The sequence below is a fragment of the Solanum dulcamara genome, chromosome 7 (assembly GCF_947179165.1).
Source record: "Solanum dulcamara chromosome 7, daSolDulc1.2, whole genome shotgun sequence".
In the NCBI taxonomy this organism is placed as follows: Eukaryota; Viridiplantae; Streptophyta; class Magnoliopsida; order Solanales; family Solanaceae; genus Solanum; species Solanum dulcamara.
Window position 1 is genome coordinate 40656409 of NC_077243.1, and position 72089 is coordinate 40728497.

General features: G+C 36.0%; 1 pseudogene; it reads left to right on the plus strand.

Annotated features, from left to right (window-relative positions):
• Positions 1–25697: 25697 nt before the first annotated feature.
• On the plus strand, positions 25698–59873 carry LOC129894716 (probable indole-3-pyruvate monooxygenase YUCCA10; annotated as a pseudogene).
• Positions 59874–72089: the final 12216 nt, after the last annotated feature.

A 72089-nucleotide genomic window follows, 5' to 3' on the forward strand; every position in this document is an offset into this window, starting at 1 on the left:
ATGCATTGCTTGATCCGGGTTCCAATTTTTCATTTATTACTCCTTACATGCTATGAGGTTTGATGTGTGCCCCATAGTATTAATAGAACCTTTTTCAGTTTATACTCCCATTGGTGGTTCGGTATTAGACAACAGAGCTTATAGAAATTATCTCGTATGGGTCTTGCTCAAAGTTATTCTATGTGACCTTGTTGAACTTGATATGATCGATTTTGACATCATTCTTGGTATGGATTGGTACATGCCTCTTACATATTTATGTTGTAGAACTTGTGTGGTTAAATTTCACTTCCCTAATGAGCCTATTCTTAAATAGAAGGGAAATGATTCGGTGGTTAAGGGTCAATTCATCTTATGTATTAAATCTCGGAAAATGATTTCCAAAGGGTGCATTTATCATATTGTGCGAGTTAGGGATATTAATTCCAAAACTCCTACTTTTGAGTCGGTCCCTATAGTTAATGAGTTCTCCGACGTGTTTTCCGATGATTTGCCTGGCATTTCTCTCGAAATGGAGATTGAATTTGTCATAGATCTCCTTCTCGATACCCAACCTATCTCTATTCCTCCTTACCATATGGTTCCGACAGAACTTAAGGAGTTGAAAGAACAATTGAAGGATTTGTTGGACAAGGGTTTTATAAGGCCAAGTATTCCTTGGGGTGCTCCTGTGTTATTCATTAGGAAGAAAGATGGTTCACTCCAAATGCATATAGAATACCGGCAATTAAATAAGGTCCCCATGAAGAACAAATATCCAATCCCAAAGATAGATGACTTGTTTGATCAATTACAAAGAGCAAGCTATTTTTCCAAGACTGACCTCCGTTCCGGTTATCATCAATTGAGGGTAAAGGAGTGTGATATTTCCAAGACGGTCTTTCAGATAAGGTATGGTCATTTTGAATTTATAGTAATGTCATTTGTGTTGACAAATGATGTAGCTATATTCATGGATTTGATGAATCGCATTTTCAAGCCATATTTGGATATGTTTGTAGTGGTGTTTATTGATTACATCTTGATTTACTCTTTAAATTTAGTAAATGCGAATTTTGGCTAAGAGAGGTTGCATTTCTTGGCCATGTGGTATCCGGTGATGGGATTAAAGTAGATCCAAAGAAAACAGAGGCAGTTAAAAATTGGCCTAGACCATTATCTCCTTCAGACATTAGAAGTTTTTTAGGCTTAGGTGGATACTACAGAAGGTTTGTTGAAGGGTTCTCATCTATTGCTTCGCCTTTAACTAAGTTAACACAAAAGAAGGCAAAATTCCAATGTTCGGAACAATGTCAGAAAAGTTTCCAAATGTTGAAAGATCGTCTTATGTCAGCTCCTATTTTGACATTGCCCGAAAGTTCAGATGGTTTTTTTTTATTATGATGCTTCACGTATTGGTTTGGTTTATTTCTTGATGCAACATGGTAAGGTTACAGCCTATGCCTATAGGCAACTTAAAGTACATGAAAGAAACTATCAAATCCATGATCTTGAACTTGCGGCAGTTGTGTTTGCATTGAAAATTTGGCGCCATTATCTTTATGGGGTGCATGTTGATATGTTTACCTGACCACAAAAGCTTGAAATATGTGTTTAGTCAAATGGACCTAAACCTTAGGAAAAGGAGGTGGCTGGAACTCCTAAAAGACTATGACATGAGCGTATTTTACCATCCAGGTAAGGAAAATATTGTAGCCGATGCTCTTAATCGGTTGTCTATGGGTAGTTTCACACATGTTGAGGAAGGTAAAGGGGAATTGGTCAAAGAGGTCCATAGATTGGCACATTTAGATATGCGTTTCGTTAATTCCAATGATGCAGGCATTCTTATACATAATGTTTCGGAATCGTCTCTTGCGGCAGAAGTCAAGGCCACGCAAGAAAATGATCCAACTTTGGTCGAATTGAAAAATTCGGTTGCCGAAAATTCCATTGAGTCTTTCTCCCTAGGATAAGATGGGGTACTACGTTACCAAGGTCGGTTGTGTGTTCCAAATATTGATAGAGTAAGAGAGTTGATATTGAATAAAGCCCATAGTTCTCGGTATTCAATTCATTCGGGATCCACCAAGATGTATCATGACTTTTTTTTAATCGAAATTTTCATGTTATATATATAAAAGTAAGCTTGCAAGTACAAGGAGGGGGACGTGAAAGGCCTTACCTCCGAAAATAAAATGGAAGATATCTAATGAGAGGAATCCTCTCGACTAGAAAGATCAAGTATAGGAAACTAGTTCTATTCAACTAAGGTACAGAACCTAGCTAAATTGAAGAAAATCAAGTATACCCAATTTCCTTTGCATGGGTCGAGATCGGTCATATCTTCTGTGATGCTCGACTAACGTTTCCGAGAATCCATTCGGGCTTTAAATTCTTAGGTCCATATAATAGCTAACATACAAGTTGTTGAAAGTTGTTAAAATTCGGATTTTGCCAAAGAAGAAGAAACAAAGGGGTTCCATAACAATCGGCTATCTTTTTCAAGGTCACTCGACTAATGTCTCTGATTCTCCGTTCAGGCTGAAATTTCTTGGGCTCTACAATTATTGGAGTTGCTGTATTCCTACAAAATTTGGAGCATTTTTATGATGTATACTGTTGCTCCTCTTGAGAGTTACTGTTCTGTCTGCAACATTGGCTATCTTTTTCAATGTCGCTCGACTAACATCTCCGGTTATCCGTTCGAGCGGAAATTTCTTGGGCTCAACCATCTTTGTGGATGCTATTATCCTGCAAAATTTGGAGGATTTTGGATGTATCATGACTTGAGTGAAGTGTATTGGTGGAATAGCATGAAGAAGAAAGCAGAATTCATAGCTAACTGTCCTAATTGCCAACAAGTGACATTGAACATCAAAGGTCGTGAGGTCTAGCTCAAAAAAATCAAAATTCCTACATGAAAGTGGAAAGATGTGAATATGTACTTTATCACAGGTTTGCCTCATACTAGAAGACAACGTGATTCTATTTGGGTCATTTGGATCGAATGACCAAATCGATGCATTTTCTACGGTCAAAACATCTTATGGTGCCGAAGACTATGCTAAGTTGTACATTCATGAACTTGTGAAACTTCATGGTGTTCCTTTTTTGATTATATCAGATAGAGGTACTCAATTTAGTTCACATTTTTAGAAGTCATTTCAAAAAGGTCTTGGCACTAAAGTCAAGCTAAGTACCACTTTTCATCCTCAAACCAATGGGCAAGCCGAGAGAATAATTCAAACCTTGGAGAATATGTTAAGGGCATGTGTGATTGACCTTAGAGAAAGTTGGTATGACCATTTTCCATTGATTGAGTTTGCTTACAATAATAGTTATCACTCTAGCATCCAAATGGCTCTTTTTGAAGCCTTGTATAGGAGGAGATGTAGGTCTCCGGTGGGGTGGTTTAAAGTTGGTGAGATGGCGTTGATTGGTCCAGATTTGGTAATTGATGCAATGGAAAAATTAAGGCTCATAAGAGAAAGATTGAAAATGGCTCAAAGTTGTCAAAAGTCCTATTCGGATGCTAGGAGGAGAGAGCTTGAATTTGATGTGTATGATATGGTGTATTTGAAGATTTTACTTATAAAAGGGGTAATGCGGTTTGGTAAGAAAGGAAATTTGATCCCTAGATATGCAGGACCGTATAGGATATTGAAGCGCATTGGCAAGGTAGGATATGAGTTAGACTTTCCACTTGAGTTGGGTTTGGTTCATCCGATATTTCATGTGTCGATATTGAGGAAGTTTGTGGGTGATCCAAATTCTATTGTACCAAGGGAGAACGTGAGTATTGATGAGAATTTGACTTATGAGGAGGTCCCGATTGAGATTTTACACCGCCAAGTGAAGAGGCTGAGAAATAAAGATGTTGCATCTGTCAAAGTATTGTGGAGGAATCAACACGTAGAGAGTGCTACGTGGAAGCAGAATCATACATGATGAAGTGATATCCCTATGTCTTTCCTTTCACTCAAGCCTAAAGGTACTAAGCTGATCATGATCAAATCGATTAAAGTCCCATGCTTTAGTTCCATATGTCATTCATATGTATGCATGATTCATGAAAATTATTTCTCTCAAGGACTATATTTTATTTTAAATACGAAGTTTACATGTTCAATGCATTTTTCAAAGTGTCCTAATGTACATGTCGGGTTTCTAAATTCTTTTTTCAGGTCTTTCCTGTATTAGTTGAATCTTATTCGAGGACGAATGTTTCCAAGGGGGAGATATTTTAACATCCCTCAAAATGCCCACAAAATACCTTAAGAATTCCTTGGAAATAGGCTGCTAATGTAACGCATTATCCTTAATCTTTTTGGAAAATTTGAGTTCAGAATATCGATCAGGAGGGTCAAAACCTACGGGAAAATAATCTCGGTGGATTTTTAGGATCCGTAGAATGGAAGAAAGATTTTCAAAGAATCCATAAAACAGTGTGGTCCGCAAAAGGACCGCATCGCGGACCTGGGGATAATTTTCAGGCCGAGTGGTCCTCGATAGGACCCGCTTTGCTGACCTGGAAAGTAGTTCTATCCGAATTTTAGTTTTTAAGGGCATTTTAAACTTTTTATAAATTATTAGTTAATGAACCTAGACGTTTTTAGGACCTAATTCAACTCTATAAAATAACATAAACCTCTACTTCTATTCATTCTTCTACAATTCATCTATCAAATATTTCTCTCTCAACAAAAAAGCTCTGAAGGGTTTCCATTGAACACTTCAAGCAAATTCACTCAATTTCTCCATCAAAATTCTCAAGTACTTCCAAATTAATTGTTGTTCTCACTCAGGGTATGTGGGTATTGATTCATGGATCCTTTCATCTATGAAGCCTAATCAATTTCTCAAGGTTTTCTATCAAATTAAAGTATGGTATTTTATGGGTTTTGTGATCTCCATCCAAATTGCATGAATTTTGATTTAAAATATGATCATAAGTCTATTTTGATATAAATTAATGTTTATTTAATTAAATTGAAGAGTTTTTTCATGAATTCTCCTATTTTAATTTCTAAGGTTCATGATGTAAATTATGAGTATTTTGATTCATACTTCTAAAGTTTATTATCTATATGAGTTATGTATGGGCTGATATAAAGTTTATGATCATGCATATCTTCAAGTAAATTTTATGATTTTTAAGTCAATTGATCATGCATCTATGTCATACCTAAATTTCAAGTCCAAGCTATGGTCATGAATTTTCAAAGTATGAATTATGACTATGTATTTCTATTATGATCATGAATTATATGTATGTTTCAAATTATGGTTTTTCATGCAAGTTATGAAGTAAGGCGACCTAAGGCCTAACGATATGAATTATGCAAATATGATTGTAATGATGAAAGGACAATTATCACATTATAAAAATGTTATGAAAATGAGCTACTCTATGATTTAAAGCCTATGATCATGACTATGATATATAAAATTATGATCTTATGTTATGTATGTATTCCGTGGTATTTGACTTAGCACTGAATGTGGACTTGAGGTGGGGGCTCGAAGGAAGGGATCCTTATATAAAGTCTCTTGTCTCATAACTATGTGCTACCGTAGGATTGCCTTTTTGGCCTAGCAAGTGGATCCACAAATAGCACATGTTCATGATTAGGAGTCTACCTTGGCAAAGTAGCCTCCTCCTTCTCGATGTGGGGATCATTGAATTCCATGTTATAGATTGCATGGTCTTATTATCGGTTATGTTCCTATCCCACTTATGTATGATTTCTTAAGTATGCTATGACTTAAATTTATGTTTTTAAATACTTAGGTCAATTATGATTTCCTTATGGCTTTACGTATTCCAACTTATCATATGTTTTACTTGACCCTTGCATTCCATGATTTACGTTGCATGTAACGCCCTCATAGTTAGTACATTCCAACATACTAATTCATAGTTTTTTCCTACATTATCTCATAATGTAGGGGTTGAGGTTGAAGATCTTAATCATCCACATAACTAGTAGGCATCCTCTATTCGGCGGTTTTGTGGTGAGTTCTCAATGACCGGGGACTAGTTTTCAAGTTGGTTACTGTCTTCTTTTCAAAAGAATTTTGTTTACATTGTATATTGAGGGTGAGCTTGGGACATATCTTAGACTCCACCCATACTCATGTTTAGAGGCATCTAGTTGTACATATGTTGAGTCTATGTTGTTATAAGACATTTTCAGATTTTTATTCATGGGTTTAGACTCTCTTATGATGTTTCTGCTTTTATATTTTACCTTATGTATGCTTATGATATGTACAAGAGGCTTGGTTGGAGACCTTCGGGGTTTTGATCACCGTTTTACGATTATGCTCTAGGTCGGGTCACGACAGAATAACATTTAAACATTAATATAACATAAGCATTTTATAACTTTAACATTAAAATATCAATCGGTGGAATAGCTCATTAAAACCTTTCATTTAATTCAATGCGAGAATTGTCCTTTCATATTAAAACCTTACTTTATCTACGAAACTCTTTATCAATCAATCATTTTATAAAGACTCCCTTCAATAAGCATTTACTTCATAACATTCATTTGAAGTCAAACTTCATTTCAACTTTGCTTTATCATAAGAAACTAGGTGGGTTTATTTCATAAAAACCTTTCAATACCTTTAAAGAATTCTTACATGCATGAGAGTAATGAAAATGCATAAAATACATATTCTTAAAGAAAACCATCAAATATGTCTTAAAACTCTTTTCAAGCCTTTATATAGGCACTTTAATAACATCATAACTTCATGAAATCAAAAGTCAATATCCATCAATATATGTAAAGAAACTTCAAATATATCATAATCTATGCATTTAAAGTCATCATGTAAAAGCTCATAAGATTTCATTATTTTGAATTGAAATGGTAGGTTGGGAAAACATTTAGTCTCCATCGGTGGAAGGACCCATGGATGAAAACCCATATATCTTGAGGGAAACAAATCCCTAAGAATATTTGAGGAAGAAAGAAGACTTGAATGCCTTGAATTTGAAAACCCTAGTCTTGGCTTGAAGCCCTTGGAAGAACTTAAGAGGGGAGAATTTATGTTGGAGAAGTTAGAGTGAAAGAAATAAGGGCTTCGAAGGGTCTAGGGTCTTTAGATAGGTGAATTTTTCCCCTCAAAATGACACCACTTTGGGTTAAAATACAGGAAAAGACCATAATACCCTTTTAAAGATCTAGCTAAAAAAGACTTTATGGGGACCCTTCACGGTTCGTGGTGCTCACCATGGTCCTTGGTGCTCACCATGGTCCGTGGTGGGGTCCCGTGATAAGGGACGTAGATATATTCTGAAAAAGAACTTGCAGGGTAGTCTCTGAAGTTTCTTCACGGATACCTTGATAGTCTGTGAAATGTATCACAGCCCGTGTAGGGTGACGTGGTGCAAGTCCTATAAGAGGCCTGTAGAAGTAGCCACTACGGACAACTACATGGTCAGTGAAAGTCTCCATGGCCCGTGGTGGTCATCCGTGGACCCTGCCTTGGGAAAATTCCTAAGGACTTAAGGGATCTCACCACGGAAGGCTTCACGGCCTGTGGTTCTCACCACGGTCCATGGCCCTCCATCATTTTCTATCCTCTGCAAACTGAGCCTCTGAATCTCTACCACGATTGCACACCATGGTCCGTGAAGGCTTCCATAGTCATCTTCTGGTGCTAGTTTTCTGCATCTTTCTGAGAATTCATCCTTGGTTCATTGGTTTAGGACCTTTCACATTTTTGGGGTCTTACAATTGATGTGGGTGATGTCAAATGGATCTAAATCTTCCATGTTTAGTGGGATGAATCTTCTTTTTTTACAAAATACCTTTTTTCGGAGCTACGTTTGAATAAGATAGCTTCTTAATTAGGATTTGGTATCTTCATATAAATTGTAGATCTAAAAGCCTCCTTTCATGTCATTTAAGAATCAACTTAATGGAATCATCCTACAGTAATATATGATTTTTCATCTACAAATACACAATTTCATCACAGCACCAGGTCTTGCAAAGATTAATTTATTTGACATACCTCGCCTCCAATTCTTAAGCTATGGTCTCAAAAGTTGTAGGTAATGATGTTGGAGTTATTCAAAAATTTTAATTACCTAATTTAGACCATCCTATGAAAAGTTATGCCTAAAATATAGAAGCAATATCATTTTTATCGAGAATTGGAATACCATATACAACGGTTTTAAGGGGTGTTACATTATCTCCTCGTTGGGAACATTCATACTTAAATGAGGCACGACTTAGCTTGAGTAGAGTGTAAACTAACAACCCATCATTAATGTAATAGTATAATTTAAAACATCGTTCAAAATATATTTCATAATTTTGAAAGCATATGACAAGAAAAGTTGAAATGCAAGGATTTCAAGTAATTGATCAAGGATAACATAATACCTTTGGTTTGGGTAGAGGGAAAAAGATGATGGTATCATTTAAGCATATCTGCTTCTACTTCCCATGTAGCACTTTCAACTTGTTGATTCTTCTAAAGGACTTTAACAGATGCAACTTCTTTTTTCTTCAATCTCTTAACTTGTCGATCCAAAATTTCAACTGGAACTTCTTCATAGGTCAAGTTTTCTTCAACATTCACTACTCTCAAAGGAAAAATAAAACTAGGATCACCCACATATTTTCTCAATATAGACACAATGAACACCGGATGAACCATGGTCATTTCCAATGGCAACTCCAACTCATACGCAACATTGACAACATGTCTCACGATTCTATAAGGTCCGACATAGCTAGGGCTCAATCTCCCTTTCTTACCAAATAGAACCACACCCTTCATGGGTGAAACCTTCAGATATACCCAATGATCCACATTAAACTCAAAATCCCTTATGCTAGTGCCGGAATAGGACTTTTGATGACTTTGAGCCAGCATCAACCTTTCGCTAATGATCTTCACCTTCTCTAAAGCATCAAGTACCAAAAGTAGGGCCAAATAAGGTCATCTCACCTACTTTGATACAACCAACTGGGAATCTGCATCGTCTCACATAAAATGTTATACCTAAAATACAGAAGCAATATCATTTTTATTGAAAATTAGAACACCATATATAAAATATTTAGGGGTTGTTACATCATTGGAGGAGAGTTTGAACTGAAAACTAATGATGGGAAATATCCCTAGGATGGGGTCAGGATCCTGGGTTTGTCCTAAGATGTGAATTATGTTATATTTCATGATAGTTAGGCCACTATGTTAGTCCTTTATATGTATTTACTATTTTCTAGACCAAGAACGAGACGAATTAACCCAAAAAGGGAAAGCTCTTGTATTGTAAGGTTGTTGAAGTGTGAATTTGAGGTACGTGATGGTTTTGTTTCCCATATGTGTTTTATATACTTGTTAAACTACTTCATTATATGCATATGTGTATATGAATATGGAGACATGCTAGATTATATATGAAATGATCACTTGCTGACCTGTCCTTGGTGATGAACCTATCCTTGGTGATATAATACTGCAAATACTGAATGTATTTGTGATTGTGGTATGATTGTATTAGGTTTCATGTTCCGACATATAAATTGAATTGGTGTCATATTTTGACACACATTTGGATCGGGTATCATATTCTGACACATATTTGGATCGGGTGTCACGTTCCGATACAAAGTTGATTATTTGTAGGTCACTTACGAGGACCCTTGTGTGAAGTTATAGCATATTGAAGATATTAAGTTGTGATCCTGCTGAATATGGTTGAACATGAGATTGTTTGACTTATTCTATATGTATAAGCTTATTGTATTGAGTTTAATTGGCTAACCGCATGAACCTACCAGTACACCATTATTTTTTGTATACTGATACTACACTTGCTATGTATTTTGTTGAGTATAGGGCATATTCAACCGGTTGTGGAGAGACCTTTGTTTAGAGTAGTGACTATTGTTCGAGTTCAAGGGTCACCTATTTCTTTCAAGTTGTTGTGGACTCTCTTATTTTCTATTCCTTTATTCAAGACTTAGATTCAAACAATTTTTTAGTTCATTACTTTGTTTCTTCTTCTTTTGGGGTTGTATCCCTTTGTTTTAGACTTGTTTAGTTAAGAGTTTTAGTACGGATGACTTTCACTTCCTAGGATGTGTTTACTTCTGCATATTTTGGGTTGATAACTAGTTGTTTTCTAAGTTTATGGGAACTCAATATTTATTCTTGTTTTACACCTATTTTGCATCCGTAAGTTTGGGATTTCTTTGCGATTAGTTTTGTTGGGATATTTATAATGGTTCTCCCACCGAAAAGTTAGTGTGAGTGTCACTCACAGCGGGACGGAGTCGTGACAATTCATTGGTCAATTTAAATTAATTATGTTATGATAATAATAATTAATATATAAAGTTAATAACAGATATAATTAATGTTATTCATTGATCAACTTATTTGACGAATGGCATAAAGTTAATAAATAATATTTAAAAATAGAAATAATAGATAATGTAACAAAAATATGTAAAAATCATGGAAAAATAATAATATTTAAAGGTTATGCACTCGACATTAAGCAAAAATATTATTATACTTAGTAATGATAAATTTATAGAAAAATAAATTTTAAAAATAGTTATTCCCTCCCAAGTGGAAGCCTAATATCAATACACTTGGCCATTAAATCTTTTTAATCTCGAATTATACTTCTTCCATAAATGGGTCTGATAATAGAATTTGAAATTCAAATTGTAACATTAAGTCGTTTGTTGGAGAAGACTTTTTGCCATGTCTTCAGCAGTACCAGTATATGATATCCATTGTATAATTTCACACCATATAAGTTTTCTAATGAAAAATTTAATTTCACTGCCCTTTTTAGTTTATTAGTGTTTTGGACTAATTATATATATGTATACATATAAAACTGGCATATGACAGTACTACAAGATAATAAAATTTATAAATTAGTAAAATTAATTAAAATATTTAATAAAAACTAAATCATTGAATTTAAATTTTATAGCTTTTTTGTGTAATATTTTAAATGCTACAAAAAATGGGAGAGTTTTAAATTTTAAATACACTAGTTTTAGTTTGAATGTGTATCCAATATAAAAATAAAATATGTAGAAGACTGTTTGAAAACCACCACAACTCTCCCCACTTCCCCTTTCTTTAAGGGGCAGTTTGTAACAATTTTGTCTCATTACTTAAAATATTTGTGATACAGGTATACAAATATCTTTAATCATAGCATCATAATACTAGGATGAATTCCTTGATATGTGAGTGCATTAGTTATAAATTAAGGTCGTAATATGCTCCTATCTCAAAGTTAAGTTGAAAGTGTCTTTCCGATTTAGTTTTGGACTTGAGTTTAAACTAAGGTCAACTTAAAATGACCATATCCCCCAGCCTATAATGAATTAGGTGGCCATGACCTATCAAATTAAACATCTTTGAGTCTTCTTTTTAACGCCACCAAGTTTGCATCATTTGGAGTTCAGATTGAAAAGTTATGTCAATTTTGCTGAGCACTGTCTTTGCTTACCTACCAGAGCGGGATTTAGACCGCCAGAGCAGGATTTGATGGGCCAGAAGCTAAAAAGGGGTCTTTTATTATATTCTTTTTTCCCCAAGTGTCAAAATAGATGAGAGTTACCCAAGAAAGCCCCAAAAAGGTGCTCTAGGCATGGAGAGAAGAAAAGAAGAGATTTCTAGCGCAAGAAAGGCTACAACCCATGGATTTCTGTCCCGTCTCTATAGATTCTCCTTCCAAAAGTCAAGGATCATGCTATAATCCTTCTACAATTCCTTGGCGCCCAAGTAGGCTAGGTTTTCTCAATTGAGAAGTTATAAATTCATTCTTATTGCTTAACATAATGTAGATTGACAGGAGATTTCATGCCTAGGCCTTCAGACATGGAGTCCGAATGGTTAAATAATTATCAATTATTATTTAGAGTAGGAATGTATGCTATGGGTTATGATTATTATGTGATTAGTGAAAAAGACCTAATCTTTAAATATTAATCTTGGTGAAACTATTAGAAGGCCAATGATTCTTGTGAGATTAAGTTTAGACAATAGCTAGGTCATAACAGAATCGTGAGACTTGAGGATTATGGCTATTGATGCATATAAGGATAGGTTTATACAATAATTATGTGTATTTATGCTGATTATTCCTTGTGAATTACTTGAGTAATGCGAGTCATGAAATAACGGGTAAATGTGAATGACTTAGTGTTGATACATCTCATGCCATGAACCTATTTGATGGCCTGTAGCTGTAAGCTATGGTTTAGACTATATCATAGAGAAGCTCTTAATAATTATTAAGTAAAAGTGTGATGTTTACCATCCATTTAATTATTATGGTTGGGTAAATAATATGCTGTCATGGTTGGTCAATAATCTCAAGATCGTAAAATCCATAATCTTGAACTTGTTCTACCATAAGTGATTCCTTGTATAAAGAAGGTTTGATGAAATATTATGAATAAAAGGAAGATAGAATGAAACTAATGAAATGACTAATTATGAACAATTGCATGCAATGAATCTGTTACTTAATTGTGCAAGCATATGAAATGTGGATATGTGATTGTGGTTATTATTTTGATATTGGATCGGGTGTCGTATACTGATATATATATTGGATCGGGTGTCATATTTTGACACATATACAGGATTGAGTGACACGTTCTAACATATATATTGGATCGAGTATCACATTTTGACACATATATGGCTTGTGTATGAGTTCCATAAGAGAACCATTGTGTGACTATCATTTGTGAATTAATCTTGACTATACGGTTGATGATAGAGAAACTGACCCAAACTTTATTGAACATGCCCATCCTATGTAGTTGTTGATATGAAAGGACTGCAGGTCCAAGTATAGCTATGTTGACTATTGAAATTGAGATTTACCTTGTGTACTGTATATTGCTCCTAAAATGGTAAATTGATAATGTGTTCTTTTATATGCCTATTCGAATTATCTTATGGGTGATAAATGCCTCCGCATAGTAGTTATGAGGTTGTTGGTAAACAAGTGGAAAGCAGTCAATGCATTGTGAAGTGAGAGTAATGACTTAATAGTCAGATATTGTTGATGTCTTGTGGGCACATGAATTAAAATGGGATTGAGAGGTTATTCAGAGTTTCTGTTGCCGGAAAAGCCGCCCTAGTGGGAGGAATCCCTCTATGGTGAGGCTGCCAGAGCAGGATAAGTCCTGCCATGGTGGTTCAGTATAGACCAAAGAGGAGCTTAGGTCCCTTAAATGTTATCTCTTCCAAGTGAGATGTTAACTATCCTATGTCCATATGTTGGTGTGAAAACTAAATATAGTAGACAGGTTAGACAGAGTTAGTAGTGGCCCATAGTTTGAAAACTCCTCTATGTGATAGAAGGGCTAGGCCTTGATCTATATTAGAATTGGTAGCAGACTAACAAGAAGGGATGAAAGTTAGGCTTGAACTACTTTAATGAGGTTAATGGGAATGATAATAGTTTTTGTATAAAGGTTTGATGAGTATATTTTCTTAAGAGCATGTCTTCTTCTTGTTAATTTATTTATATTATATGGTGGGTATCGGGCTGACCGATGATGCCTACCAGTACGTGTTGCTTATACTGATACTACTCTTGCTATGCCACTTGTCATAGTCTGGTTGCAGGGTCAGTGATGTTTCTTAGGTGAAGACGAAGATGATTCTCCAACAGTTTCTACTCTTCCTTCCTTATGGTGGGAGTTGTGTCATTACCTTATTTATACTTTGTATCTTTAGAAGCTCTAGTACCTGTTTAAACTAGTATCCTTGGAGATGTTAGTATGTTTCTAGTAATAAAACTTAGAGTTTTAAAATTTTTAACTATGGTGTATTCCTGACTTTTTAGGTTAGTATTTGGTAATTGTTAAACTTCCATATTTTATTTCTATAAGGGTTCTTCTATCTAGGTATTAAAGTAGGTGCCCACATGTCCCACTAGATTGGTTCGTGACAAGTTGTTATTAGAGCCCAAGTTATCGGTCTTCCAGTACAAGAGCAGGTGTGGAATAGACTCTTGCGAATTGGTGTGTTGACATCCACATCTAATCCTTAGGAAGCTATGAAGCATTCTAGAAATTTGTTCCATTTTTTCTCTACTTTCGAGTGGTTTGTCGCTTGTGGTATAGGTTGAATCCAATTGGTATCTTCTGATTCTAATTGGTATCTCAATGAAGTAAACTTAATGTTGTTGTCGAGACTAAAGGGACACAAGCAAGAGAAATTAGAACCGAGAAGGTTCTAATTGGTATCTGAACTTGCAGGTTGTGTAAGTGCATGGATGACCAATTGAATGTCATCTATGAAGTGAACTAATTAAATAAATTGACTTGATTATGTGATGAAGCCTTGAATTGTGATTATTTGCAGAGTATTGCCTGAATAACTGCCAAGATGTAAAGTGTACTTCCCTGATATGATGTGATTATATGTATTGTATTGCCTGAAGTACCTGCAGTGTGTGAAGTGTTCTTTCCTTAATGGTTGAAATTATATGGGACATGATTGCTTAAGTTTCTGTTAACTTATTATCAGAAAAAGGGTTATTAACTTGGTTAAATGCAATGGTCTAGTGATAAACTGTAATGTGATTAATGAACGAAGTTTTGACGTGTTAAATGATATACTTATGTGAGGAAATACAACTTTTCATTGTGCATAGACTTATCATTGGAAAAGATGGTAAGGGAAAGGAATGATTTATAACTGTAGAAAAACTCTGATTTCAGGACAGTCAGGATTGGTTAGGAACCATGTGAGAAAAAGTCTATTGTTACATAATAGCAGAAATTGTTGTTATGAAAGATCTCCTTAACATGTTTCATAACTGGTTTTAAAAATATAACGCTTAATTTTGGTCTATGCATGCTTGAGTTGATCTTGGAATTATGTTAAAGGCCTTAATACGATTTCATATGTTTACTAAAGTTAAGACTTAAGTCTGGAAGTTCGGGTTATGTCATACTTGTGATCGTGATTGTTTTAGCTATTGGATTGAGTTTATGGGGACTTAAGACTTTAGTGTTGCTAAATTGTATTTTTAATTATCTTGATTATTTAATATATGAGATTGAGTTTATGGAAACTCAATGCTTTAGTTGTTTCAAATATGTGCTTCTATTTATTATGATGTATTTGAATTAAGGTGGGTGATAAACAAATCCATGTGGAGTGCATGTATTTGCACCAATATAATGGGAGACAGCTTTTCAAGTCTGTAGTGCTGCGTTCAACTCTGGGATAGGCTCCACCAAAATTCTGCTAGGGGATTCAACTTGGACTAAGCCATAACCATGAGATTCAATAAAGGGAATTAGGACAGGGAATACTCCTACGAAAATTCTTCATGAGAATCTATCCCCATAATCGCCGCTAGAGCGGGATCATCCTGCTAAAGCAAGTCGGTAGAGTGGGAACCGTCTTGCTAGAGCGGGACAGGGCGAGATAAAATCTCAGCCCTATATCCTCTATTTTGCCCTTTGCCTCCCTTCTGCTGCTGAAAAAATAATAGTTAACTCTTATTTTCATACCAGTGCACAGTAATAGAGAACTAGTGGTTGTCAAGTTAGATAGATGACTAAGGTAGGTGATTTTTGTATTTCCCGTATGTGTTTCATGTACTTGCTAAATTATTTCATGTTATGTATATGTGTATATGAATAGGGAAGCATGCTAGATTTTATGTGAAATAATCACTTGTTGGCTTGTTTTGTGATGAACCTATTCTTGGTGACATAATGTTGAATACTGAATATAAATGTCGTTATTTGGTGTGTTAGGATTGGGTTTCATATTCTGATACATATTTGGGTCGGGTGTCATAGTCCAACACAAACTTTGGATCGAGTGTCACATTCCGACCAAAACCTTAGATTGGATGTCATATTTTGATACATAAAGTGCTTGTAGGTCCCATTAGAGGACCCTTGTATGAAATTGCTTGATATTGACATGATGTAAATCTTATAACATGCCTTGATAGTCCCATTGTGATTGTGAATAAGCATCTTTGCATGCTTGTTTGTGGTGTATTGATTCTTATGCTTGATTCATAAGATACTTTGTGGTACTACTCTTTGAGTGAGGTGATGTGCTCATTATAGCATTGGTTAGGGTGTAAGTGCCCGGGTAAAGTTTCCCCTAATATGGGAGTTGATAATATTTTAGTTTAGAATAGATTCCTATGAACTTTATGAATTATGTGGTTTAGAGATATTTGGTCCAAATCCGCCTACATTAGGATTACTCGGGTATTTCAAGGTGTAGTGTTTGAGAAAAATTAAGGTGTTATCATAAAATGTGAGGGACATAGTATTCCATAGAAACTTTTGGAATGAATTTTGGGTTAGAAGAATTTTGCATATAACATTTGACATAAAAGGGGATAGTATAAGGTGTGATTTTTCCCAAAGTTGTAATCGTTTCTCATCAATGGTTTCAAAAAACATTTAGATCAGCTCGTGCCCTCTCTTCCGTGCTATTATTTGGGGATGAACGATGGGTAAATTGGTATCTATTGTAATGATCTAGCCAATTGTTACTTCAAATACCTGTGGTAAATGTATAGAATATCTTTCATCATAATACTAGGATCAATTCCTTGGTATGCAAGTGCATTAGTTGTGAATTAAGGTCATAATATGCTCCTATCTCAAAGTTAAATTGAAAGTGTCTTTCTGATTTAGTTTTGGACTTGAGTTTAAACTAAGGTCATTTACAAACAACCATATCTCTGAGCTTATAATGAATTAGGTGGCCCATGACCTATCTAATTAAACGTCATTGAGTCTTCTTTCTAACTCCACCAAGTTTACATCATTTGGAGCTCAGCGTAAAATATTATGTCCATTGTACTGAGCATTGTCTATGCTGGCCCACTAAAGTGGGATTTAGACCGCCAAAGCAGGATCCGACGGGCCAGAAGCTAAAAAGGGCATCTTTTTATTATCTTCTTCTTCTCCTCCTAAATGACAAAACAGATGAGGGTTACCTAAGAAACCCCCAAAAAGCTGCTCTAGGCTTGGAGAGAAGGGAAGAAGAGATTTTTAGCACAAGGAAGGCTACAATCCATGGATTTCAGGCCGTCCCCATAGATTCTCCTTCGAAAAGTCAAGGATCATGCTATAATCCTTCTCTAATTGCTTGGCGCCCAGGTAAGCTAGGTTTTCTCAATTGAGTAGTTATAGATTCACTCTCATTGCTTAATATAATGTAGATTGATGGGAGATTTTATGCCTAGGCCTTCGAGCATGGAGTCTGGATGGTTAAATGATTTTCTATTGTTGTTTAGAGTGGGAATGTATGTTGTGGATCATGATTAATATGTGATTAGTGAAAAAGACCCAATCTTTGAATGTTAATCTTTGTGAAACTATTAGAAGGCCAATGATTCTTGTGATATTAAGTATAGACAATAGCTGGGTCATAATGGAATCCTTAGACTTGGGAATTATGGGATATTGATGCATATAAGGATAGACTTATACAATAATTGTGTGTGTTTATGTTGATTATTCCCTATGAATTACTTGAGTAATGTGAGTCATGAAATAAAGGGTACATGTGAATACCTTAGTGTTGATAGATCCCATGCCATGAACCTATTTGATGGCCTATAGCTGTAAGCTATGATTCAGACTATATCATAGAGAGACTCTTAATAATGATTGAGTAATAGTGTGATATTTACCATGCATTTAATTGTTATGGTTGGGTGAATGATATGCTGTTGTGGTTGGTCTATAATCTCAAGTCCGTGATATCTATAATCTTGAACTTGTTCTACCAAAAGTAAAGCCTTGACTAAAGAAGGCATGATTGGATATTGTTAACAAAATGAAGATAGAATGAAATGAATGAAATGATTACTTATTAACAATTGCATGCAATGAACCTGTTACTTGATTGTGCAAGTATGTAAAATATTTGTTGTGGATATGTGATTGTGGTTGTGATTGTAATATTATATTGGGTATCGCATACCACACATATATTAGATTGGGTGTCATATTTTGACACATATATAGAATTGGGTGTCACATTCCGATAAATATTGGATCGGGTGTCATATTGCGACACATATATGGCTGGGTATGGGGTCCATGGGAGAACCATTGTGTAACTATGATCTATGAATTGAACTTGACTATATGGCCCAAACATAATTGAACACGCCCATCCTTTGTAGTAGTTGATATGAAAGGACTAAAGGTCAAAGTGTAGCTATGTTAACTGTTGTAATTGAGACTTACCTTGTGAAACTGTATATTGCTCCTGAAATGGTGAATTGATAATGTGTTCCTGTGTATGTGTCACAATTCAAAATGGGCCATTAATGGCACCCATACTTATCCTCCTAGGTGGGAGAACCAACTCTACAAACCCTCACTTATGTTAGCGATTCAACTTATGAAATACTACAATAATGCGGAAGCCCAACTTACAAAAGTAAGAAACAACAATCCACTAGGGTCTATTACATATTATTCTCAAAACCTGAAAGTCATCACATCAAGGACATCTAATTTTAAAATTTTAAGTCTGGAAATACAAATGCTAGAATAAAATAATTAACATAGTTTGTGTCTGAAAACTAAGGACATCATGTCATGACTGAGAGAATCCAACAGAGCTAGAAGGAATAGCTCACCCTGGAACCTGATGTGTTGGACACTAGAAATAGCTGAGGTCGAGTCGAAGTTGATGGTACACTCGATGCACTCCACAAAAGGAAAACGAATAAAAATAACAGTAGGGATCAGTACAAGGCAACATGTACTGAGTAGGTATCATCAGCCGATTCAAAATAGAAACCAATATGCATAAAATAATAGCAGTAAGTAAACTATAACACTTACAGGTGGCAAACAACACGATCAAGATCAAGTGACAACACAATGAGATAATTACATAATCAGTCAACAATATCAAGAGCATACATGAGGACTGAGGCCTCCACACCATGCTTTTTTTGAAAAATGGGTTATTTGAGATTGGGTAGTATTAGGTCATTTAATTTATTTTCCTTTAATATTATCATGCCGGAATGTAACACCCGACCTAAATATACCATGTCTAAAGATGACATCTGATCTACATATACCGTGTCGGCTCATGACACCCAATCTAAATATACCGTGTCATCTCGTGACACCCGATCCAAATATACCATGTCATAACGTGACACCAGATCCAAATATAATGTGTCGGCTTGTGATACCCTATCCAAATATACCGTGTCGGCTCATGACACCCGATCTAAATATACCATGTCGGAACGTGACACCACATCCAAATATAATTAATTATTATTCTTTTATTATCATATTCCACTTCATTAACAATATTTTATCAAGCCTTGTTTATTCAAGGCATCACTTTTGTTAGGAAAAGTTTAAGATTATGGATTTCATGGTCTTGGGATTGCAGACCAATAACAACAACATATCAACCATTCAAACCACAACAATCAAATACATAGTAAACTTCACACATTACTCAATGACTATCAATTGCTATTAAGAGTCTATCTATGATATAGAATAAACCATAACCTACCTCCACCGAAGAACCAAAGTTAAGCATGATAATCCACCAATGTTTTCCCTTTCTTCAAAGTCTCACGTTTCCAATCTATCAATTATACAATATTTGTAAGCAAACGTATGTGTATATATATATATATATATATATATATATATATATATATATAACTCAACAACTCATCCAAATCTATAATCAAATTCCAAAGTTTTGATACCAACTAATTTCTCAAGTCTCATATTCCTAAATCTTAAGCAAATTTCTTTCAATAACATAAATCTAATGATATCATATAATACAATACACTTATTATTTGATTACCTATCTCAATATGCCATAACTTGATTCATGATATGATAACTATAAGAAAAGAAATTAAAATCAACCCAAAATTATACGAAATCGGTGTAGTACCTAACCTGCATGAACTAACCGAAACCTTACGTTTTTAACAATTGGTTCATATATGTATCTTCTAAACCATTTTCTCATTACTATGCCATCATTGATTATTAGCTACATCTATCAATGCCATCACTAAAAGTAACAACTCAATCCATCAATTAAATGAACCCACGTTGCACATAACTATTTTCCAATTCAAAACTTTCTCCACCCAACACTAATTGGATAATTTGTTATCCATAAACAATGCAATAATTATCTATTCACTAAGTAGTAGTTCTATGTAAATGGAATTGGAAAAATTATATAGGTTACCTGGCTAATGTTTTTCGACGCCGAACAAATTGGTTTCCTTCCTCCTTTTCTCTTTTTTTTTTCTAAATTAATTAAGTACTAAAAGTGATAACCCTACTAACTATTTTAATAAATATAGAATAAGTGGTATATGGTATTAAATATATTATCACTTTAGTCCATTAATTAAATTAGTTATCTAAATTTACCCCTCAACTAAATAACTGTAGTTATCAAATGGTCCAAAATACCATTAAAACAATTTACAGAATGATTTTTTTATGAAATAAGAAGCTCTAGTACTCAAAACAACCTAATGGATCGTTACAATATGCATGTTCATATTATGTTATGGGTGCTAGATGCCTCCATATAATAGTTATGAGGTTGTCGGTAAACAAGTGGAAAGCAGTTAATGCATTGTGAAGTGAGATTAATGACTTAATAGTCAAATATTATTTATTTATTGTGGGCACATGAGTTAAAATGAGGATTGGGAGGTTATTCAGAGTTTTTATATTCGGGAAGACCACCCTATCGAGAGGAATCCCGCTGTGGCGAGCACGCCAGAGCAGGATAAGTCCCGCCATGATAGGCCAGTAAGAGGAGCTTATGTCCGTTAAATGTTACCTCTTCCAAGTGAGATGCTACTTATCCTAGGTCCACGTGTTGGTGTGAAAACTAAATATAGTAGACGGGTTAGAGAGAGTTAGTAGTGGCCCATAGTTTGGAAACTCCTCTATGTGATAGAATGGCTAGGCCTTGATCTATATTAGAGTTGGCAGCGGACCAACTTGAAGGGATGAAATTTAGGCTTGAACTACTTTAATGAGGTTAATGGGAATGATAATAGTTTGTGTATAAAGGTTTGATGAGTATATTTTATTTAGAGTATGTCTTCTTCTTGTTAATTTATTTATATTATACGGTGGGTATCAGGTTGACCGATGATGCCTACCAGTACGTGTTGCTTGTCTGATACTACTCTTGTTATGCCAGTTGGCATAGTTTGGTTGTAGGGTTAGTGATGTTTCTTAGGTAATGACGAAGATGATTCTCCCATAGCTTCTACTCTTCCTTCCTTATGGTGGGAGCTATATCATTACCTTATTTATACTTTGTATCTTTAGAAGATCTTGTACCTGTTTAGACTAGTATCCTTGGGGTGTTAGTATGTTTCTAGTAATAAAATTTAGAGTTTTAAAATTTTTAATTATGGTGTATTCCTGACTTTTTTGGTTGGTATTTGGAAATTGTTAAACTTCTGCATGTTATTTCTGTAAGGTTCTCCTATCAAGGTGTTAGAGTAGGTGCCCACACGCCCCGATGAATTGGGTCGTGACACAGTTTTTTCCCCACCCTTTACACGCTCTATTTCTCTATCTATATATTAATTATGAATTTATATTCCAAAATCATCCTAATAATTTGAGAGAAAACATATTGATCACATCTCATGTTGGCACAATTTCATTCGTAGACAATGTTATTTATACGTCAATTATATATAAAAAAAATTAATATTGATATATGACTATTAGAAAAATTGAAAGACGAAATTTAAAAAATTGAATAACATGCCTACAGTTTGATTTTAGGTGATTAAAACTTCTTGTTTTTTTGCTTAGCATTATCATAATAATAGAATTTTTTATTTATATTTTATTTAATCTAAATATTAAATTTTCTTATATTTGTATTATTCTAACAAGAGGATAATATGGATAGGGTGAGAGTATTATTTATGATTATGAATAATTTAAAAATAAATAAGTTTAATAATGTTAAAAAAATATTTTTGTCAAATTTGGACAATGAACTAAGCTTATATATTGATTTATTTACATAAATATTCTATTATAAGATATCAAGGTGCTATATGTTAACATTCTCTCAAATAAACTTTACAATATTATTTTATAATAAATTAAATTTTAAAATTTTCTATAAATCAATATTTACGATTACATTTATCTACTAATCGTGCAACGCGTAGGTACGTATACTAGTATAATTAAAAGGGCAGAATCATTAAAAAAAAAAAAAGACTTCCTCTCACATTTGTTTGCAGCCATAATCATTAAAATGTATAATAGCAATTTTTAAGATAAAATTAATAACTACCATTTTTTTGAGATTTTTTAAAATTTTAAAAAACCAACTGCTCCTACTTCCGGCTTCCCTCATAACTAAACTCTCTCTATTTCCTCACCATGTCCTCTTCATGCACCAAGAAGAAATCATATATACTTTCACTTGCACTGCATCATAATTTCGAAGGCATCAGCCAAAAAGAGTGTCTATATTTTCAATTTTGATGATTTGATAATTGTTTTTTTTTCTTTTGGACTAAATATTTAATAATGACGCAGTATATTCTGATGTTGGTGAGTTTATATTCACTTTCCTTTGAGACTTTTTTCTGGCCTCCGTAGCCTTAGTAATTCAACAAATTGTTGATTTTTCTTTTAAAATTTCTTTGAATTCTGAGATGATGATGAGTATTTTCTTTGATAGGTGAATGTGATGGCTAGCCGGAGAAAATTGAAATGACTTGCAAGGTGAATCATGAGTATAATTATTTATTGAAGGTTATTATAATTAGATATCATAATGCTAAGCTTTTTGTTCTTCTCTTTTTGTATTTATCATTAATCCTAATCGTGAATTTACTTTAATTTTCATATCTTCGTTTTACAAAAACTTTATCAATTTTAATATTTACATTTTATATGCAGATTGTGGTGGTGTACTATAACTGGAAATCTTAATAAGAAAATATATAATTTAAATTCATATGTTGCTAATATCAATAATTAAAACTAAAATTAAATATATCATATTGAAAACAAAAATATAAATATTCAAAATCGTTATTATTTGAATTAAGGTAAAACACTAAATGAAAAAAAATATTTTAAAAATATTATAGTAAACAAATGTTGACAAGAGGATAATAGGGATTGTGTAAGCACATTTATGATTTTGATTCATTTGAAAAATAAATAAATAAAATAAATAATTCTAAAAATTATTATTGAAAAATTTAAATAATATAATGAACTAAGCTTATATTGATTTGTTTTCAACAGTATTTTATTAAATACATGTCGAGATGCTAAATATGTTAAAGACTTTATAATATCATTTTATGATAAGTTAAATCTTGAAATTACTCAATAAGCAGACTATCTCATGTCTTTCATCAAAAGTTTTTATCTTCTTTATCATTATAATGGAATGCCCCTTGCAATTTTGATACAATATGATGCTATTCATTGGTCAATTTTAAATTAATCTTCTTTAGCATTATAATAGAATGCCCCTTGCAATTTTGATATAATATGATGCTATTCATTGGTAAATTTAAAATTAATTATGTTATCATAATACCGAAAGTATATAAAGTTAATAACAAATATAATTAATGTTATTCATTGATTAACTTATTTGACCAATGGCATAAAGTTAATAGATAATGGAACAACAATATGTAAAAATCGTGGGGAAAATATTATTATACTTAGTAATGACGAATTTAGAAAAAAATAAACTTTAAAAATAGTTATTCCCTTCCAAGTGGCAGCCTAATATCAAGACACTTGGCCATTATAAAAACAACGCTCAAACAAAAAAAGGAAATCCATAAATTTTTAAATTAACTATTTGGTCAGAAAATAAATTAAAAAAATGCCCAGAAAAAAATAACATTAAAAATTAAAACAATTAACGAAAACAAGAAGAGAAGAAGGCGAAGAAAACATTAATAAAGGGATAGTTAAAAATACGTAGGTAAAATAATAATAAAAAAAGATAAAAATCAAAAAACAAAACAAGTAATAATTTTGAAATTAACAAAATATATTGCACGAAAAAATAACGTTGTGGACAAAATTCTAATAATTTAGAACACAATTGATTTTATCCAAAGGACAGAAACTAAAAAGTATAAATTATTTTAACTTCTTTAATAGAAAAATAGGACATTAATAAAAAATGGAGCAATTTTAAGTTTGACTTACAGTTTTTAATCATAGAAGAAGACTTAAAAATCACCACTACACCCACTTTTCTCGTTCTCTCCTTACGGATAATTAAATGTGTACTCATAAAATCTGTTATTTCAGCGAAAATCACAATATCTAAAAGGTCTTGTGAACAGTCAACCATCGTACTGTAAAAATTGGATAGGTTCGATCTATAGTCATTAGGGTCTCATATTATTAGTGCGATATATTTAATTTGTTAGTGTTTGTTTTCCTTTTTATCATATTAAGTAGATTTTCTTGGATCATAAAATATGCATTATTTTTATTTTAAGTTTTTGTAGTAGTTGAATTTTGGATGTTGGAGTTGACTGTAGCAGTGAAAAATATAAGATTTAACATGTAATTTATTTTTTTTATTGTTTCACACCAAAGTAAAAATTTTAAAAGAAAATTTGAATTAATCGAATTTCAAAGTGAATAGTGAACACTGATTGAAAGTCAACTTAAAACACTTTTTATGACATTCATTACATTATTTTAATATTAAAAAATGTTAATTATTTAAATAAAATTACTTTAAAAATTTTAAAACTAAATCTTAATATTATCTGCTAATGTTAAGTTATACGTATTACTAAAAACTAAAATCTATAACATAAAAGCTAAACAAATCCAAAAATTCATAAAATAAAAGACGATACTTATAGTAAATCAACGGAATAGAAGATGACCCTTTTTTTTATCTCTGAATTTTTTCTTTGCACTAAAAATAGTATATTTTTATGTGGTATATAATAATTTGATTATACTATTTTTTTTATTGATAATTGAAATTCATTTTTTTTGTGAATCTTTATTTTATGAAATTATATTTGATTAAATGAATATCATTTTATTTTGTAGGATTGAACGAGAGATGAGTATGCTAAAGAGGTTGCAACATGCTTTGCAAATTATATTTAGATTTTAGCTAAAAGTAGGCATTATTTTTAATACTAGGTTTTAGATTGATCTATGAATTTAAAATTTAATTAATTAGCACAAATATATATTCAACACACACCACATATTCTATTAATTTCATTATACTAGGAGAAGGAGAAGTTGTTAGAATAATGTTTGGTGTCTTTGAAGAACATATCCTCATTGCACATAGACTAGAGTAAAATTTTGTTAGCATTAAGTGTATACATATATAAAATCAACCTATTATATATGATTAGACATGCACTTCTATTACTCAAAATAATTCGTATTAGATATTTTTAAATTTTAAAAATTATTCTATTTTAAAATATCTGTGCAACGCACATTCACATATACTAGTTACTTTTTACACTCAATAAAATTATGCAAGCAAACAAGATTATATATATGTGCATATGTATATAACTATTAATTTACTTATGAGAAAAATTTGATGAAAAATATCCCCCTAACCATTCTTAAGCCGATATGGCTACACTTGTGGTGCTTATAGCTACAAAAATATTATTACATATAATTTATAACGAACACAAGTTTTAAAAATATTTTTTCTTTTTTAAGCTTCATATACAATTGTCATAATATAAAATGAAATAGTGAGAGTCAACCGTGAAAATGAACACAACAAGCAATAGTGTATTCAGATAAAAACAAATTATAGATGAAACTATGCATTCATAACACTCAATGACAAAATTACAAAGTCTTACTTCCAAGTCAATCTGCATTTACTTGTAACTGTAGTTTCCCATTACTTTTTAAAAAGGCAAAAAAATAATAAATCTTATTTTTATCCTTTTTGAGGACCATATATGCATACCTCATTGTATAAATTCCCCTTTCCTGAAATCTTGTTGCAATTTTACTTTCAACATACTAGAAAAAAACCTTCTCTATAATTTCTGGAAAAAATCCAGTGGTTAATTTTGCAAAGGAAGAAGTTGAAGTTCTTGTTGTTGGAGCTGGTCAATCAGGTATAGCTGTTTCAGCTTGTTTGAACAAATTGGACATAAAAAATATTGTGTTAGGAAAAGAAGATTGTTGTTGTTATTTGTGGGAAAAAAAGACTTATGATATACTTCACTTGCATTTATGTAAAGAGTTTTGTTCATTGCCTTTTATGCCACATGCAACTTCAACACCAAAGTATATGCCTAAAAATGAATTTATTCAATACTTAGACGAGTATGCTGAGAATTTCAACATCAAATTAACCAAAATTCCAAACTTGTGTTGAATCAACCTTTTTCAACAATCAGGAGAAGAAATGGAATGTCAAATCAAGAAATGTAACCAGTGGAGAAATGGAATTGTATGCTTGTAATTTCTTGGTTTTAGGGACCGGTGAAACAATGAAGGATATATTCCACAAGTGGTAGGGCTTGAAAATTTCAAAGGAGAAATAATCCATTCTAGTGAAAATAAATCAGGAGAAAAGTATGAAGATAAAAAAGTATTGGTTGTTGGATCTGGAAATTCAGGGATGGAAATTGCTTTTGATCTTTCAAATTATGGAAGTCACATCAATTGTTATTTGAAGTCCAGTAAGTCTCTCTATCTCTCTATGTTGAGATGTAAAGAAGGTTGTTAAAGGAGTTAGGAAATTAGTTAGAAGTAAGGGCAGTATAGTCATTTTGCTTAATACACAGTTAGAACTAACTAACCAATTAGTTAGTTAGTTAAGATAGGATAATGCTCTATATATGTATAAGAGCAACTATGTACAGATATACAATTAGGGCATTTTCACTGTTGAGCCCCAAAAAATAAATCTTCTCTCTTCTCTTCTTCTCTTCTTCTCTTCATCTTCTCTTCTTCATCTCTATTGTTTCTCCATTTCTGGACTGCAAGAAGAGCTCAAATAATCTCATGGTATCAGAGCATGGTCTCTGTAATGAGTGCACATAGCTGATTCAAAGACTCGAAGGTCAGAGTCAAAGAATCGATCAAAGCGATTAGCTCGTAGATTGTAGATCTAAGCTCCGTCGAAGCTAAATCTGCAACAAACACTGACTTCCGCAACAAAGAGCTCAAAAAAAGGTTGAAGAAATGACAGGTGAAGCCGTAGATTCAGCGCAACGAGTGGGTATACCAAGTTCAGCAAACTCAGCAGGTAACAATGGACAAGGTATCGACTATAATCATCCTCTCTTCCTTAGTCCCACGGATGTGAGTGGTATAAGTATCATCTCGTTTCAGTTACAAGGTGTTGAAAACTACACCCTGTGGAATCGATCGATCAAATTAGCACTGTTAGGTAGAAACAAGTTAGGGCTTGTGGATGGAACGTGTAGAAAAGAAATGTATGTTGAAGAACTGTGGGGCCAATGGGAAAGAGCAAATGCAATTGTGTTGTCATGGCTTATGAATTCAGTCTCGAAGAGTTTGTTGAGTGGAATCGCATTTGCATCAAATGCTTCAAATGTGTGGACTGATCTGCAAGAGAGGTTCGACAGAGTTGATGGATCAAGAACTTATAGCCTACATAAAGAAATAGCTACATTGCAACAAGGAACAACTTCTATATCAGCATATTATACAAGGCTGAAAGCATTGTGGGATGAGTTTGAAGTGTTAGTGCCCTCGCCTTGCTGCAATTATGAGAAATCCAGAGGCTTTGTAGCGCATATGAATAGACAAAAGTTGTATCAGTTTCTAATGGGGCTGAATGACACATATCATCAAGCTAGGAGTCAGATTCTCATGATAGATCCCTTACCTACTGTCAATCAAGCGTATGCTATGATAGTAGGAGATGAGAGTCAAAAGGCTGTAGTTACAGGAATCAACAATTTGGGGCTGTATGCATCATCTTCTGATTCAGTAGCTATGTACTCTAGAGTTGGCAACAGTTCAGGTATTAACAATAGGTTCAAGAAAAATACATCATTAATCTGTGATTTTTGTAAGTGTAGGGGCCACACCAAAGAGACCTGCTACAAGGTGGTGGGGTACCCCCCAGATTTCAAGTCCAAAAGGAAGGTTCAGAGTGCAAACATGGTTCATGTAGATACCAATTGCCATACGAATCACCAGTCAAGTCAGGCTAACTTCTCTTATGGCTTGAACACAAATGTGACTGATGAAGCATTGTAGGGCAGAAATAGCACAGTGCAGAACACTACAGACAAATCACCAATTTCTACTTCAAACAAGGCAGTTGAGAGAGAGGTCAAACAACTACTCCAAGGCTGTACATTTACAAAAGATCAATATGAACAAATTCTTATGATGATGAATCAACAGTCTGGTTCAAGGGCCAATGCACCTGATTGCAATAAGGAAAATAATGCAGGTAAGGCCCTATTTGTAACTGAAAAAAGTGAAGTGTGGATTGTGGATACAGGTGCAACAAACCATATGGTGTCTAAACTGGAGATGCTACTAAAGGAGTCTGTACTTCAACTTAACACTCCTAAGGATGTGTGTCTACCAAATGGTGGTACCACTAAAGTAACTCATATTGGTTCTTGTAGCCTACCATCTAGAAGTATGATTACTAATGTGTTTCATATTCCAGAGTTCAAGTATAACTTGATGTCTGTCAGCAAGATAACCAAGGAATTAGGCTGCTCTGTCTCCTTCTTCCCTGACTTCTGTGTTTTCCAGGAACTCTACACTGGGAAGGTGAAGGAAGTTGGTAAAGAAGAAGGGGGCCTATATCTACTATGGAGCCAATTAACTCAAGGTGATGCAAGTAATCCCAAGGAGTCTGCATACTCCGTTGATGCTGCATATTCAACAGACAAGGAAACAGATATGGAACTATGGCATAAAAGGCCAGGACATGTGTCTTCAGCTGTACTAGCTAAGATGTTCACTATGAATAAAGTTAGTATGTGTAAGGTGTCTGAATGCTTAGTATGTCCATTTGCAAAACAAACTAGACTTGTATTTCCTTCTAGTATCATCAAAAGCAGTAGTTGCTTTGATCTGGTACATGTTGATGTTTGGGGACCTTATAATACTGCTACATTTGATGGCAACAAGTATTTCCTTACAATAGTTGATGATTTTTCAAGAATGACTTGGGTATTCTTACTTAAACACAAATCAGATGTGTGTGTGTCTCTTAAACGTTTCCTGCAGTATACTCAAAATCAGTTTGGCAAGGTTATTAAGGTCTTAAGGTCTGATAATGGTACTGAGTTTGTGAACTTAGTATGTGCTAATATGTTCAAATCATTGGGTATCATACATCAAAGGTCCTGTCCATACACTCCTCAACAAAATGGGGTGGCTGAGAGGAAACACAGACACCTACTAGAAGTGACCAGAGCCATCAGATTTCAAGCAAAAATACCTATCAAATTTTGGGGCCATTGTGTACTAGCTGCTGTTTACCTGATCAATAGACTTCCTAGTAGTGTACTTGAGTTCCAATCTCCCTATGAAAGAGTATATGGCAGAAAACCTGGTTTGACTCATTTGAGAACCATTGGCTGTCTAGCCCTAGCCAAGAATCTCATTGAACATGATAAGCTCATGCCAAGATCAAAGTCAGCTGTGCACATGGGCTACTCTGAAGTACAGAAAGGCTATATTTTGTTTGACTTGCAAAATAACACATTCTTTGTCAGCAGGGATGTTCACTTTAGAGAAGCCATATTTCCTTTTGCCAAGTATGATCACTCTACAACACATAAGTTGTTTGTTGATAATCTACAAGGTCTTGCTGAAATAACTCCACAGCTTCAACTATCCCCATCCATAAGCTCAGGTCCTGCTCCATCTGTAATACCAGATGAGGCTGCATATGGCCATCCAGAGGCTGGTGAGCAAGACTGTGTGTCAACTCAACCTCACACTGATGCAAGTGGTCCTGGTATGTCTGGGCAACCTCAAACTCACACTGATGCAAGTGGTCCTAGTATGTCTGGGCAACCTCTTACCAGAAGATCTGTCAGGTCTAAACATCCTCCCATATGGCTGAAGGATTTTGTCTCTCTGAATGCTCACCAAGATGTTCCATATCCTCTATCCAACTATGTAAGCTACTCTCATCTTTCTCCTTCTCATCAGTGTTTTATTGCTGCTACATCCACTGTGATAGAACCTACCAGCTATGCTGAAGCAGTCAAAGACCCAAGATGGGTTGAAGCTATGCAGACAGATATCCAAGCCTTAGAAAGCAACAATACCTGGGAGGTCACTTCCTTACCTGTAGGGAAGAAACCTATTGGCTGCAAATGGATCTACAAGGTTAAATACAAATCCACAGGTGAAATAGAGAGGTTCAAAGCCAGGCTAGTAGCTAAAGGATACAGCCAACAAGAAGGGATTGATTACACAGAAACCTTCTCTCCTGTTGTGAAGATGGTGACTGTCAGGGCTGTCCTTGCCATTGTAGCTTCAAAGCAGTGGCACATCCATCAAATGGATGTCTTCAATGCATTTCTACATGGAGACCTAGAGGATGAAATATATATGCAGCTACCTCAGGGCTTTGTAAGTCAAGAGGAGAAGGTATGTAGACTAACAAAGTCCCTCTATGGACTCAAACAAGCTCCAAGGCAGTGGAACCACAAACTTACTGAGGCCCTGATTTCTCTCAAATTTAAACAAAGCCAACATGATTACTCCCTATTCATCAACAAGTCAGCAGAAGGTATTGTCATTGTGCTTGTATAAGTAGATGACATGTTAGTCACTGGCAGCAGTTTAAAGTTGATAGAAGAGAAAAAGAAAGCTCTACAAAGTGCATTCAAGATGAAGGACTTAGGGGAGCTCAAATACTTTCTGGGGATTGAATTTTCAAGGTCCACAGCAGGAATACTCATGCATCAGAGGAAGTACACCCTTGATCTGATAGCAGAAGTGGGGATGACTACAGTTAAGCCAGTAACAACACCAATAGATGCCAACATCAAGCTCACATCAAAACTCTATGATGACCATGTGAACCAAAAGCAAAAGGAGCCACATGATCCTCTAATAGATCAGACAGCTTATCAAAAACTCATAGGTAAACTGCTGTACCTCAATATGACAAGGCCAGATATAGCATTCAGTACTCAAACATTAAGCCAGTTCTTGAACCAGCCAAAGAAGTCCCACATGGAGGCAGCCCTAAGAGTAGTCAAGTATTTGAAGAGACAACCTGGACAAGGCATTTTGCTATCCAGTAAATCAGATAACCAAATTACAGCTTTTTGTGATGCAGATTGGGCAGCATGTGCACTCACCAGAAAATCAGTCACAGGCTACTTAATCAAAATGGGAAAATCACTAATATCTTGGAAAGCCAAGAAGCAAACCACAGTGTCTAGAAGTTCAACTGAGGCTGAATATAGAAGCATGGCTTCTACTATTGCAAAACTTGTATGGCTGCTGGGAATGTTGAAGGAAGTTGAGGCTGATATGAAAGTTCCAGCACAGATTTATAGTGATAGCAAAGCTGCCATTCAAATTACAGCCAATCCAGTTTATCACGAAAGAACAAAACACATAGAGATAGATTGTCATTTCATCAGAGAAAGATTACAACAAGGCATGATCAAAGTTGACTACCTATCAACCCAAGAACAACCAGCTGATATACTGACAAAAGGACTGCCTAGAGCTCAACATGAGCACCTTCTATCCAAGCTAGGAGTCTTGAATATTTTTACACCTCCTAGCTTGAAGGGGAGTGTTGAGATGTAAAGAAGGTTGTTAAAGGAGTTAGGAAATTAGTTAGAAGTAAGGGCAGTATAGTCATTTTGCTTAATACACAGTTAGAACTAACTAACCAATTAGTTAGTTAGTTAAGATAGGATAATGCTCTATATATGTATAAGAGCAACTATGTACAGATATACAATTAGGGCATTTCACTGTTGAGCCCCAAAAAATAAATCTTCTCTCTTCTCTTCTTCTCTTCATCTTCTCTTCTTCATCTCTATTGTTTCTCCATTTCTGGACTGCAAGAAGAGCTCAAATAATCTCACTCTATACCTTTTATTTAATTTATCATTTTTGTTTGCATGCATGTAGGTAGGTTTATGCTTGTTGTTCTTTTTAATTGATATGGGTGGTGTTCGATCAGTTTGGTTGGTACTTCAATTATTTCACTTGGTACCTATTATTTTTTACTAGCACGTGTAATGTTGTAAGCTTGTTCATCAAGAGATTGGTGTTTCTTGACCGTAATCTTCATGTCATACCCTTAGGAGCAAAGAATGGAATTTGAACATGATTTCCATTCCGCTTTGTTGATCACCAAGTCATATTTACCCTTATGTGTGACTTCTAGCTTCTAACTGTGATTTCTCATTATTTTCATTTTGCTTCATTGACTATGAGGTCATTATTCTTAAATGAATATTATTGATTTAATTGAAGTAATTTCATTTCTAATTGTTTGAGTGGATATACTCTTCTTTTTATTTCTTAATGAAAAACACATGAAGTTGGACAAATATCAAAATAACTTATAAGAATAACATATATCTTTATTAAGTGCATCTATTTTTTTTTATATTTCAATCACTTAATAGTTTAATACATCTAAATGATTAACATCAGTTTTACCATTATTGCCATCACCCACCATTAGCAACTATCACCACCGTTGCCCAACATCCACAAATACCATATTCAGCCACAACTATTACTAGCCACCATTTATAATCATCATCCCTAACCACCATTACCACAACAGCCACCAATCACTATTGACAATCATCACAATTATTCTCCACTGTATATCGCAAATCATCGACATCATTCACCACTGTCGCACTCTATTTTAAAACTGGTCAAAATAGTTTGCAACATAAAATGGCTATATCTCTAATTTTGAAAATAGTTTAGAGTCGCCACCAAATTTTAAGGAAAATATCACGAAAACCATTTTTAGAAAATGTAAATGTAAACTCTGGTTTGATTTGCGAAACCATTGAAATTCTAGGTAAGGGTTTTGGTTCCTCAAGGGGAAGGCGTTAAGCATCCCTCAGGGCCTATCCGAAGATAGTCCTTAAATTCAGTTTTAGAAAAATGATTAGGGATATTTTATTCATTTATTTGCTTTAGAAAATGACGATAAGAAAATATTTATTAATTTGAGAAAGAAAGAGGAAAAATTCAAGGTCTGTCATATATAGATCTATAATATGAATGGAACAAAATTAATAGTAATATATTTATCGTACGATAAAAATAAATAGTATATAAATATGCTTGAAATGTATGAAAATTTTATATATTAAAATATAGATGTATGTTTAAAGTCATATGAATAAATAAGCTTACCTAAATTTTGTTAACTAATATGAATGTCGAATATTAGAACTCGTCACTTTATTTATATATACCATATAAAAGAAAATAAATAAATGACTAAATAAAATAATGGATAAACGTAGATATGGGTATGTAATATGTAATAAATATAATTTGGGTGAAACTTCAAATAAAATTAGTGATGCCTAAAAATCATTAAGTTTTTATTATTATTATTATTTTTTTAAAAAAAAGAACATTAAACTACCCCCCCCCTCTCTCTCTCTCTCGCTCTCTTTATATATATATAAACAATATTTAGAAGTTGATAGGATTATAAATATTTACATTCTTATTTTCTTCGAATCAACACCCGACTTATTAATCAGGAGACAAAAATACATAGTGTTTTGTCATTTTCTGCTCGGGTTACCTTACATCATTTTCGAAGGGCCTATCTATCCCTATCCCTCCTAAGTTCATTTTTTATTATAATCCCAAAGCGATCTAAAAGAAATAAAAACTAACGTCCTAAATGGTGAATGTCGTCCCAACTTAATATCCAACTTTGGAGTCAAAAACAGAATGTAGGACTCGCTCCAAAAATTCCAGAATTGACTCTGTGAAAAGATCCCATTTACCACCCTAAACTTGTGTTCCAAAATGGCACACAATTCGGGGCCTAAAATAGTCCCAAATGACACATATAATAATTTCTAGAATTTAAGCTCAAAACCCACTATTTCAGCAGCTAAAACACTAAAAATACCTCATTTGAAGCCTCCCGACAAATTCCAAGTGATCCACCACAAAGCTATAAAGGTTTCGGGTTTCTGGGACTTTGAATCGCCTAAAACTGAGCTCTCTAGCTGTAGTATCACTCTTTGAATATTTGAGGCACTAGTTGACCGCGTATGGTCCTAAATTAAAAGACCATATGAACTTGTTAATCGCAATCGCATGGACAAGTTTTGCGATCATGACAACCCCACAAAATGACCATCTCGATCGTGTGGATTAGGTCTTGTGATCACAAAGACCAAATGGGTCAACTCTCAGTCAAGACCTCATTGCAATCGCATCAAAGGGGCAAGCAATTGCGATGACAAGCAAGGTGACCCTTCGTGATTGTAAAGACTCCTTCGCGAACGCGATGAAGAAAGTCACCTGCACCAGCAAAGTGATGCAACAATATTTTGGCCAAGTCCAAAATCTCTGATGGGGTGCACAGAATTGGTTCGAAATCCCGTGGGCGCAAAAGAGATATGCTACCCCATCAAATTCGACATTACAGATTCAATGACATATTTAAAATTTTTATACGATGTCATTTTAATTAAAAATGGATTCCACACCCAAATATCATTTTTAGCTAAATTCCACAATGGGCTTCGATATTAGACCAAAAACCTCAGAAAGCAAACGAAAGGTCATTCTAGAGAAAACTCGACATTCCAGAACTAACCTCGCTAATGAAATTTTCATCTAAATGCATTTTATATCTTGTACTTTTGTACATTGGAACATTTTTAAGCTTCTCTAAAGCTACCACGTGATCCATGTTATCCATGAAGTTATCAAAGGATCCTAAGGAAGGGAGGATGTAACGCCCCATATCTTGCATAGACTAGTTCTATGTGAAGTAGTGATGGTTTAAAATAGGTTTGAAAGGGGTTCGAGGCCAAATAATTTATCACAATAATCGACCTACTTTCTTAAGCTATTGGTTTGGATGTATTATATAATTAAGCTACTTGAGTATACATCTAGCTTAAGTATCAAGGATCACACAAGTTCTTAAGGTAAGACTAACTGCTAACCTACTAAAACGAACAAGTAGGTAATGCACCTACTTAGAATGTGTGGACTGCATTTAAGTAAAAAAAGGCAAGTAGGTGATGCAGCTACTTACAAACTTGTGGCAGGAATTAAGGAGGTAATGCACCTACTTTCTTAAAGCAATGTACAAGATTATTTTGGAATGCGAGATAGAGATTTTTATTCCCGATTTTAATTAATACACGAATTGGTTATAAATTTTATTTGGTCTAGATTATTAAGTGGGAATTAGGGATTAATTAAGATAATTAGACCACTAAGTTGGCCCCACCAAGAAATGTGGCAGAAGCTGATTGGTGTGTGGCTTTTGGAGGGACACATATCCACAATGGACATATGCCAACCACATGGACACATGTCAACTACATATATATATATATATATATATATTAATGATTAATAAGCTCATTTTATCCCATTCTTCTTCAACTTAGACTTAGAGAGAAAGAGGCTCTCAACTTCCTTAAGTGAAGAAGAAAAGAGGGAGAGTCACGGCCATGGCAGCTCCACCAAGCACGACCAGCCTTTCTTTTCTTTTCACCTTTAAATACCTAAGGTAATTCAACCCTTTAGAAGGTCCTTAGCAATGTGGGATTGATCCTAGGGGCAGCAAGATTGAATTAATTGAAGTCGTCAAGTTTCAGCCAATCGAAGGAGCCAACTTGTTAAGGTAAGGTTTGATCATCTTTTTACACGTTTGATCAAGTTTAGACATGTTGTGAATGTGTAAACGTGAATTGGAGGTATGAAATTATGTATGTTGGCATTGGAATGTTGTTGAAGCCGTGTAGGGGCTATTTGTGTTTAGAAATGGTGAATCAATTTTAATTAATATTTTACTTGTTGTTGTTATGGATTATGTAATGAGGATAAAGGAATTAAATGGAATTTTAAGTGAGAAAACTCCGTGATTAGTGTTGGTGTTGAAATGGATAGTATTGGAGTTGCTTAAATTAGATTGGGTTAATTGTTGTTATTGCTATTATTGTTATGGATTATGTATTAAAAGTGAAGGGATTGTATATGTTCATGTTAAATTTTCATCTGGGCCGTGTTGGGGTTGTTCTAATCTAAAAATAATGGATTAATTTTGATTAATGTTGTGGTTGTTGTTGTCATTGATTGTATAATGAAAGTGAAGGAATTTGATATTTAAAGTTATAATTAAGGCTCTAGTGTTGTTGTAATTGTTGGACTATTATAAGGTAATCCCATGAAGTGTTATGGCTACAAATTATTAAGAGTAACTTTATTACTTCGTAGTCATTATGTTAAATATTATGGAATGTCGTAATTTGTGGGCTGATTCAGAATAGTGTGCGGGCTGTTTTGAAATATTCTTGAATTTTGCCTTGGCTAACTTTGATATAGCACTTAAACGTTTGGTTGTGGATGTTGACTTGGTTGTTGACTTGAGGGTTCTGCGAAATGACATAGTAGGGAAACAATAAGATTTCACGGAGTCCCCACATCTATTATCTCAGATAGAAAAGTTCAATTTACAGCTAACTGCTGGAAATCATTTCGAAAGGGATTGAGGAACCCAGATAAATCTTAGTATGACATTTTGCCCTTCGATTAAGGGATAGGCCCAGATGTGACCCACTAAATTATTGATGAAGTAAAGCTTATTCCGGAACAAGATATCGATTAGCAGCCTAAAGTCAGCAAGAAGGGGATACATTGATCCTTCGCAGAGCATTTTTAGAATAGATAAAGCTGCCTATGAGTGGGACCTACCGTCCGATTTGAAACAATACATTCAGTTTTCACAGATCAATGCTCCACAAGAATGGGAACGACACTCCCAGAATATTTCCCGTGGAGGAGGTCCACGTAACAGGGAGTTATCCTATGAGGGGCAACCTATCTCCATCCGGGATTAGCAGATTAAACAGGTTGTGAACTAAGGACATAGCTTCCGTCAAGGTACTATGGCGGAATAAGAATCGTGAAGACATAAACTGGGAGATTGAAAAGGACATGAAACACAAGTGTCCATACCTATTCCCGATGTCTATGGATAGCTCCAGTCTTGGAACTCGTATATTAATTACTTGGACGAAAATGTATGCCATTCCAGCAGAAAGGCATCTCCCTATGATCCGTATAAAGTCTTAAGGAAAGTTTTATTCAACATTCGGGGACGAATGTTCTAAAGGGGGGAAGGATGTTACACCCCGCACTCTTGAGCTCGGAACGTCTTCTTAAGTTCCTTAGACATTATCATGTGAGCCGGATAAGCTACGACACTATCAAACAACTCTAAGGAAAGAAGATTGTGATACCTCGTGAGAAGGGAGGTTGGAGATAGAGTCATAAGAATCCGTAAAGAGTTGGAGGCTAAGAAATGAGTCGTAGGACTCGATTTACCTACGTAAGACACTAAGTTAAGAGTCTTATACACTTAAGGTTCTTAAGGATATACCAAGCTTACGTAGTTCGGATTACATGAGCTCTTAAAGTAAGACGAGATTACGAACCCGTGAGGAAGGGAAAAAGACGATGCGTGGAAGACAATGGAGGAGCGACACGTGGCAGCACCTCAAGCAAGCAGGTGATGCACCTACTTAGGGTCAAGTAGGTGATGCAGCTGCTTGGGGGAGGTGGACCCCGCTGCCACGTGGCAGCCCCTAATTGGCAGCATGATGCGGTGGCCAATCATGGCTTGACACGTGTCATCCTTAGGGGCTGACACGTTTCACCCCTTGGGACCACCCATATAAGTGATATGTATCTCAAACTTCAGCTTGTTCATCAAAATTTCCAGCAGCAACGTGAACAAAAAAACCCTAAAGCTAAGGAGAGAAAATTGTGACGGCTTTGGGAGAAAAATAAGGTAAGTCCCATTTTCATTCCGTAAATTAATTAATTAGCGTATAATAAAATGATATGGAAGTATTAGTAGTATAAAATTAGGATTTTGTGCAGCAAAAATCAGACAGCAAGCTGCCACAACGATTCAGCACGTAAATAAAATTCCGAGGCGCGATTTCGGCAAGTTTTAGTCAATTTCGGGAAAGGTAAGTTCTTCCCCTCTAATTTGAAGTTTATGATGTTAAATTATGGTGTATTACACACCTTAGGAGCTGCTGGAAGTTGGGGAAAAGGTTTGAAAATTTCGGCGTTCGAAATAAACGAATTTAGAATCTCTATAGTTAAGATATTGTCGAAATAAGGTGTTGTGCGCGTGGGGGCAGCTGCTGGTTGTGTTGTGGCGTGTTCCAGGGTCTAAAATTTATCTAAATGAGGTGTTGGGGCTTCTGGTTGCAGCCACATGACCCTCCGCATTGCAATTAAAGAATTCGCGAAAGAAAGATTAAAAACTCTAGTTTTGGTATCTTAGTTTCGAGTGAATTGTTGGGGGTTTATATTGTGTAATTTTGGTCGTAATATGTATATGTATGGTCTGCTGGTTGCATTGTTGGTTGGCTTCAGGTTCTAAGGATATGTTTGGGAATTCAGATAGGGCACATTATAGGGGAGGTGCTGCCCGATTTTCGTTAACATCCTAACTAGTTAAGGAACTAGTCGAGAAGGCGAGCGAAGGGATGAATGTTATGAATACTCGTGGGTAGTCTAAGTTGCTGAAAAGTCCAAGGTTGTTAATACTTACATTACTTCCATGTTAAATAGGTTTCGAGGACAACGATGTGGACGTGATTAAGAGAAGTCCATACAAGGTATGTGAAGCTTTCCTTTGGCGTGTTTTTGGAATAGATATGTAGAGCTATTCTTCTTTTCTTTTGGCATGTCTTAGATATAGGCTATAAATGATATGTATATGATATTTGGGATTCAATCCATTCGTAAAGCCCTGAGTATGAGTCGATACTCTCATTTACTTCTGGATATTAGAACTTCTGCAATAGCTGAGTCATAGCCTTTTTGTCTTCTATGTGATGAAAACTAGTACATGTAAAGCCTATTTCTTCTTTCCTTTGGAATGGCTTAACTTTAAGTGAAATGGTATATGATATAGGTTTAGAGGTAATTCCATTTATGAGCTCTGATTGTAACTCGTGACTTGTAGTCACTCCTGAACATCAAGAGTCTGAAAGTAGTCAAACTACTATTCTCGAGCCTGCTATATAATGAATAGTAAGTATAGGTACTAGCTCCTCTTTTTAGAGGCTCTGAAATGATAAATGCCGTTGATTGCATGAGTTGAGTCTTTGACTAGATAAATTGTGTTTCTGATTGCATAGACTATATTTCTGATTGCATAAATTATGTGGCATTATTTTGATGCATGTTTGTGATCCCTGAAGCCCCAACTGATATAAGCCCTAAGGACATCTAAAGGGATACCTCGGATAATTACTCCCCCAGTCTTCAGGTGACGGTTTACTTGACTGTTTCATCGAGTCTTAGATAATGACTTAGTTGCATATGGTTTCTCACTACTCTACTCGTGCATACTGTAACCCATCCTTCCTCGAGTCCCATGATGGGCCGGGATATGTTATCGTGCACAGTGTTACTGCTTCTTTCACCGCGTCCCAGGCCGGATGTGTATAGTTCCACGCACGAGGAGACGATGCCGTACGTGAGGTGTGATATATGTTATATGTTATGACGATACGATTATTCACCGAGTCCCGGGTCGGCTGTAATATGATAGTATATGTGGTGAAATAAGGAAGGAACACCGAGTCCCTCCTTAGAGGGCCGGGTACATATGTATATTATGATGGTACGCTATAGACGTACACCACTCCATTCACCGAGTCCCTCACTAAAGGGCCGGATACTTTATGTAGGCATGCATATGAGATTAAAGCAATACATTGTGACCCTGAGCCCCATAGTGAATCGGGTATAATATGATGATATACATGATAAGATGATACCGTATACGATGGTATGATACCGTATACGATGGTATGATACTGTATACGATGATATGATGAAATGAAATGCATTATGACACGATGATTTGTGATTATGAAGTAATGATAATGACACTGAGTTCACTAGAGGGCCGGGCACAGTATATGATGGTGTATAGGATCACGTGTCCTAAGGTGAAGGTACAGTAAATTGTTAATTGTTATACTTATCCCCTGCATCCCTATTTCAGTTATGATCTCAGTTATGATGTGTTATGCTTTACATACTCAGTACATATATCGTACTGACCCCCTTTTTCTCGGGGGGGCTGCGTTTCATGCCCGCAGGTACAGATGTTTATTCTGGAGATCCATCAGCATAGGAGTTCCTCTCAGCTGTGTCGGAAGTGCTTCACTGTTCTGGAGCCTAAATTTTGATACTGGTCACTTAATGTATATATTTGTACATTCAGGGGTACGGCGGGGGCCTTGTTCCGCCATATGTTGTTGTTACTATTCTTAGAGGTCTGTAGACATATGTATATGTGGGTTGTTTTTGAGTTAGTTTCGATGTTGCCTATTCGATATGTTGGGAATGTTTTTGTTATAGCAGCCTTGTCGGCTCGCGTGCCCTTTCATGATATGATACAAATGAAAGAGCCTACACGTACATGAAAAAGTTTTAATCTATTGGGGTTTTTGTATATAGTATCACATCTAACACGGTTCAACTTAAGTGTAGTTGATAAATACGCATGAGAGGGTCCAGGTTGGAACCCAGTTGCGGCCTACGGGGTTGGGTCGTGACACTAAGCTTGCCCTGCCTTCTAAATCTCATCACGCCCTTCAAGGGTGAGACTTAGAGGAATACACAGTCACGAATGACAAATATCAACAGCCAATGCATGCGATCTGCATAACTCTGATGTCTACTCTGAGCTGTCTGAGCCTATCCTAAATCACCATCACATGATCTCAGGCCTCATGTATCAAGTATGTACCATGCGAGCTCGTCTCTGTATACTCAAACCAACCAACCAGAGAGTGATAACACCTATCATATAAGGCCTCGAATGGGGCCATCTGAATAATAGAGTGGTAGTTATTATTGTACGTGAACTCTGCCAAAGGCAAAAACTAGTCCCACTAACCCCCAAACTCCAAAACGCAGTTCCGCAACATATCCTTAAGATCCCGAATAGCTCGGCCATCAGTCTGTGGGTGAAAAGTTTTACTAAGATCGACACGGGTATCCAACTCTTCCTAAAATATTACTCTAAAACCTAGTTATGAACTATGAGTGTCAGTTTGAGATAATATAAATTGGCACCCCATGAAGATGAACCACCTCTCGAATGTAGATACGAGCCATTCTCTCGACACTGACGAAAGTGTGAACTAGAAGGTAATGTGCTAACTTGGTCAATTGATCAATTATGATCCAAATACTATCAATATCTCTAGAAGTGTAAGGTAACCCCACAATGAAGTCCAAGGTGATACGCTTCTATTTCCACGAAATAGGTAATCTCTGAAACTCCCACTATGCCTCAATGCTCAGCCTTCACCTGCTGACAACCTAAACAACGAGACACATAGTCTACAAAGTCTCTCCTTATACCACTCTACTAGTAATTCTACCTCAAGTCACAATATATCTTAGTTGTGCCCGAATGAATAGAGTATCTGGAATCATGGGCCTCGCTAAGGATTAACTGAATTACACTCCCAACTCTCAGAATACAAAAGAGATCATTAAACCTCAAAACCCCATATGGTTTCAAGGTAGCCTGACTGGTGTTACCTCCCAAAACTCTATCTCGGAGTGCTACCAATTCCTCATCCTTGAATTGTGGATGACAAATCCAATCTAATAATGAGGAATGAACTCCCAGATAAGCTATCACATGCCTGAAGTCTGAAATATCAAGTCTAATCATCTAGTTGGCTAAGGACTGGATATCCAAGGCCAAAGGTCGCTCTACAATAGAAAGGAAGGTTAGACTACCCATAAACACTGCCTTGTGATTTAAAGCGTCTGCTATTACATTTGCCTTGCCTAGATAGTAGAGAATTGAGAGATTGTAGTCCTTTAAATTCTCAATCTAGTGGCACTACCTAGAATTAAGGTACCTCTAGTCATAATATATTGAAGGATTCTGTGACCAGTGTAGATCTCTCAACGGACTCCATACAAATAGTGCCTCCATATCTTAAGCATGAAAATTACTGCGTCCAACTCCAAGTAATGGCTGAGGTAGTTGATCTCATACAACTTAAGATGCCTCAATGCATATGCTATAACCCAGCCATGCTGAATCAACACAAAACCCAAATCGATGTTGGATAAATCCCAATACACAGTGAATGCCTCGCCCTCAACTGGAAGAGTCAATATATGAGCAGTGGTAAGTAACTCCTTGAGCCTCCGAAAGCTCAACTCACACTCCTCATACCACTCAAATGGAATATTCTAGCGAGTCAACTGAGTCAATGGCGCTGCAATGTTAGAGAAGCCCTCAATAAATCAATGATAGTAACCTGCTATTTGACAAAGCGGCGAATCTCAGTAACAAAAATAGGCCCGGTCTAATCTCCAATAGCCTCAAACTTCACCGAATGTACCATGATGCCATCTTTAGATACCACATGCCATAGGAATGCTTCAGAATTAAGCCAAAACTTGCACTTTGAGAACTTGTCATAAAGTCATTGATCTCTCAAAGTCTAAAGCACTAATCTCAAATGTTGCTCATGCTCACTCCGGCTTCGCGAGTATACCAAAATGTCATCGATGAAGATTATGACAAATGAATAAAAGGTATGTCCTCAATACACTATTCATCAAGTTCATAAAGGTGGCAGGGACATTTGTCAACCCAAAGGACATCACTAGGAACTCATAGTGGTCGTATTGAGTCCTAATTGTAGTCTTAGGGATATCCGCTGCCCTAACCCTCAGCTGATGGTAACCAAATCTCAAGTATATCTTAGAAAACACTACAGCACCATAAAACTAATAAAAGAGGTGATTAATACGATTCATGGGATAATGATTCTTCATCGTCACCTTTTTTATTTGCCTGTAATCAACACACATTTGCATGGTATCATCCTTCCTCGTTACAAACAGGACTAGGGTAACCCAAGGAGAAATTATAGGCCCAATAAATCCTTTACCTAAGAGATCCTCAAGCTGAATACTGAGCTCTTTGAGCTCTGCAGGGCCATATAATAAGGAAGGATAAAGATAGGATGGGTGTTAGGCTCCAATTCTATGGCAAAGTCAATATCACGCTCTGGGGTAGGCCAAGTAGGTCGATAAAAAACACATGTGTAAACTTTCGGACTATAGGAACTGAATTAACTAAACCTCCCGATTGACATCTCACATATAGACGAAATAAGCTAACCACCCAAAGAAAAGAATCATTGAGCTCTCATAAAAGAAATAATCCTTGTTCGTGTATGACTATAAACACCCTACCACAACACCAGACGAATACTAGGAATAGATAAGGTAACAGTTTTAGCATAGCAATCTAAGATCGCATGGTAAGGGGATAACCAGTCCATACCTAAAATCACGTCAAAATCCAACATATCCAATAATATAAGGTCAAATCTAGTATCATAACCCTGGATAGTCACTAAGCAAGATCGAAATACCTAATCCACTAATAAGGACTCACCCACTAGGTCTACAACATGAACTGACTCTACTAAGGACTCTAAACTTATACAAAAATAAGGAGCATAATAAACAAAAACATATGAAAAAGTGGAGCCCCGATTAAATAACACTATGGTAGGCTGATGGCATAGTAAAAGCATACATGTAATGACATTGTCAGATGCCTCAGGCTCTGCCTTTGCTGGGGCTACATAGAAATGGCCCTGAGTACCTCTACCCGGTGCATCTGATCTACTGACTGGCCTGCCTCCCCATACTCCACCTCTACTACCCTATCAGCTGCCTAGATGATCTAGATCCTTACCACCACCTCTAGCTGGAGGGGGTACTATTGAAATTGGTCTGGCTACAGTAGGAGCTGGAGCTATTATCCCATAATATGGGAAATCTCGAGACTAGTGGTCTAGCATACAAAAATCATAAGAACCCTGGGAGGAATGACCGACATCAAATTGGCCACTACAGCTTGTAGACCCGAATCTGAACCACTCAAACTTTGGCCCTTGCTAGGACCACCCGAGCACTACTAACTACCCTTTGAAGCAGTTAATACCTCTTAACAGATAGGCTAGACTAGCCTTGCTTAAACTGTGGGTGAGATCTATCATAGGAGTCTATGGGCTTGGATCGGGACCGAATGTAACTACCCTGGTGGCGAGCCCTCTTATTTCCACCCATGTGGGCCTCTCGATGAATGTGATCCATAGTGTGGGCATGATCTACCATATCCAGAAAAGATTGCCCTACTGAAGCCATCGTCTCTATATTGATCCTTAACTGAAATTTGAGTCCACGCACAAAACAACAGACTCTCTCCTCCTCGGTAGGCAAGATCATAGTGGCATGGTATGACAGCTCATGGAACCTCACCTCTTACTCTGAGATGGTCATAGAGCCCTGCTCCAACCTAGATAACTCATCATGAAGTCTGTCTTAGACATTTCGCGGTATACACCTAGCCTACACGGTATCCAAAAACTCCTCTAATGATACTGGTGGTGGCCCAGCTGGCCTGGTCTGTAGATATGAGCACCACTATTATCTGGCGGGCAAGCGAAACTAGTGAGCGATGAAGCCAGCTTCTCTCGACTCCATAAGTCCCAACGACTAAAGCTTCTTCTGGCTAGTAATCAGAAACTCCTAGGTATCCTCCCCTATAGGTCTAGAAAATCTAAGCGGGGACAATCTCTGGAACACCCTTAGCATCTTTTGTTCACATAGAGAGATAGCCCCATCGGCTATAGATAGCTTATCAGCGGGGAAGGGGGGCTAGTGGCCGCTGAACCTCTAGAGATGCTGCTACAGGTTGACCATATTGAGATGGTGCGGCTACAAAGGTAGTTGAAGCCTATTTCTGCATACCCCCTAACACTGTGAGAAGCTATATGATGGCCTCCTACAGCTCGAGAGCTATAACTGGTATGTGTAGTTACTAGGCTAGCCCCGCCCCCATCGATTGGTAATGAACGAGCTCTACCTTATGCTTTTTCTCATGCTTTAGAGTATGCTCTCTCTCCTTGCTAGTGCTGCAGCCCTGGCATGACCTCAGGGTAAGCCTCTACCCCTAGCTAGGGTTCTATCAGTGGGCCGAAGTGCATCACCCTCGATTGTGGTACCTCGCTTATGAGCCATATTATAAAAGTATGGAACAAGTGATATTTAGGAAACCAATAAGACACATACTGCATGAAGTGATACAAATTAAGGCATATTCCTAAAGTCATCATGTAGCCTCCCAAAGATAGGTTAGGACCTCTCTGCATCGATCCAAAGGACTCTACCAGACATTAGTTATGTACAAGTGAGACTAGTGAACTTGGGGCTCTTATAACAACTTGTCACGACCCGACCTCCCAAGTCATGATGGCACCTACTATAACCTCCCGGTAAGTAAGTCAAACCGTATCTCAAAACTAAGAGTAATGGAATTGAGGGAAGAAACTAAACAATACTAAAATAAGATAGAAACAATAGGAATAGCAGAAGTACATTGAGTAAATAGATACATCACAATATAAGATCTCTCCGAGAACTTAAAAGTCAGAAATACAAAGCTACTATAAAATAATGATACAAGTCCCAAAAGTGGACCACTGAAACAAAGGTTGTCTCAGAAAGAAAAGGAAATTCAAATATGCACAGATAGAGATAGGAATATCCCAAAATGCCACGTGCTCACTCTCATCTCCAGTGTTGACTGCAACTGGCCTAAATCAACACTAGTAATTGGTGTTCAGACGTGTATCATAAAAATATATGTAGAGTGTAGTATGAGTACCAAAACACTAAGTACCCAGTAGGCATCATAGGCCGACTGATCTTGAAAAGTAAAAGCAGTAAGAAGATATAAAATTTGAGATAATAATAGTATGAGATAAAAATAAGGAGATGCACACAAGTATAAGGAACTAAAGGAACTAAGTATAACTAACTAAACCTAACTAGACATCCATAAGCCCAAAAGGTACACTCATGTTTAAGTTTAAATAAAATCCCGAGTAGACCCCCATAAGCCTGACAAGTATATACAAGTGCTAAAACTAATAATAATGAGAAACGGTGAGTCCAGAGCCAAAAAAGGGTAGCCCGAACCTCGAAACGCAGTTAGCTTCCAAAACAATAGTAGTAAAATAGTAACATCCCAGCTAAGAATTCCAACGCTCGTACCTCAAACACGAATGTGTCCCAAAGGGGAAACTTAGAAGGAATCTCTAAATAGCCAATATGGATATCCTACCTATGAAGTCTAGCGCCCGGACCTCGAACCGCAGATTTGTCTCAAAGGGACAAGAGTTCATGACCTAGTAAGTTATCTTTGTAGAGGATAAGCGGGTATATAACTAGACCTTAACTTTTAGATAGTACATTCAATATTTCCAAGATTAACCCAAACTCGATCCTGAATCACCAAACGAAGCCTCGAAGCACAAAATCATCCATGGACGAGTCATAAATGAGAGAGAAGGGGGTAGAAGGTCGTCAAGATGAGGTAGCACCTAATATTAGGCTCATACTATCAGACACAAGTTTGCTATTCCAATCTACAGAGAGCTAAGTTGTTCGAGTCGACGCTGGACTAAAAGTAAGAGCTGATGGTTCCAACTATCGTAAGTCTATGGCAATACTAGTCTAAGCCAAAACTAAGGCCAACATGCTCAGAATCAATAGAAAACACACATAAACAAGGCCAAGGGTGTGGATGATCTACACAAAACTAATCACATGTTCACAAGTTCCCGAATTGTCCCCAAAATAAACCTAAGACATAATTTCTAAACACCTAATCATGGATCTATAGATAACCACCCCAAATTCCACCTAATTCACATGGATTCACATATTCAAGTTCAATCTAAAGACGGGAAGTCATATCCTACTTGTAGGCCGATCACGTGCGCTCCAAATTCACTAAACTAGAGGTATCCCTTTTCGAATGTCCTCCAAACACCGCCACACTATCAAATATAGGAACACAATGTTAAGACAGTCATTTTGATACTAAATTTACTAAAATTGGTTATGGACTAGTTTCAGAGTAAAAAAGGGAATGTGGGACCCGCTCTGATAATTCTAGAATTGACTTCTTGAAAAGGTCCCATTTAATACCCCAAACTTGTGTTCTAAAATAGCACATAATTTATGGCCTCAAAATAGTCCAAAATAACACATGCAATAATTTTTTGAATTTAAGCTCAAAACTCACAATTGCAGCAGCTAAAACAATCAAAATACCTTAACCAAAGCCTTCCCAATAGCTTCCAACTGATCCCACAAAGCTACAACATTTCTGGATGTCTAGGACTTTGAATTGCCTAAAACAAAGCTCTCTAGCTCTAGATATTACTCTTTGAATATTTAAGGCACTACTTGATCACGTTTGGTCTTAAATTAAAAGACCAGATGAAATTTCTCATCGCGATCATGAGGACAAGTCTCATGATCATGAAAATCCCACAAAATAACCATCGCAATTGTGAGGGTCAGGTCTCGCGATCGTGAAGACCAACTGGGTCAAGTCTCATTAAACACCTTATCATGATCGCGGCAGGGACTATGCGATCGCAATAACAGGCAATATGAACTTTTGTGATTGCAAATGTGATGAAGAAAGTTACGTGCCCCAACAAATTATTGCAAATCAATTTTTCCAAGTCCAAAATCTCTAACTGGGTGTTCAAAATTTATTCAGAATCTCATGCACGCAAATGTGATATGCTACCTCACCAAATTCAACATTCTGGACTCAATGGCGCATTTGATATTTCCATACGAGGTCATTTAAATGAAAAGTGGGTCCCACACCCATATGTTATTTTTATCAAAATTCTACATCGAGATCCGGTATTAGACTAGAATCCTCGGGAAGCAAATAAAAGGTTGTTTTAGACCAAAATTGACATTTTAGAACTGGATGGAATTTTTATCCGAGTGTGGTTTTAAGAATATTGACCAAAGTCAACCTTTTATGACCAGACTAGGGCCTAGCCATGACACAGTAATTGAGGTGTGAGGGACCCCAACCATAAGCCATTTTAGCATACATCACATACATGAGGTAAAGAATCAAGATATATATAAGCGGAAGTAATCATCACAAGGGAAAGAAGACTAAGGGAAATCAACTCAATGAATGTCCAAACTGGACTACATTATAAGCAGTCTAAACATGCCTCTAGTCTAGTCTTTGATAAGGGCCTAGGATAAGCTCCTAGCTCACCCGAACAATAAGAAGAGGTCAAAAATAATAGCAACATGAAATAAATTCATTTCCCTCAATAAGATGAGGACTCACCTACTCTTGATATCTAATCAACTCTAGCCACAAATAGGATAGTCGTGAGTGTCATCCGCCCCTATATTATGAGACAATGTAGGCAAAATATTCATTAGTACATTTTGAATATACTAAGTATGCGAGGTATGCATGAACAAGTAAAAAAACGTAAACAATATGCCATAAGATGCATGACCAATCATAACGAATATGAATATAGATTAAAAGCATTTGTAAACATATGACACCCATGGTCAATGCATATCATAAAACTTTATCATAACTCATAACTTAACTTCAAATTGTGTGGGATAAGACCTTTAATGGACATCTAAGATCATGAGAGCTATTACATGGAATCTGATATAACACTCATTGAGAAGGGGGAGACTACCTTGCTAGGGTATACTCTGTCATGGTAATCAACTTAACTCAACTGTAGAATATGTGGATCCATTAGCTAGGCCATGAAGTCAACCTACGCGGGCAACGTAGTTTGGGACTGTAAGTTGCTACTAGGATTCCCTTGGGTAACTAACTGCATTACTGTACCGAACCCCACCTAAAAGACCTCTTGGTGGTTAGTCAATATCCCAATAGAAATGCATAAAAACATAATCATAACATAATAAGGAAAGATAGTAACTGCCTATCAATCCATCTATAAAACATATTACGAATATCTCATTAACTTAGTGATTCATAAGAAACCATAACTTCGGTGAGAATTGTACTTATCACCATCTTTAACATGATTGTGTGAGAATTGAACTTATCACACCATAATAACTTCTTTGATCTTAACTTTGATCATCATTACAACTTATTTGATCTTAACTTTGATCATCATTATAAAATCATAAATATCAACTTCAAATCATGGAAACTTTCATTGAAAATCATTTAACTCAAGATCAACTCATAGAATCATCTTTAACTTTCATAATCATAACTTAAAAGTAGATTTATGCATGGGAATTCACAATTCATCTCAAAATCATGCAATTCATATGAAATCATTCATATAATTATCATTGATGACATCTAAAAATGGAATTGAATCAGCCTAATGAAATTCATCAAAACTAGGGTTCATAATTCAATTAAAATTGAAAGAAACTTTGAGAAAACCTTGGGACTTCATGGGAGAATGGAACCCATGAATCAATCCCCACATACCTTGCTTGAATTTAATAAGAATTGAAGAAGAAACCTTGTAGAAATCTAGAAACCCTAGCTTGAGCTTGAAGAAGAAACCTTGAGAGACTTTGTTCTTGCCTTAAAGAATTTTGGGAGAATGAATTGAATAGGAGGGGAAATTGAAGAGTTGAATATATATATATATATATATATATAGACATTGAACTTGGGCATAAAAGTGTCTAAGTTCATTAAACCAAACTATTGAAAGGACACCATTACCCCTTATTAAACTTCAAATTTTGGACCTACGGGACCCTTTCTACAGGTTGTAGAAGTATTGATGAGTCGTCAAAATATTTCGTCTTGTAGGTGTGAGAAATAGGCTAGACTTTGAAGTTTTGGAACAAATTATTTCTATGACTCATTTTTGAGTCTACGAGTCATAATATAGGCTCGACCTATAGGTCCCCAAAACCTACAATTACATAAGTCTCTGAAGTTTTGTTACGAGTTTCCTATGACTCATAAAAACTTCTATGACTCATCTTGTCAAGTCATAGACTTGACCTTGAGGGACTTCTAAAACTTAGCCTCTATACTTTTCCTACGAGTTACATCTATGGGTCATCGACCACATTACGGGAAACATGAATCGTAATACCTTTCTTTTGAGTTTAGTCATGATCTACTAATAGGGGTCACTCCACAAATCATTCTTTTGAATCGTAGGAATGTCTAGGGTCATAGAGTAATCGTAAGGTTGAAGCCAATCAAAGTTTTGAGGATTTCTTTTGGGTTCCAACTCTCTGAATTTTGGGGTTATACAATATCTTCTCTTTGGGAACATTCATCCTCGAATGAGATTAACTTAACACAGAAAGGATATGAAAAGAGGACTAGCAACCCAATATGAATATGATGATACCTTAAAATGCGTGGAACATGAAAACTTTAACTTAACATAAAATCATGACTTTAAAATCAACTTTCATGAACATGCATGCTTATGAATGTCATAGGAGGAACTAAATACATAAGGGTTCATCATCTTTGAATAGTAACAACTTACTTCTTTAGGCTTGAGTAAAGGAAAAGAGGTATGGGTATCGTTTCATCATATCCACCTCCGTCTCTCAAGTAGCACTTTCTATGTGTTGATTCCTCCATAACACTTTGATGGACGTAACCTATTTGCTCCTTAACTTCTTAACTTGCCCGTCTAAAATCTCTACCATAACCTCTTCATAAGTCAAATTCTCTTAAACACTTACATCTTCCAATGGCACAATGGAATTCGGATCACCCACAAATATTCTCAAATAGGTACATGAAATACTAGGTGAACCATAGCTAACTCAAGTGGCAAATCTAACTAATAAGCCACCTTTTCCAACACGTCTCAATATCTTATAAGGTCCAATGTACCTAGGACTTAGTTTTTCCTTCTTACAAAAACGCATTATAACCTTCATGGGTGAAACTTTTAAATAGATCCAATCATCCATCTCAAATTCAAGGTCTTTTTTCCTAATATCAGAATAGGACTTTTGATGACTTTAAGCCACCTTGAACTCTCCTTTATGAGTCTTACCTTTTCCATAGCATATATCACCAAATCTAGACCAATCAAGGCCATCTTGCCTACTTCAAACCATCCCACCGAGGACCTACATCTTCTGCCATACAATTCTTCAAAATGAGCCATTTGGATGCTGGAGTGATAACTATTATTATAGGCAAACTCAATCAATGGCAAATGTTCATCCAAATTTCCTTTAAGATCAATGGCACACGTCCTCTACATATTCAAATTAGGATCATTCTTTCGGGTTGACCGTCAATTTGAGGATGAAAAGCAGTACTTAACTTAACCCTTGTACCGAGACCCTTCTGAAATAATTTCCAAAAATGTAAAGTGAATTGAGTACCTCGATCCGATATAATGGACAAGGTCACACCATGAAGTCTTACCAACTCACGAACATACAACTTAGCATAGTCTTCGGTACCATAGGAAGTCTTAACCGATAGAAAATGATCCAACTTAGTAATCTGATCTACCACAACCTGAATGGAATGATGTTGTTTTTTAGTACGAGACAAACTCATTACAAAGACCATATTCACATCTTCCCACTTCCAAGTGAGAATTTCAATATCTTGGGCTAAACCTCCTAGTCTTTGATGCTCAACTTTAACTTGTTGGCACTATGGACACTTAGCTACAAATTCCGCTATGTCCTTCTTCATGCCATTCCACCAATACACTTCCTACAAATCACGATACATCTTGGTGGAACCCGGATGAATTGAATATTAAGAACTATGATCCTCATTCAATATCAACTCTCTTATCCCATTAACATTACGTACACACAATCAACCTTGATAACGAAGCACACCATCTCCCCCTTGGGAGAAAGCCTCAATTTCTTTTTCGGTAACCGACTTCTTCAACTCAACTAACACTGGATCATGGTCTTTCTTAGCCTTAACATCATCTACAAGAGATGATTCTGAACCATTATGCACAAGAACACCTCCATCATTAGAATCAACCAAACACACCCCTTAAAGTGCCAATCTATGAACATCTTTGATCAACTCTTTCTTATCTTCCTCAACATGTACAACACTTCTCATGGACAATCTACTTATTGCATCGGTAACCACATTATCCTTGCCCGGATAGTACAAAACACATGTCATAGTCCTTCAACAATTCAAGCCATCTCCTTTGCCAAAGGTTCAAGTCTTTTTACTTAAACACATATTGTAAACTCTTATGGTTGGTGAATACATCCACATGGACACCATAAAGATAGTGTCTCCAAATCTTTAAAGAACACACAACCGTCACTAGTTCAAAATCATGGGTTGGATAATTCCATCCATGCACTTTAAGTTGCATAGAAGCATATGCAATTACTTTACCATGTTGCATCAAAATAAAACCAAGACCAACCCTTGCAACGTCATAATACACCATGAAACCATCAGACCTTTCTGATAGTGTCAAGATATGAGCGGAAGTAAGATAATCTTTCAATTCTTGAAAACTCTTTTCACAAGCTTTTGACCATTGAAACCTTACCTTCTTTTGAGTCAACTTGGTTAAAGGTGACGATATTGATGAAAATTCTTCCATAAATCTCATATAGTATTCGGTTAGTCCCAATAAACTTATACTATCCGAAGGAGATAATGGTCTAGGACAATTCTTAACTGCATCAATTTTCTTAGGATAAACCATAATCCCTTCACCGGACACAATGTGACCAATAAAAAGCCACTTTCCTTAACCAAAACTCACACTTATTGAACTTTCCAAATAATTGTTTGTCCCTTAGAGTTTGCAGAACAATCCTCAAGTGATTTGCATGCTCTTCCTCATTGCGACAGTAAACCAAAATGTCATCAATGAACACAATCACAAACATGTCCAAATATTATTAGAACACCCTATTCATCAAATTCATGAAAGTCGCGGGCATTGGTCAAACCAAAAGACATAACTAGGAACTCATAATGGACATACCTCATCCGAAATGACATTTTGGGAATATCACACTCCCTCACCCTCAATTGGTGATAATCGAAATGAAGATCTATCTTAGAGAAGTAACTTTCCCTTTGCAATTGATCAAAACAATCATCTATCCTCAAAATTGGGTATTTATTATTAACGGTTACTTTTTTCAATTGCCGGTAGTCAATGCACATACGTAGTCAACTATCCTTCTTTCTATTGAACAAAATGGGAGCACCCCATGGGGATATACTTGGTCTAATAAAACATTTTTCTAACAAGCCTTTCAATTGGTCCTTCCATTCTTATAATTCTGCTGGAGCCATTTGGTAAGGAAGAATAGAAATAGTTTGAGTACCCGAAAGAAGGTCTATACCAAAATCAATCTCCCTTTTGGGAGGGACACCAGGTAGATCAACGGGAAACACATCCGGAAAATCATTAACAATGGAGACAAACTCTAGACTAGGGGCTTTGGACTTTTCATCGCTAACCCTCATAAGATAATAAATACAACACTTGGAAATCATTTTTCGAGCTTTATGGCACAAAATGAATTATTCTTTGAACACGAAATTACTACCCTTCCATTATAGTATGGGCTCATTTGGGAATTGGAACTTAACCACTCGAGCATAGCACGCGCATAGTTAATCCATAACAAGGATAACATCAAAATCGGTCATCTCAAACTCAACTAGATCGCATAGGGTAACTTTATGAAAAACCGAACTGAATAACTTCTATAAACTCTTTTAGCCACAATCAATTCACCTACAAAAGTATAAACAAAAAAGGCTCTAGCAATGTTTTGGGGCTAACATCAAATCTCATGGCCACATAAGAGGAAGCAAAGGACAAATTTAAACCCGGATCAAGTAAGGCATAAATATCATAGTGGAAGATCCGTAATATATCGGTAATAACATGATCTCCTCCACCTTTTGCCTACCATGGAGAATATAAAACATATTATTGCGTTGAGCACCCTTTGGTTGTACTTGGGCACCTTTTGTAACTTGGCTTTGAGGACGAGCATCTTTTTCCTTGCATTCCTTAGCATTATGACCTGGCTTACCATATCAGTAACAAATATTCATACTAGCTAGATATTCAGCCTTGTGGTTCCTACCACACTTCTTACATGCAGGAGTAACTTGGCCAATAGGAGCACCTCTTTGAGGCTTAGGGTTTTGCTCTCTATCTTTGTCAAACCTTGGAGTCGTGGAATTAGAAGACCTTTGGATGGAGTACTTTTGGCGAAAATGAGAGCGTCCACCACTTTCAAACTTAGCATGAGAGAATTCACCACTATCGATCCTTGGTCTCTTGGACTTCCTATTCTTCACCTTTAACTTTTCACTCTCTACTTGCTCACGAGTCTAGATATATCCATTTATTGAATCAAAGTAGCTATTTTGCACTCCGTTGAGACCATATCTGACACACCCGATATGAACTTGCTCATACAAGATCTTGAGTCGGCAACCATGAATGGAGAAAATTTTGACAATTGAGTAAACTTGAGGGCATACTCCCTCACACTCATACCACTTTGCTTGAGGTTGATGAACTCTTGCACTTTGGTCTCCCTCAACTCCAATAGGTAAAAGAAATCAAGAAATACTCCCTTAAACTCATCCCAAGTCACGAGATCCATCTCTCTAGGCCTCTCACTTTTCCATCGATCAAATAAAATTTGAGCAACACCCTTCAATTGATATATGGACAACTTTGCCCTCTCAACTGGGCTAACCCCCATAATGTCCACAATCTTATGGATGCTATCAACAAAATCTTGTGGATCCTCATCAACTTTCAAACCCCAAAAATCCAAAGGATTCATTCTCATGAAATCACGAACTCTTGTCACCTCTGTACCCATATTTGGGTTCATGGGAGACACCACCTCACGGTTAACATGAACTGTAACAGCTTGAATAAGTACTTGAAAAACTACTTAGAACTCGACATTGGAAACTTGATCAATTATAGGATCATTTAGAGCTTGTGTCTCCTCCTCAACTACATTCCTTATAGTAAGGTATCTTCGTGGAGGCATATTCTGAAATTCGCAAAGAACAAATATTAGAGGGAAAGACTTAACCATTCTACCACACGACATAGACCACAAAAGAAGTAAAACTTTTCCTAAGACATTTTGTATCCCCTTATTCATGGATGTGGCGCGCTTCACACCAATGAATAAGACTCTACTTAACGCGGCATGTTAGACTCCCTAGGACTCTTCTAAACCTTGTTTTCTGATACCAAGATTTTCATGATCTAGACTAGGGCCTAGCTGCAATACCGAGATCGAGATATGAGGGACCCTAACCATAAGCCATCTTAGCATGCATCGCATACATGAGCTAAAGAATCAAGATGATATAAGAGAAAGTAATCATCACAAGGGAAAGAGGACTAAGGAAAATTAACTCAATGGATGTCCAAAATGGACTACATCATAAGCCGTCTAAACATGTGTCTAGTCTAGTATTTGATGGGAGCTTAGTACAATCTCCTAGCTTATCCGAATAGTAACAAAAAGTCAAAAATAATAGCAACATGAAACAAAGTTATTGCCCTCGATAGGATGAGGACTCACCTACTCTTGATATCTAATAAACTCTAGCCACGAATAGGATGGTCGTGAGTGTCGTCCACCCCTAAATTATGAGATAATGTAGGAAAAATATGCATTAGTACATTTGAATATACTAAGTATGTGAGGTATGCATGAACAAGTAAAGGAATGTAAACAAAATTCCATAAGATGCTTCACCAATCATAATGAACATGAATATAGCTTAAAATCATTTGTAAACATGTGAAACTCATGGTCAATGCATATCATAAAACTTCATCATAACTCATAATTAACTTCAATTTGTGTAGGATAAGACCTTTAACGGACATCTAAGACTATGCAAGCTATTATATAGAATCTGATGTAACACTCATCGAGAAAGGGGAGGCTACCTTGCTAGGGTATACTCCGTCATGGTACTCAACTTAACTCAACTGTGGAATATGTGGATCCACTAGCTAGTCCATGAAGGCAACCTATGCGGACAACACAGTTTAGGACTTTAGGTTGCTACTAGAATTTTCTTGGGTAACTACCTGCGTTACCGGACCAAATCACAACTAGAAGCCCTGTGCTTAATCAATATTCCAATGGAAACTCCTAAAAAGATGATCATAGCATAATAGGAAAAGATAGTAACTGTCTATCAATCCATCTTTAAAATATATTAGGAATAGCTCATTAACTTAGTGATTCATAAGAATCCATAAATTTGATGAGAATTGTACTTATCACCATCTTTAACGTGATTGTATGAGAATTGAACTTATCACACCATAATAACTTCTTTGATCTTAATTTTGATCATCATTACAACTTCTTTGATCTTAACTTTGATCATCATCTTAAAATCATAAATCTCAACTTTAAATCATAGAAACTTTCATTGAAAATCATTTAACTCATGATCAACTCATAGAATCATCTTTAACTTTCATAATTATAACTTGAAAGTAGCTTTATGCATGAAAATTCATAATTCATATCAAAATCATGAAATTCATACAAAATCATGCATATAATGATCATTGATAACATCTAAAAATACAATTGAATCATCCCAATGAAATCAAAACTAGAGTTCATAATTCAATTGAAATTGAAAGAAACTTTGAGAAAACCTTAGGACTTCATGGGTGAAAGGAACCTATGAATAAATCCCCACATATCTTGCTTGAATTCACTAAGAATTGAACAAGAAACCTTGTAGAAATCTGGAAACCCTAGCTTGAGCTTGAAGAAGAAACCTTGAGAGACTTTGTTGTTGCCTTTAACAATTTTGGGAGAATGAATTGAATAGGAGGGGAATTTGAAGAATTGAATATATATAGACTTTGAACTTGGCCATAAAAGTGTATAGGTTAATTGAACCAACCTATTAAAAGGACACAATTACCCCTTATTAAATTTCAGATTTTTGACCTACGCATCGTAGAAGTATTGACGAGTCATCAAAATGACTCGTCCCGTAGGTCTGAGAAATAGGCTATAAATCAAGCCTCTAAAGTTTTGAAACGAGTAGTTTCTATGACGCGTTTTTGAGTCCACGAATCATAATATTGGCTCATCCTGCAGGTCCCCAAAACATGCAATTATATAAGTCTCTGAAGTATTGTTATGAGTCATTCCTATGACTCAAAACAACTTTTGCAGCTCGTCCTGCCAAGTCGTAGACTTGACCTTAAGAGACTTCCAAAACTTAGCCTCATGACTCTTCCTACGAGTTTCATCTATGGGTCGTCGAGCACATTATAGGTCGTAAACATGAGTCTAAGACCTTCCTTTGAGTTTGGTTATGATCAACTGTTAGGGATCATTCCACGACTCATTCTTATGACTCATAGGACTATCTGTGGGTCGTAGAGTGACTCGTAAGGCTGAAGCCAGTCAAAATTTTGAGGATTTTTTTTGGGGTTCCAACTCTCTGACTTTCAAAGTCTTACACAACCTTAGGTCAAATTTCAAAGGATAAAGTGTCAAATGGCCCCAACTCTCCCTAAATACCTCGATACTTGTACCGACCATGCTACTAGCCTAATTTAGCTAATCCAGAGCTTATGGAACTGTCAGAATTCTATTCTGAGATCATTTACCTGAAGGTATGACCGAACTCAACTTTTTAAATTTCAAAAATCTCCAAACAGGAAGGTGGGGCTAAAATCCAAATGAATGACTAGGCGACCAAACATTCAGTGCCACCAAGTCATAACTTACTTGGGGTCATTATAGGAACAATCTAAATAATTAAATGAATGCAATAACTCGAAAATGACCTAGAGGGTCAATACATTACCTACTAATGTTTACCATAAAGATTTAAATGCAATTTTCTTACAATTGACCTGATTTTGTACTTTTTAAATATTGTTAGAGCATGAAACTTAAACTTGTAAATATGTTTTGTGATATTCTTCCAAAGTGCTGCAAGTTTTTCGTATGCACAATCACTCATAATTTTTCTATAGTTAGATTTTGCAAGTTTTTCATATGCACGATTACTTATATTATTTATTAATATGGTTGTTAATTCAAAAGGATTTATTAATTTTGTTTGTGTTTGCAGATTCATGTTGTAACAAGGGAGATGGTGCATAGTAGAATGTTGATGCTAAAATATCTACCAATATCTTTGGTTGATTCTGTGATTGAAAAGTATGTTAAATTCAAGTTTGGAAATTTGGATAAATTTGGAATGCCAGAACCAGTAGAAGGCTCTTCTTTCTGTTAAGATCTCAAAAGGTAGATCCACAGTAATTGATATTGGTGCCATTGACAAGATCAAACTTGGAAATATTAAGGTATAATACTATTCATATTTTTTCATTCTATTTTGAGAAATGTCATTTGAAAAATAGATGTCTTGAGGTGTTCTGAGGGCTTTGGTCCGATGGTAAGAGCAGAATATGTGATGTGTAGTTTATCGCACGTCATGAGTTTGAATTTGGTCACAACTAAAAACCTAGTTATAGTACTTAATGAATAAGAGTAGAAATACATGCTCATTATCTATAATGTATCAAATTTTACATCACTAGTCCATGGAATTCATAGAATTTAGTAATTTTAACCTAAACAATGTATTTGTGCTATAAAAGTTCATCTAATGTTCATTAATAATCTATTATAAAAAAGAAAATAACACTTGGTTTTTTGTGAAATATTGTTTGGTGAATTGTTAATTAGGTACTTCCTGAAATATCAGAAATAAAAGAGCATACAATAGTGGTTGACAATGGAGAAGAACATATATTTGATGCAATTATTTTTGCTACTGGATACAAGAATGTTGCTACCAAATGGTTAAAGGTACGTACTTCAAACTATTTATTTATTTATTTTAAAAAATTAAATAGTTTTGTTGTTTCTCTTTATTGTTCCTTTTTCTTCTAATTTTTGAGTCTTGAAATTGTTCCACTTGCCTGTAAATATCGCGTGAAGATAAGATTTTTTCGTGAGGTGTTCATTGTGTAAGAGCAAGTTATCAAAATACATATTATTACATACTTTTTCTTGAGCTAAAATTTTATCATAACAGTAAAACCTCTATTCAGCACAAGATAGGAATAGGGTCTGAATACACATTACCTTCTCCAGATCCCATATTTGGGATTACATTGAATAGGTTATTGTAGTAGTCATCTTTTCTTTAGAGAAAAAGTTTATATATACATACATTTTGAATTACAACTAGTCATTATTTTATGCATTTTTCGCATCATAAAATACTTTTATGAATTTAACATTATTTTAGAAAGTTATTTGCCCTATTTTTCTGGCTAGTAATTTCAATTACTATAAGTAATTACTTTAGTTTTACTATCATTTTCTCAAATATTTACAATTTTTATTTTATTTTTAATGCAGGATTATAGCTCTATACTTCTTGATGATGGAACATTGATAAATAAATTTTTAAATCATTGGAAAGGAGAGAATGGGCTCTACTGTGCTGGATTTTCAAACAGAGGGATTGTTGGTATATCAATGGATCCTATAGCTATTGTTGATAATATTAAGACTCTTAGAGGAGCTAAAACCTAGACATCCATTATTATAAATATAGACTATATTAAATAAATTATATGGTCTTGTATGAATGCGGGATATTTTATGCACCGGCTTGACTTGTTACTCTGTTATTAATTTCAGCTAGAACTTAAAAACCTTGTTTATTTTAGTCTATTTTTATTGGAATCTAGTTTCTACTGTCATAAAAATTTGATGGATCTTTTCTGATAGATTGGTTCTGTTTGTCTATTTCATTTTCTTTTTTATAATGATGGTGTGAAATGAGCTAGTACACACATTGAGCACATGCTACCTCTTCCCAGCATAAGTACCAGATAACCCTACTCACCAAATTGGGTAACTTTATTTAAGACATTTGTTGGCAGCTTTATTTAGGTTCAGAGGCTTAATTATACGTACAAGTAGGAATAAGTATGAGATTAAGAAATTTGCCTTAAAAATAAATAATTCTTGTTACTAGTAAAAAAATTGACATCTACTGAGAAATGCGACGTCTAAGCTCTCGAACACTCAAATTAGTTAACATGAATGAAATCTAACATTCTATTTCCTCTATTTTTTATAGTAAAGTAGATCGATCGATCAATCGAGAGAGAGAGAATTGGCTTTTCGAGAATCCATTTTTCCTTCAATTCCTTAATGTTCATAAGGTATATAAAATTACAAAATGTACATTGAGCAGTTAACATACAATCTTGTTAGGTCATTGCTACGTCAATATGTACATAATGTCCTAATCAACCAGTACCAAAATAAAAGAATAACGAGGGGTATGTTACCTACCTAGCTCATACGATATACTCCATAAGTCTTATAAAAAATAAAAAAGTTGTTGCAAGTGATTCAAATAGATACGCTCAACATTTTTCTTCAGGATAACCATCCGAAAGCCAAAGGCATCAAACCAAATAGTTCATTTAGCTTCCTCCCTAACCTCATGTCTGCATTTTTGATCACTTGGCCTTAGGCGAATACTTATTGTTAAGCTTTCTTTTGGGCCAACCTTTTGTGTCTGATTTTCCCAACCATTGAGCAAAAGAAGTTTCTCCTAGGGTTTCTTCTGATCTTTTCCTTTTTGGTAAGATAGAGTCTCGTGGTATAGCTTCCCCGCTTGACTGTCCCCAATTTGCTGAAGATGCATTTCCCCAACCATTGGTTGACCATTTTCCTTTTGGCCAGGGAGAGTCGGGTGGTTCACCATCCTACTTGGGTTGTCCCCAACTCGCTGAACATACTTCTTCCCAATCCTTAGTAGACCATGTTCCTTTTTCCTCACTAAAGTTAATCCTTCCCATCCTTCGATAGACCATTTTCTTTTTGATGGGAAAGGTTCAGAAGGTAGAGCTGAATGACCTCCTTTATGGACTTCTTTACTTTGATCCTCCTTATTCATGATATATTTACAAGGAAGAGTGGTTATATTTCTATCTTCTTTGATGTTCCTTATCTCAGAACCTTCTTGAAAGGGAGCAGCATGACTAAAAAACTGATATTTTAATATTGGTATTTCTACAAGGCCATTCATAAAAGAATAAATGTATTTCCTAGTATGTTGGATACACTTGTATATTCGTTTACTTCTCCTTTCCCAATAGCCCTTGCATTATTTTGAGACTGATCAGTGAAATCCTTAACCTGTGAAGATCACGAGATAAGCCATTAATATAGCACTTCAAAGACTGCTTAGCACAAAGAACATTAATAAGCGAAAGATAACTACATTGATGCAAAAAACTTTGGAATCCCATGTTTTAGATAGACAATATGCTTCTTTCATCTCCTTTTCGGTGATAGTGTAGTTAGCTTGGGTTGAATCAAGAGTCTTGCTTGCATAGTAAATTGAATAGAATATCCTCTCCTTTTTCTTCCCCAAGACTGCCCGTACTATTGTGTTGCTAGCATCATACATGGGATCAAAAGGTAAATCCCAATTGGAAGATCAATATTTGGGGCTCAGTCAGCCTCTTCTTCACAACTCGAATGTTTGCATACACGTACCCTCAAATGTGAACTGTACTTCCTTTTCTAGTAGACTACACATGGGCTTGGCGATTTTGGAAAAATTCTGAATGAATATTCTATAAAATCCAGCATGTCCTAAGAAGATGCGGACATCTTTCACTAAAATTCGGTGAGGTAATTTCTCTACAACCTTTATCTTGGCTCTGTCTACTTTCAATCCCTATTTGGACCCTTTATGACCCAACACAATCCCCTCATTTACTAAGAAATTGCTTTTTTCCTACTTTAGGATGATATTGGTCTCTTCACACTATGCTAAGACCCAGTCCAAGTTCTGCAAACAAAAGTCAAAAGACTCCCCAAAGACTGAGAATTCATCCATAAAAATCTCTGGAAAATCCTCGACCATGTAATGAAAGATCGCCATCATACACTGTTGGAAAGTTGTAGAAGCATTGCACAAGCCGAATGGCATATGCTTGAATGCATATGTTCCATAAGGACATGTGGATGTAGTATTTTCCTTGTCTTCAGGTGCAATAGAAATTTGATTGTACCTTGAGTACCTGCCTAGAAAGCAATAGTATTCCTGCCCTGCCAATCTGTCTAACATCTGATCAATGAAGGGAACTAGGTAGTCCATGAAAATTCTTCATCCAGTGACTGTTCTGATGGGGATTAATTTATTCTTCTCATTTGTGATCATAGTCATCACCTTTTTTTAGGCATGCACTGGACTAGACTCACCTATTTAGTGTCCAAGATAGGGTGTATGATGTCTGCATCTAGCCACTTAGTAACCTCTTTTCTCACCACATTCTTTATCACAAGATTTAGTCTATGCTGAGACTGTGAAACTGGTTTATGCTCTTCCTTTATGAAAATCTTGTACATGTACAAAGCTAGGCTAATCCCATGTAGATCCTCCATTTATGATCCCAACGCTTTCTTTTTTTGGCTAAGCACCTCCTAAGTTGTTGTAACATGCACTTCAGATAAAGAAGATAAAAGGATTTTAGGTAAAGTATCATTGGCACTAAGGAACACATACCTGAGATGATATGGAAGTGGTTTCAACTCCAATTTAGGAGCTTCTTCAGTTGAAGTTTTGGGTGAAGGATCCAACACTCTATTTAATGGCTCCACATGTTTTTTCCACATGCTCACATTGGAAGTATCTAACACGCCAGCAATTTCTTGTGCTACAACATCACCTTATATATCTTGACCCATTAACACTTTCTCTATAGGGTCCCTTGATTCCACATATTTTGCTGCCAGGGCTTTATCAATAACAGTTATCGCAAATAGCTCCTCATATACATAAGGCAACTTCGATGCGTTATACATATCAAAAACCTCCACCTTCTAATGAGCTCTCATTGTGAGCCTTCCAGCTGCCACATCTATCAATACCCCTCCTATTAAGAAGAATGGTCGTCCCAAAATGAAAGAGACCTCCGGGTCTGGCTCAAAGTCTAAGATGACAAAGTCCATAGGAAAAATAAGAGATCCCACCTGCATTACGACATCTTCAATGATTCCATTTGTCCTAAACACTGAGCAGTTTGTCAATTGCAACAAAATGGTGGTAGGCTTTGGATTTCCTTAACCCAATTTCTTGAACATAAAGGTGGGAATCACGTTGATACTTGAACCCAAATCATAGAGTCCTCTTCCGTTAACACACCTCCCAATGGTAACATGTACTGTGAAACTCCCTAGATCTTTCAGCTTGCTTTCAAGCGCTCAACTTTCCTCCAAAATTCCTTCATTCACTAAACACTCACCTTAGTGCACACTTATCCTTCATTCAATCAAAACACAATAATTAAGTTATAAAATATTCTCAAAATAACTACTAAATATGGGAAAAGCAAGTCACATGGGCATATAAATATGCCCAAGATCACCATACCACACTTAGACTTTTGTTCATCCTCGAATAACACCTTACTCATGCATGGAACACTAACACACAATGTACATAAGGCAATCCAACTTGTCTACACAACTTGCATTCAAATGTTCAATAATGCACAAGCATGTTCATATTTCCACACAAGAATATCTAGTCTAACACCTCCTAACCTCAAGAACTGACTCTATAACATAGTAAGCTCATATGCATCAGTCAATTAGCAATCATGTAAATTACCAATCCTTCCAATTAAACATCTACCCTCACTTCAAAGAAATTACCCACATTCACTCGCACATATGTACCTTTAACAATAATGGGCAGCAATATCAAAGTTCACTCACACTCCCCAATGAAGACACATGTGCCCAAGATATGCCATAGGCTTTTCCTTAGTGTAATGCACCACTTATTCATGAATGCAAAAGTTCAAGATCAATTAGGACTTTTATAGGTTGTAATATAGGCTATGGGATGGGTAGGACTGTTTTTGGCTATGAATAGTGACTACATTCTCAAGTGCTTTAGTACATCACATCTATCTTCAACTTTTTACACATTTTCTTTATAACCTTCTTCTTTCCCCTCACCACACAACCTTTCCCTTTTTCTTCAAGCCTCCCAACTACTACTTGTAGGGAGATTTGAAATTTTCATACACTTCTTATTTCCTTATTATTTTATCTTCTAATTTTTTAATTAGCAATTTATTTATGCACTCCCCATCCACAAAATTGAGTTTTTCCAAGGATCCGCGATGAACATTTTGGGGCCTCACACTTACCTATCTTATTTCTTCAGTTTTTTTCTCCTAAAGCACTAAGGAGCTTTGTTCAAATTCATGGTCTAAAGAAGGAATGGGATATGGCTTGTATGAGGTTACAAAAGAATAATCCACAAGCTCAAAGGGATTTACTATGGAAAAATATTCAAGTTGGGTATCAACAAATGGGAACATTCAAACAAGGCTATCAAAGAAATGCCTATATCACTTCTGAATTATTGTATTATTCATTTAGTTTTATGAACACACCGAGCAAGTTCTGGCTATCAAAAGAAACATGGACTAAATCAAAACCTAACAAACACAGCACATATCCAACTTAAGAATATCAACTATAGATTACCAACCTCATAATCATATATATTCAACATTAAGCGTGCATTATTTGAGGTGAATACAAGAGCTTAGGTGTCCTAGAACTAGTCATTTTATTACATACCATGCTTTTCATAATTCAGTTTGCTTTATATACAATCATGCAGCCTAGTTAGACACCTTATATACATATAGACATAATGAGCATGAATACCCTTAAGATGGTTGTCATATGTCCATCATAGGGAAACATCACTCAACTAAGACTAATTTACGCCCATGATATTTTTTTTGTACGGTTCAAAGGGACTATCCTTGGCTAAAGAACCGAAAATAACTACCAAAAAACCCAAAAATAAATGCAAATACAAAAACAGCTCTATACAAAATACAATTTGAGAATTCCCTCTCCCACCCCAAACTTATACCAAGCAATGTACCCAGTGCACAATTAAAGCAAAAAGTAGAAGAGCGGAAGAAGGAACTCACTGAGCCTCTCAATCATCGTCCCCACCCTCAGCAATGGTAGTATCATAAACCGCCATGAGTGCAGTGGTAGCATCATACCGCCATGAGTGCAGTGGTAGCATCATCCTCCTCATCATCTCCCATCTCATCAATAGTAGGCTCATCATCATCTAAAGTCTATTGAAATATCGGGCCTATTCGGCATATATACATGGCACTATCTGTGAGAGGGTATCGGTCCGACAATGCAGTCATCTCTTCATCAGTCATCGGATGGCCTCTAATCTACAACTGTAGCTCTACCATACCAAATATTCTACCCATCCAACTATCATCTCAGGCTTGTCGGTCACCAGAAGACAACACCGGCATATGGGATGTATCCTGGGCCTTCTTCTTACTCACATCTACCAAGTTACAAACCAAGTAAGAGACTCTTGGCCTACACAAGTCATGGACCTCTTTTTTGACCCCTTCTACCTGCAAATAGCGAGTCAATAAAATACCATAGTAAAAATGCCACCTTTTGTTGTTCCTGAGCCTCATCATATTGTGGCGTAGCATAGACCCAACATTCACCTATAATCCTTTCATCAACCGGTATACCAAAATAATCCTATTATGAGTGACATAAGAAGTATGTTTACAAGGCAAAAACAAACCTAGCCTCTTTGTTGTGATGCGGATAGTGAATCATAGAATACCTCCCAAATCTTTGGCCCTATCCCAATACGCAATCGAATTAACACCGCACAGGTTGTGACCAATGTCTATATAAGGAGGCTGATCTTTAATTTCCAAATACTCTGAATAATCATAATGGGGAGTCCCTATGAATTCATTCAATGCCCGAGTAGTAAACTAAATCACTTTACCCCTCACCTCCACCTTATTACTACTAAACTGCTCAGCATTTCAATTAGCATAAAATTCATGAAACAAGAGTCAGATTAAACTCACTTTGGTCCTCGAAGAGGTAGTGAAGACCCAAGTTATACATATCTCATGAATTTTGTGGGAACTTGACCTATAATCTATCCTTATTGAAATATTCATCACCAATATATTTAGCTTCCTTTTGGGACTCAAACCAATCTAATTCATATCTCTCAACTGCCTGCTTTTCTTAGCGATGTGGAGGTAGCCTTGTGCTTATTGTTTCTACAGAAGTGGATACCCCACACTTGTGAGATCTTTCTCTACCCACTCCTGTCTCTATTTTCTTACCCTTGGGTGCCATTGGAAAAGGGAATGAGGAATTTATAGAGTTGGGGTTGGGTTAGAAGTATAGGGTGGTGGTATTAGGGTGGTGGGCGGTTAAGAGGGAGAGGAGAGTAGAGTTTTGTAGTTTGGGGGTGGAGTTCAACAATAGAGGTCGTGATTGAAGGGTTGTATCGGAGGAAATCTTAGGAAGAGGAAGAAGAAAGGGTTTTGGTATTTGGGAGGGGAAATATTGGGTGTGAGAGAAAGAGTCGAGTGAATAGGCTAGGTTTTGGGGGAAGACATATTTTAAATAGGGAATTTTTTTAGTAGGGCCCCAAACCCGCACCTACAGTGATAGTGGCACGGCGTGTCTACACTACGCCCACCTGGAAAATTAGCAAAGCAAGGCTTGGCACGGCTCACTAGCAATGCGCTCGTCTGAGCCTTCAGTAGTTTAAGGCCAACGCAGCGCGCCTGCATGTAACCCGGCCACGCCCTCAGTAGTTTGGATCTGAGCGCAGCATGCCTACAGTTCCCCAGCATGCCCCCTTCTCTGATTTCCATTCCTCACATTGTCTGTCTACTATCTCAAGTTCTGAATCATCTCCTGTCACTCTGTGTATCAACCACACAAAGTTAGGAAAAAACACAGTGGGTTGCCTCCTACCCAGCGCCTTATTTTTGGTCATGGCTTGACTCTTCATTTTGTTGTTATATATTGTTTCACAACTACAAATCATCCTACGCCTAAAATAACAAGAAAATAACATAAATAGAAAAATAAAAACCTACCCTAACAATCAAAATTACAAAAATTCAAGTCCTACATAGTAATATAAATCATGGGTTGGCTAACATGTAATGCCTGATTTAACATCGCGGCATGATTTAGCTCCTCTATCCTTCATTTTCAAGATCCACAACCTCCTCCTCACATTTATCTTCATTTCTAAAGTAGTACTTGACTATTTGCTCATTCACAAAAAAATGTAGACGTTTTCATTGCATTCCACAGTTTCATAGCTCCATGAGACATCATGCACACCCCTTTAAAAGGGCTACTCAGCTTGGACCTTAACTTTCTTGGAAAAAGTATTAGTCTAGAGTTAAAGAGGAGTACCGTTTGCCCTAGTTCAAAGGTGCAAGTGATGATGTTCTTGTCAATCCATCGCTTTGTCTTCTCTTTATAGAGCTTGCATTTTCATATATGTGGAGTCTAAATTCTTCTAGCTCATGCAATTGGTCCAATCACTTTCTTTCTACTAACTTTGGGTTGAGATTCAACTTCTTCGTTTCCCAATAGGCTTGATGCTCTAACTCAACCAGCAAGTGACACACTTTACCAAATACCATCTGATATGGGGAGGTCCAAATGGATGTTTTGTATGCAGTTTTGTATGCCTAAAGGGCTTCATCAAACTTTGCTGACCAATCTTTCCTTTGCACATTTACTGTCTTTTGCAATATCTGCTTCATCTCTCTGTTGGATACCTCAACCTACCCACTAGTTTGAGGATGATAATTCATAGCTACCTTATGGAGCACCCCGTACTTTACCAAAAGATTCTTTACTATTTGATTTATGAAATGCTTTCCTCCATCACTGATAATGGCTCTAGGAGTACCAAACCGGGTGAAGATGTGCTTCTTTAAGAATTTGCTCACCACTTTTGAATCATTTGTGGGAAGAACCACGATCTCAACCCATTTAGACAAATAGTTCATTGCTACTAAGATATATTGGTTCCCATAAGATTATGGAAATGGACCCATGAAGTCATATACCCTATACATCAAAGATTTCTAACTCCAGGATATTGTTCAATCTCATTTCATTTTTCTTTGATATGGTGCCCATCCTTTGACATTGATCACAGTTCTTTACATACCTTAAAACATCTTTAAACAATGTAGGCCAAAAAAACCAGATTGTAGTACCTTATGGGCAATGTGCTCCCCTCTATGATGGAAACCATATGATAAAGAGTGGAAACTATCTAGAACTTGGCGTACCTCAGCTTCAGGTACACACTTTCTCATTATTCTGTCAGAACCCTGCTTGAACAGTAAGGCTCATCCCATATGTAGAACCTGGCATCATACATCAACCTCTTCTTTTGTTGTGAGGTTGCATCCCGTGGAAATACCCTACTTACCAAGTTATTGATGATATCAGCATACCACGACAATTCAGTCACCTCCAAAGCTAACAGTTGCTCGTCTAGAAATTCCTCTATAATCTATATTTGTTCCCCAACATGTGTTAAACTCTCCAACTTGGAGAGATAGTCGGCAACCTGATTCTCACATCCCTTACAATCCTTGATCTCAATATCGAATTCTTGCCGTAATAGGATCTATCTAATAAGGCGCATCTTTGCATCTGTTTTGTTAAATAGGTACCTAAGAGCTACATGGTCAGTATAAACAATAACTTTTGTACCTACTAGTTAGGATATGAACTTGTCAAATGCATAAACCAGTGCTATCATCTCCTTCTTCGTGACAGTGTAGTTAGCTTGGGTTGAATCAAAAGTCTTACATGCATAGTAAATTAAATGGAAGATCCTATCCTTTCTCTTCTCCAAGATTTCCCCTACTACTGTGTCGCTATCTTCATACATGAGGTCAAAAGGTAAATCCCAAATGGTAGTTATAAAGATTGGGGATTCGGTCAAGCTCTTCTTCAACAACTCGAATGCTTGCATACACTTACCATCAAATATGAACTTTACTTCCTTTTCTAGTAGATTTCACACAAGCCTAGTGATTTTGGAAAAATTCTAAATGAATCTTCTATAAAATCCAACATGTCCTAAGAAGCTGCAGACACCTTTTATTGAAATCTGGGGAGGTAATTTCTCTATCATCTTTATCCTGGCTCTGTCTACCTTCAATCCCTATTTGGACCCTTTGTGACCCAATAATAAAAAAAATAAGGCACATTACAAGGTATGGATGATCAACAATCAAGGACAACAGGCCAACAAGTTCTTGAAAATACATGAATTATGCCTAAAACATGATTTCTAGGTAACTAAGCATGATCACCTAACTAACTAACCCAAATTTCAACTAATCAACATGAATTCACATTCTCAAGCTTACTCTAAAAAATAAAAGTCATAGCCAGCCTTAAAGCAGACAGCGCGCGCTCTAAAATCACAATTTAAGAGTTTTTCCCTTCTAAAAGGACTCTAAATACTACCATACTATCAAAAAAAGTTTCACAACATTAATATGGTTGTACTGACACCTAAATTACCTAAAATCTATATGGACCAATTTTAGAGTCTAGAATGGAAATATGGACCAGCATTGAAAAAATTTAGAATTAACTCTATCAAAGGGTCCTAATTAGATCCCAAAACTTGTGTCCCAAAATGGAACACAATTTGGTCTTGGAACAATCCAAAATAGTTCATGGAAAAAAAATCTCAAAGAATGCCATTAGAGATCCAGGATGGAAGGAATTACCTCTGAAATAACGATATAAAGCTCCCTAAGAGCCCTCACACAATTCTATAGAAGATTCCCAGAAACAAATCATAAAAACCACCAAGAAACTAGCTCCAAATCACTTCTCAAATTTATGAGAAAAAGACCCCGAAATGGGTCTTAAAGTGACAGCAGGTGCCGCAATAGAGACCACTTAAGCCATTAATCGACTAGCCATCAACAAGCTTGCCTCGTTAAAGCAAGCCTTTGGACACTAAAGCAGGTGCCGCTAAATCAAATTCCAGGTTCTCTTAAGTGACAGCCCACAAATGGGAAGGCTTGCTAAATGAGCCCCTAGTCACTTAAGCCATAGTCGCTTTAGCGAAGGACATCTTCGTTTAATCAACTAGCTAGGAAGTAGCCTTGCCCGCTAAAGAAATCCCTTAGCCACTTAAGTGATAGCCTCTAAAGTGATGCCAGGGGCGCTTAAATCATAGCACCAGTACCAGGAGCCAGAAAATTTAGCCAAGTCCCAAAACTCTTTGATAGGGTGCTCAGGATTCATTCAAAACCCATGCACACAAATAAAATATAATACCCACTAAATTAGATATTCTGAACTCAATGGTATAGTCGAAAATACCATTCAAGATATCTTGACTAAAAGTGGGTCCTATATTCGAGTGCCATTTTTAGTCAAAATCCACAAGGAGGCTCAAAATTAGCCCAGAATCCTTGAGAAACACATGAAGGGTCATTCTAGACCAAATTCAATATTTTAGATCTAACAAAATCATCAAAATTCCATTCAAAGATTGTCTTTTTGAAATTTTGACCAACGTTAACCATTTAAGTTGGGAAAGTTCCAAAATACAGAAACTTGCATAAAAACTAAATGAGAGATCAGTCGAACAGTAATCAGTGCTAGCAAGTCATAAATGACTTAGGGTCACTACAAAAAAGCTCTAAATGACTAAAAAAAATGCAATAACATAGAAATCACCTAGATGGACATTACTAGTGATATGGCCAAGTATGATGTTGAAAGTACAAGAAAGGGAAAGAAAATAGTGCTTGAGGATGATGAAATTGTTGAAGAATATGAATGTGGATGCTCCAAATAAAGTTAAGGCTGAATTGGAAAGTGTTAATGTATAGAGTATTTATGGTACAAATATGGGGGATGTGGCTACTCCATCAATTACAATGACAATACTAAAAATCCCTCCATAATTTACCCAAATTTTGAAGAAGAAGGAGGAAGATGTGAATTTTAAAAAGTTCTTTTCAATGTTTCAAACTCTTTTGTTCAACATTCCTTTGGTGGAATTCTTGCTCAAAATGTCTAGTTATGCTAAATTCATGAAGAATTTAGTAATAAAGAAGAGGACCATGGACTTTGAAACCATGGAGGCATTACATCATGGTAGTGCGATAATGTCTAATAATTTGGATATCAAAATGGAAGACCAAGGAGCATTTATAATCCCATGCACAATTGGGATGTTTTAATTTTCAAAAGCATTGTGTAATCTTGGAGCATCAATTTTATGCCTCTTCTATTTTCAAACAACTTGGTTTGGGTTTCTTAAAGCCGACCACTATGAGGATTTTGATGGCTGATCATTCAATCAAGAAGCCCATCAGAATTCTCTATGACATCTTGGTAAAGGTGGATAAGTTTATTTTTATGGATGACTTTGTGATCCTTGATTGTGAGCTAGATGCGGAGATTTCAATCATAGTAGGAAGGACGTTTCTGTCTACCGAAAGGGCCTTAGTGGTTGTGGAAAGTGGTGAGCTGAAATTTCAAAAAAATGAGGAAGAAGTGACTTCAATGATGTAAGTCAACAAAGCCGCAAAGTGATCTCCCAGTGATATCGGTAATTGATGTAATCAATGAGGTAGTTGCAAGTGTTGGAAAAATCTCATGTATTAGTCAATCATTAGTTATTGTGTTATTGAATTATGATAAGGAGGAGATCCATGATTATGATGAAGTTGTGGCTTCTCTTATGGATTTAGGTTCTCACCCTAATAACCCCATGAAGCTTGACATTAATTTGAAAAATAAATAAAGTCCACCCACAAAGTTGTCAATCAAAGAGCCCCCAAGGCTTGAATTAAAAGTGCTTTC